Below are 72,089 nucleotides of genomic sequence, written 5' to 3' on the forward strand. Positions count from 1 at the left end.
TAAAAAGCTGTGCTTTCCTTTAGATTGACTGCAGGCACAGAAGTTCAGCCTTGAAAAGCTCGTTCAACATTAGTGTCTAGACATACACTCTCCAACATATTCCACGTCCATAGATGGGCTTTTGGCTCTCTGCGCTTCTGACCATCTGTTGGGAGGGCAGGATGCCCACTGATAAGTTAGTTACCCAGAATCTGTGTCAGTTGCCAAGGGAAGGGGATATATCGTCCTGCAAGTGACATCTGTTTCACCAGAAGCCTTTTGCTCTCTGAACAATGTTTCTGTTTAATCTCAGCCACACTTGTTAAGAATAATGCTTAAAAGACAAACTAATGAAAAATCCTGGAAAATATTGGAAGGGAAACATAATGATGGCCAGCATAAGTGTACATTTCACAGACCTATGGAGAATCCTTTTAGTATTAAAATGATGGGAATATTGGAAGAAAATTGTAGGTGCTATGGCTTTACAGGCAATCTCATGGCAGATGAAGTCAACAAGGGATAAAGTGAACCACAAAGACTCACTGTAACTTAGTCCGAGACAACAGCTGTGCTCTTCAAGAGAAGACTGGAGGGAAAGACACAACTGAATGATGAATAAGATAATGCCTTTTCACGTGGGTGAAAGATAGAAAAAAGAGCATACCCTTATGTACTCTTATTGATTCAGTGACATGATTAACAGTTTGTGTGTGTGAAGAAGGACACCAAATTATGCAGGTTGCCTGTCTTCTGCTCATAGCCTTAGCGTCTTAAGCCAAACCAGCACATCTAGAAGTTGAGTCCATAACATAGAACAAAAACTATCCAGTCCACTAATATTAATGAGATTCCTGCAAGATAACATGAAGTCTCTGACAGTTACATCCCAAACAAACTTGAGAAGTACTACCAACAAATGGGAAAGAGAAATAACAACAAAGAAAAGAGGCAAAGATCATCAAGGAGTCATTACTACTTACAGAAATAGAGATGAGTGTGATTCACTGACTGTTATTGCCGGAACAGTCAATTAAAGGAGAGGGTATAATCCAACAAGGTACAAAATCAGTCTCAAAGCACCATTCACTGTGTTCGCTGAAACTTTTGCACATTAGGCATACACTTCACATGTAGAAATCTGCATTGTAGACATCTAAATTTAGCTCTGAATCTGGAGCTGACTCCCACTTCAAGAGTTCTGACTCACTGTCAGAGGTGACTTGTCCTGGATGTGTGTTTCATCTGAACCTGTAGCTAGGTTAAGGTTAGGGCATGTACTCACACCAAAGAGCCTAGAAATGCTCCTGAACTTCTCAGCACAGAATACAATATGATTTTTTTCCCATCCAACATCTTGACCCTTTTGGGCCATTGATAAAAGTCCTGTCTCCCTTTCCCAGAGATTTTTTGTTCTGTTGCAACCATATCTCAGTTGGAGAACAGCTGCTGAAATACTAGAGTTGGCAGATCAATGTTTTAAAGGAGAGGGTACCTTAAGCCAAAAATGATTTGGTGTTACCTTAATATGCCTGGCTGCAAATTATAGACATTCAGCAACTGCTACATATGCAGCTGAACCATCTCTGCACTGAGGGTGGAAAACTGCATGTCATGGGGTGGAAAGGACAGCTGGGAGCAGGAATTGTCACTAGGTGGGCATCACCACTTGTGAGTCAGCAGCCTCAGTGCTCCTATTCTTGACATACTGCTCTTATAAATACATAGTTTGGAGCGACGGGGTTTCCCATTTACATTTCCAGCAGTACGTCATCTGTATAATAGTAACTGTAAAGTCCGGGTAATATTATAACACATATATTGTGCAAGAATTATATCAGTATTGCATGAAAAAAATCATAAAGCATCATACAAACTCTTAACAGTTATGGGTTCTTTCCCATAATATAAGACACAGGGGAAAACTGAGTTACTCTCCTTTAAACTGCCTGGCAGTAAAACCATGGAAATCCTGAATAAAACTGAGCTAACACTTTTAGGTAATAGTTAAGTATGTCCCAAATTTAGACTGCTGAATTAAACTTGAATAATGGAACTTATTACCCAAGACCTGCCTTGGCAGAGCTCTTTAGCATTTGGCCAGAATAGTCCAGATAGGTGGCAAGAGGTGAGAAGCATAAAGTTAGGCTCAAATAATCACCATTTCCTTCCTGATTCTCATTCCCAGGAGACATCGCGTTCATTTGAGACTCTAGCACTGTGCCTCTTCCCAAACTGTCTGCTAGCTACATCTCCCTTCAGAAGCTCTGCTCCTAAATTCACTATAGGCTTGATCCCTGATCATGATTACAATTCCTCAGTGAATTTCTGAATTCATACTCCTGTTTTAGCTAATCTTTTTCCCCAAACCGAAAAGCTTATATATACTCTCTTTTCATCCCAAACCCTATACATTTTGGAAAGCATGCACATTCCTAGACAAGGTCCCAAATACAGATGGTACATGCATAACTTTAACTTCTGAGGTCGCACACCTCAACACATTTAAGTCTAGAATATTTTAAAACATCAACAGTGCCAGACATCCTTTTTTCTCCTAGCATTTTCACTGAAAACTGAAGGTTGAACAGACATTGACAATGAACCATCTTTTTGGTCAAGGCTGAGAGAGACTGGCAGGGCAGTGATTCTCAGCACTTGTTTCCTGCTGCTGACTTTGCCATTTCTGTTGCTGTACAAGGAATGAACTTGATTCCTCAGTCTAGTACCATCAAAAACCTTATACATCAGTTCTACAAACTTATTTAGGGGGAGCACTATAACATATAACCTTGAATGTTTTTAAACCCAAATAGGTGCCTCAGCTGTTATACAGTGCAGCTTGGAGTAGAGGGCAAGCCTAAGTCGGAGTGAGCAGCTTAAAATAGCGGATTTTCTCCTTGCCCTCCCCTAAGAGTGTAAATGGACCCACTTGATGCATGGTAGCAGCAGCTGGACGAGATCAAGCTGGATGTAGACCAGAAGAGTGCCACAATGTAAATCTGTTTAGATTGGAATTCAAAACAGACGGTATGCAGAATTTGGACTGCCTGACCTAGCCAGTAGTGTTGCTGGGGGAAAGAGCATCACATATCTTTACGCCATACCTATGTCTGAAATTGATGGGCCTTAATCTGAGCTCCAGTGAGTTGAGTGCTAGTAACTAGTCACCTACATTCTTCCTTCCCTTCAAAAGGCAGCAGAAATACTTTTATAAGAGGAGAAAATGTGACAGTGCCATTTTTCCTTTGGAAAATAGCTGTTACCTGGTGAGAGGACCACAAGTTCAAGGTCACACATTAAAAAAAAAAAATCATAAATGTTATTTTTAAAAGTGAAAAATATTTCTGCTTGATTCTGACAAACATGTGAACAAGTATTAATAATTGTTTAGGTTATGATTTAATCATAACTTGCATGAAGCTAAGAAAACATGTTAATAAATGTTACTTCATATTGCCAGAATTTCACATAGTGAGTGTTACATTTTTGGAAAGCAAAGAACTATTGTTTTGTATAACTGTATGTATCACAACTGCCTGGAATTCTTTGAATAACACTTCGCTTATAGAGTCAAATTTGGGGATTATTTGAGGCAAATGGCTCTTGTCCACACACAGGGCTTTATTTTCCTAGCATTTCCCTGAGAATGAACAAGGCATTTCCCAAACATACAACAGATTTATAGCTTGTACTTTTGTTTGTTTCTTTGTTCTTTTTTTTTCAGTAGCAATAAGCCTTATGATATAAATAAATTAGAGCTTTAGTACCAAAGCTTTTTCGTGGTTGATTAATACGTATTAGAGAAACTTGTAAGCTTTTATTTATGTATTTCCATGTCGCCGGCTTTTGTAGTAGGTGACCACATCACATTAATTATACTTTGTCTCACAAACCTTGGGAAATGGAGTCTCAGCTGTTCTCCTAGACTTTATTTCCCAATAAATATGGACCTAGGCGCAGACCCATAAAAGTTTTTAAGAAAGTAACTGCTATTTGAAGTGGGTTTCAGCTGCTATCAATAGGAGCAAGAAGCCTTTGTGGATCTGGACCAGTATGCCTTACCCATGTTAACATAAGAAATCCGTAACAGATGAACCAAACCTGTTCTACCATCATGCAGGCTGGTATCCCAACTACTTGAATATTCCTCGGCTTCCCAAATACTTGAAAGTCAAGGCTGATTTGCAAGTTGGGTCATCCATTTCATTACTGTGATAAGCAATTATTCCCCATGTAGGGAGAAAATTATGTTTCATAAAAGATAACACATTTTAGACACAGTGCTATCTGTCATTTTAGAACTTCACATGGCTAAAGATTTCAGCATTGACTTTCATGCCAACATGTGCTATCAGACAGTCTCTCATGTCCTGTCTGATTGCTTAAAATAACATGTTGCAATTCCTTTGGGGTTACTCAATTACTTTATGTTGATATAAATAATGGCTGTGGTTTAAGCTTCCTTGTAAGATGCTTCATAAAGCTTGCTAAGTCTAATTTCATGAACTTTTTCAGAATGGCAAGACCAAGACCAAAACTATATAAAACAGATCTTCCTTTTGCCCTAAAATGTCCGTGTATCTGTCAGAGAAAGTCTGCTCAATAAAAAGAACATTTGCATGTTAGGATACTAGATTTTCATACAAGAATGTTGCTACTACATCTACTTGAATAAAAAATACTACATGCAGATGCTTCCAGGTTAACATGCTGGTTTGCACTGCCTAAAGCTTTTGCTTTCAGGCCAGCATTTACTCTTGGTATGTTCTGCTCAAAACTGTGTTATTTCAGAAAATATTCCAATATGTATTCTAATAAGGCCACCAAGATGACCAGAGGGCTGGAACAGCTCTCCTATGAGGACAGGCTGAGAGAGCTGGGGTTGTTCAGCTTGGAGAAGGCTCTGGGGAGACCTCATTGTGGCCTTTCAGTACTTAAAAGGGGCCTGTAAGAAAGATAGCGACAAACTTTTTAGCAGGGCCTGTTATGACAGGACAAGGGGTAATGGTTTTAAACTAAAGGAGGGGAGATTCGGGTTAGACATGAGGAAGAAATTTTTTACACTGAGGGTGGTGAAACACTGTCCCAGGTTGCCCAGAGGGGTGGCAGATGCCCCATCCCTGGAGACATTCCAGGCCAGGCTGGACGGGGCTCTGAGCAACCTGATCTAGTTGCAGATGTCCCTGCTCATTGCAGGGGGTTGGACTAGATGACCTTTGAAGGTCCATTCCAACCCAAACCGTTCTATTATTCTATGTCTAGCAGACAAAGAAAACTGTATTGAAGTTGTACATAAGGCAAGGTCTTCACAGTAACAGACTACAGAGCCAAATTTGGACTGCAACCATTTCTTCAGTCCAAGCAATTGGCACAGATTTATCTAGTAAAATTACCCATGTAATTAGCAAAGTTAGTATTTTTTGTTTAAAGTTGTTCTGCTTATTTTGGAGAAGTTAGTGAAAATTCACCTCATTCCAATTAGATCAGAACTGGACTTGGATAACTGCAGAAGAGATGGCACTGGTGAGGGACAAGCTGGTGTCTGCAAGAACCGAGGGTGTTCAATAGACTTTTAGCAGTGTTTAGCTGGTTTAAATGATATCTAGCATCTACTGGACATGGTAAAAAATATGCTATGCTTCTCAGAATTAAATTTAAAGTCCTATAAAAAGAGAACAAGTATTCACTTGTTATACTACCAACGTGAAAGACAAAAAGAGACAACACTCATCTGGAGGTGCATTCACAGGAAATATCACTGATTATACCACAATCTCACACTGTATATTCAGAACCATGTGTATAACATCTGAGCTTTTCAGGATACAAATAGAGCTCATATTCCTGCACAGATGCATGAAAAGTTTCTCTGTATTTTTAGCAAACTAGTAGTTTACTATTGAAGTAAAAGGTTTCAATCAAGCAAATTAGACATTCATTCAATATGCTAAAGTGGAAAAAGAAGCAGTGAGACAAAAAGTTTCTTGTTTAGCTGAATTTCCAGATGATAGCATTACAACATCCTCTTCGAGATCCTGCCGTTTAACTATTTCACAATTCAGTTTAAAAAGTCTTTCCTTACTATTTGAATAAAACAATTTCTGATTGCAAAGTCAGTGTAATCCTAGTTAATAGGAACAAAAAAATCTATTAAAAATACAAAGGTACCTTTAAGGCTGTTCTGCTATCAGCTTCCATAAACAGTAGACAGTAGTGATTTATACCTAGGGACAATGTTACCCTACTTCTTGTTTATTAATATGGAAGTGCTGAGCTAGGTAAAAAACAAAATGGATCTATGACTACAAATTTACCTAAGAACAAGAAATTTCTGGAAGTTGAATCCTGGTAATTCTAATAAACTCAATTCAGCTCCATTAAGTGATGATACACTGATACTTTTCAACAGTTTTATTAGAGTTTAGACATTAGGGATAATGTAATACTTTAAAAAGGTACTCTCTTCCAAGCAGTCAAAAAGTTGGAATTTTCCCAAATTAATTGGTATTTTCTGATTGAAAATTCCAGCAGGTCCAATTCTAGTCCAGTGGCTCAAATACTTCCCCAAAATAATTTTTTATATTTTGTTCCCAAACCAGTTGTAGTAAAAACTATTACTAATCTGGTCTCTCCTTTTCTCAAAGCCTACCCCCCATTCCAGTACAAATACATATTACTTTCACCTCAAACAGCAATTCCAGATTTGCATTTTCCTAGAAGAGTCTTTTCTTCAGCTCCAAGGAATACAATAAACCTCAAATGATACATACTGAAGTAGGATTTTGCTTATCTGTTAGTCGTAATATGTGACTGAATTTACCAGAAACTATAGATTTCATACACTTTTGCCTTCAATAAATAATTTAGACAGCAATCAAATAAAATGTGCAACATTTTTCTACACTTTCAGCAAATTATGGTGATCCTTGGCCTTGATGTTACATTTAGGTACTATTATAATAGCTCTAGTAGTTAGATGGCTATCCAAGTTGAATCATACATAACCTTATTCGTTATTATTAAGGAGATAACACTAAAAATTAGGACTGAGGCTTGTGCTTATACATAACTTTTGGGTTAACTAAGGTTGGTTTCTTTGTTTTTCAATATACTTAATTAAATTGATACAAGCATCAGTGAGCTAATCTATGTAAGCCAAATTTGCTGACATCTACTCAGGATTGTGTGGGTTAATCAAACCCTAAAACTGCTAAGTGTTCTTGTGTATCAGCAAAGAAGTTAAGAAATCAGACTGATGTATCATCTAAAAGTTATCTCTCCAGTTCAAGTTTGAAGTCCAGGAACAAAGGATGAGGGTGCTTCAGTTTTGTGTCTGGAATGCACAGAGTTCCAAGGGATCATATTTTAATGAAGATTATACTAAAAAAAATATATATATTTAGCATTAATTCAGAAAGCAGTTCCACTAAGAGTCACATTTCAGAAGACATGCTGTCACAGTTTAAAGCAAAATTTAGAGTGCAGATTAGAGTTCTGAGCAAGAGCTCAGAGGACTAGCAAATATTAGGGTGGATTGAGTAGTAGGGGACACAGACTGTACATACCCAGTTTAATCCTGTATGAATAGAGAGATGTGGTATTTTAACTCTGAAGATTTGGTAGAATCAGTAATCTGATAGGATAAAAAATTTCTCTGAGTGAAAACACGTATAAGGTCAAGTTTTGGTAACATTTCTAAATAAGTAGGAGAAAAATTATCACAGAAGTATAGACATATCTTTAACCTTAGCTTTTCAAAGCCATATTACAGCAACATTTTATTTGCAAAAGAGACAACCACAAGATGGCTCCTTTCATATGAGGCTAGCTAAAATTGAAACCTATTCTGATAACATAGGCTGCTTTTCACTCCCTTTCACAAACAGCTGAAACACCAGTGGCTATCCTCTTTGACAAAAATATGGTGCTACAATTGCTTTATTTAATCATGGCTTGGGGACGAGGATGCTCTTTCTCAAATGAGTAAGGACTAACCTCCTCAAATACAAGCATCTCATCTCACTGAACAGTGTGCAGGTTTCAATAGCACTTGCCAGGCTGAGACAGTCATTTCCCACTCTTCACCTTTCTCAAGATTTTTGTTTGTTCTCTTTGTAAGAAGACATGGCATTTTTCCCTTTATTAAATATTTTTCCACGGAAAGATTTCCAGATTTTTGAACTGTAAAATTATTACATGATTCATTAACTCCACATCCGTGTAGATGCAATCAAGCTACAGATTTGGCTGCAGTTTCATTTAACATTTGAATAAATATTACATAAATGTACCACTTCCAAGCTTCCACCTCAGTGCAAAACAAAATAGTATGCAGAGTAATTATAAGTAATACGGTTCTTAGGTCTGGTGTGAAAGGTTTGTTATGCTCAATGACATAGATTCCATACCAGCAGCCACGAGTTCCCAGAGTCCTAATGCACGGCGCCCCACAGTAGCCTTCCTCAGGGTGCAAGAGCGCTGATGTTTTCACGGTATTTTTTGCATTCCTTACATCTCAAAATACGTCAGAGCACAACACAAATGATGTGAAACATGTCGCCTCCCTCATCACTGAATGGTGGGCTACAACAGGACACCTGCTTACCCCTGCAGGGCAGTGGAGGAAGATGGTATCCCTAATGAAATGCCAAGAGGAATTCAAGGAGTCACCGTGTGTATTATTAAAACAGGAATTTGAGCAAGACTCCTCCACACATTCGTGCACTTTTTCAGATAACAGTTATTTACTGAAAATGCAAGGAGTCAGGAAGCCAGATTTACATTCATCTTAAATGTAAAGCTAAGCGGAGATATCACGAATTTTGGCAGTTCCATGACTCTGCCAAGAACTCCTACTTTTTTTCTTCTTTTTCTTTTTTTACAATCAGAACACAGTTTGAAGATGAGGACATTGAAGGACCTTTTTATTGCTGTGGTTCTGGCTCAATATAAATGGAAAATGGAAATGGTTTGGTATTGATTTCTTACAGAACTTTTTACCACAGTGCTGGTATTTCACCTCCCAAGAAATGTTAATTTTCAGTTAAAACTGGTAATGAATGTGGGAAAAAGAAGGGTAGTTTGTCAAAAAGCCAACAACTATAATTAACTCCCTTACTTTTGGGGCACTAAACCTCTCAGTTAAGCATGGCCCAGATGACTCATATATATCAGGAAGAGAATAGTTGCGTGGAACCAGAATTGGCAAAGCCTTATGATGAATAAGGTCACTCTTCCCAGGCTCATGAAAGATGGCAGCTTTACAACTCTAAGTGTAACAAATCTGCTTTTATTTATTACCCTCAAAATCTCGTAATTTCCTAAGTAGTGAAGTTTTTGAAAAGGGCTTCTTTATGCATGAGTAAATATTTTTCTAATGAAATCTTGGTTTGTCTTGCAACCCAGCCCTAGTTTATTTAATAGTGAGATAGCTTTCTCCAGGGAAGGCAGTCAGAAATGGGGGATGGGAAAGGAAGAAGTTGGCTCTGGCTACAAGGCACAGCTGCTCTTTGCTACTAGCCTGCAATAGAGTAATACGTCAGTAATTATTTAAAAGTCAGACAGATTCCCTGCTTTCCTTGCCAGACAAAACTCAGAGAACTCAGAACTGGAAAGGAGGATAAAGGACTTTCAGTTTACTAGTTTTCCACTAATTTTTTTTTCCCCATGTCAGCAGCTACTGCTGCTATTAATTTTCTGATCTTCGTGCCTTCAGAGGCCTTATATACTATGCAAACTTAGTTTTAGCACTTGAACGCTAATACTCTAAAGTTTATTAAATTATTTTTTACAAAATGTTTTGGCTGTTTCTGCCAATAACTTCCATTTGAAATAATAATGTTTATTTCCTATTCTGTTTTAGAAGTGATCACAGCATAACACTTGGTCTTCGTGGAAGAAAACTAAAGACAGCAAAAAATCCAGATAAGAGCAACATACTTCAAGTAGTACACCACTCAGTTCTGGTTTAATTTAACCAAAAATAGGAAGGAAACCTGACCTTTGAACTAGTCCCTGAAAATTATGAGTCAGATTATTTACACTAGGAAAACGAAGGAAAATTCCCACCATTGCTAAAATAAATTCTTGGCATCTAAAGAAATGTTTTATTTTTATCACAGTTCACTGAGAGTTTCAGAAAAAAAAGAAAATTGAATAAGTTTGTCCTTTTGCAAAATGACCCTTGAATAGTTGAGACAGGAAAACAAAACTGAACACGAATAGCTAGCATAATGTCCCCCTAGACCCAGAACTGGATTTGGGCATAATGTAGGAGGCAGGCAGCAACTCTGTGACAACTCCCTCCAAAGACAAGATGTTTTATAGGATTCAAGACCAGACAAAATGTGAGGAACTCCTGATGTGACTGGGCACATCCATGCAAATGACATTTGCGGAGGATTCATTCAGAACACAGATACCCGATGCAGCCTCAGAAGCCTTCGGACTCTCGCGATCCCTGCCAGCTCTGTGCAGGCACGGCAGAGGACGTGCGCCAACTGACACCTTTCTGCAGCAGCAGCTGCCAACTGGGCATCTCAAATGGCATGAGATGTGTGTACGGGCAACCAAATAAAGCCTCAAGTGTTAACCAACGCAAGCTTGCCACAGCAAGAATGGAAGGATTTGAATGAATTATGTATGTGATGAAATTCTGGAGTATTAAAAAAACCCCACCTTTGTTCAGTACAAGTTATAAAATGCTCCACATTCAACCTGTCTGAAAAGTGGGCAAATGTAATTTATTTGTATCAGAATGGAACAGAGAAGAAGTAGAGTATGTTACAGTTATGTAAGCCAGCCAATTCTTTTTCACAAAACATCGTTTAAAATAACGTATTTACTTTCTAAATTTATACTTGTTAGACTCTTGAATATTCAAGAAGTTCTCATTTACAGACCATTTGCTTTCTCAGCCTTTAGCCAAACGACAACATAAAAGCAAACGTAGCTAAAATAAAACAAATCTCTTCTTCCACACCACTCTACGTATAAATTCTTCTATGTGTTTTTCTGTTTCTTTCTTTGGGGAAATTTAGTTCTGCTAAATGCCCCCAAAAAACCTGAAGTCTATCTCCTTGATCTGACAGAAAGAGAAATAAAGCCTCTTACTTCACTTAAAAGACCAGAAATAGAACTGAGGACAAAATTAATGCAAATAAGCTACAACTATTCTTTTCAAATATACAAAAATGTGGGCTACTAGATTTAGTGGGTGAAGTCTTCTGAGTCATAAAAAAATCAAGAATATATTTTTTGTATAAATAATACCATAATTAATTGCATTCCATTAAAGAATTCCAGTTTATTAAACATATTAACTGCTAAAATCTGTCTTCATACAAATCAGAAAGTGTGAAGAACCTGAGATGTTATGTATTACTGCTTCCATTTTATCACCAAAGGTTGTAAATTACAGTTTAACCCATGACTCTCAATTTCCTCACTTATGGCATGTGCAAACAGATCACAGTAGCAGCTATGTTTGTCAGAGAAACCAAATCTATCACCTGGTCGGAAGTTTGAACCTCTTAACAGGTTTATATTATACATATCTGATCTTCTGGACAGAAATATTATCAAAATAATCTTTAATTTCTGTGTAGAAGCTAGCTACGATAATGACAGAGAAGTACAAAAGAATGAATGATAATGTAATGAAATGTTAATGAATGTAATGAGATGTAAAAAAGTTAAACACATAATTCCCATGTCCCCAGTTTCACAACATATGACAGCAGTTAAAGAAATACATTTTTAATTAAAATGTAATTTCTATTAAAAACCATTAACCTATAAAGGCCATTGCTAAAATATATTAAGGAAGTCAATTGAAAAGGAGAATAAAAAAACCCCACATATTTTCATATTTATCTGGGTAATGATTCACAATTTAAAAAATAGAGAGAGATAGACGTGACTCCACAAGTCATATGCCAACTACAGACTGATTACGGAATCAGTGTCAAATAGAGAGCACTTGTGCTTGCCTGTTTTGGAACTTTTGATGTAGATCACTAGCAAGGAAATTTTAAAAAAGTTGACCTCATAACGAGGAAACTAGTCACGGAACATAAGATCCCAGGATCCAGTTCCGCATGCGAAATTCCTGTACGGCATTGTTAAAGCCTCTTCCCTTCTCTGCATTCTGCTTCCCCCTTTCCAGAAGGAGTAACAGCACTCGTTCACCTCACAGGGAGCACCAGAAGGCAAATAAAGACAGTGTCAATAAGGAAATGAGATAGGACACTGCCTCTACTTGGTATGGCAGTTTCTATATCCCAGTAAGAGAGAAAAACCACATGCAAATCTTGAATATGAATCAAGTTCAGGAATATGTAATTCTTGTTCATCTTCACTATAACCCACAGGTTTTTAATATTTACTGCTTTTTATGGTAGTTATAAACAACCTGTGAGTGACTGTGTCAATGTTTATACGTAACACCATAAGAAACAGTTTGCCTGTTTCAACCTAAGAAACTGTAGTCTTTAACAGCAGGCATTCTGGTAATGATCATTTTTATAACATAATTTGTGGGTTTGTGGGTTTTTTGTTTCTGTTAGGTTTGCGTGGAGTTGTTTGTTGTTTTTGTTGGTTTTGTTTTGTTTTCTTTTCTTTAGACTGTTCTGTCATATGGGACCTTCATTCCTTAATCCCAAAACCAGGCATACTGACATAAAGTGTCAGCATTTGTCTAGCTATATGTGGGGAAAAAAATCCACATAACTGGGAAACAGAAGTGCATACAGGATGATAAACTCTAAGAGCTTGTGAAAACAAAGGCCAGATCCAACGTAAGACGAACGTTTTTGTAAGGCAAAGGATCAGGTACTGCACTGAAAGCTGCTGTAGCTGGAAGCACTCCCTCCCCTGGCCAAAGCATTCAGCTTTCCCGTGCTTCAGTGCCACCATCTCTAAAATGGCTCCTTTGTAATTCATCCTCCTTTAGACATTATTCACAGATCTATAACTTGGCAGCCTTGTAGAAACTTAAGTATTATTTTGTTTTGGTGAAGGCAGAGAAATATCTAGAGGACACAACGATTAGTTGCAGTAACTCCTAGTGTTGAAAAACCTCATCTGTGTGTTCGTATCACAGTATTATATTTTAACCTCAAAGCACTTTGATTAATCTAGCTTCTTACCACCATTCAGGACATGCTTTTCTTATTCCCATTTTGCAGTTAAAAAAACTGATGAAATAAGCCTCTACAGTTTAAATAAGCCCACAATGAAGAACACAGCTAGGGTCAAAGCAAAAATTTTTGAAAGCAATCTGTATTTATATTTTCTGTCTTGATACTGCTATAAAAATATAACCACATATAAGGTTAATTATTTTTATGAATTTATAGTTTAATATGGTAGTTCTTGATACCAGACTTGTGCTGCTTGTCCTAAGTACAGAGAGCCACATGTTATTACTTGATTGTTCAGATCAAAACAAAACTTTAAGAACAAAAGCAAGGTGTTTTGTTTTCCTAAATTTTTTTACAGTCTAAATCCACTGCTTCTACCTGAAGCCATCACTGTGATGTTTTAAGCAAAATCTTTAGCCGAATCTCCTTTTTGCTGTTTGCAGCAGCACTTTGGAAAGCATCTTCTTTACATGAGAGCAGTACAATCTAACAAAGCACCCACTCCGTATTGGCACCTTTCCACACTGTACAAATTCCTTAATAACCTTCTTAAAGACTGAAAAATTACCTCATCTGCAGTATTTATTTTCCTTTTCCAAGGTTTTACATATGTACAACAATTCTATTTGCTATGGGAAGCATATGTCAAGAGGCTGGTTTATAATGGCTTGTATTCCAGGGTGCAGTTCTTTCTGCTTTCAAGTAGGTGTTTTTCTTTCTGTTGGTATTTTATCTATGAGGACTGGGTATCGTACATATAGAGTTTTAGCTATGCCAAAATCCACAGAAGGCAAATAAATGTGAGGAATACTTATGGAACCACAATACATACTTGTTGTGAGTAGTATATAAAATAATGATCAGGGACAGTTTCAGCAAAAGCTGAAAACTAACATTGATACGTCAGCCCAACAGTCCAGAGTTCCTCCTCAAAGAGTATATGGAATAAAAATGCTATTTAAAAACAAACAAACAAACAAAAACAAAAAAAAACAAACAAACCAAATAACCGAAAAACAAAACACCCAAAAATCCCAAAACCAAACCACACACACACAAAAACACCCTATCATTTAATTACTAGTTCAATCAGAAAAGTAATTAAATAATCAGTTTAAACCAAGTAATTTCAGATACTAGGTTCTACCCACCACAGTACAAAACACACATTACTTATGCACAGAAACTAATCCAAAGCCAACTACACATATTTTTATTATTTTTCTTAACTAGTATTTTTTGCTTTCAGAAGAGAGAAAAAACACAAACTTTCTCAGAAATCATAACTCCTGTATTAAGTAAAATAATTCACAATACCTTAATGGGCCATTTAACCTGACCTTAAAGCTTTTCAAACGCCTAGGTCTCTTGGTACTTTCAACAGAAGTTACTTTCTACCTTCTTTACCTCAGAACACAAATCCTGGCTTGCATTGCTTAATAGTGTATACTGAAAAAAAATATCCTTTGATTTTTGGAAGCAGATGGATGTACTTAGATTTATACAAACAAATTACCATCAATTTAATTTTACCACTGTCAGAAAAGTAGTTGACAAATACTTTGGACAGAAAACAATCAGGTGCAACCAATAGAAGTTTCATAAAGTTTCTCTGGAGTAATTACTCAAGGACTGGTTTCTAGTTTTGATTAAAAATGTGGCACTGTCATTATAATCAGACACTAATGTTATCCTTTGGTTTGCTATCCATTACACAGCACAAACCCACAGTGACAAGGGACACTGATTTTAGTTTGAAAGCACTTAAATTGTGCATGGGAACACCACAACTGAGTATTCAAGTATTAGGTCAGGGCCCCAAGCATGGAAACATATTCCACACATGAACAGCCCATTCTGAACTGAGGAGGGCCTGCTCAGGTGAACAAGATTACTCGATGTCTGGAAGAAGGCTTGATGCTTTGTTTCCCTCAAATCTGCTTCCCCGCATGTTTTCACACAAATGTTCTTCCTCTAACACTACTGCTGCTAATTGCACAGCCACTCTGGAAAGTTAATAACCCGATGGGTAGCGTTAAGATTGAATTGGTATCACAGAATCACAGAATGCTAGGGATTGGAAGGGACCTCAAAAGATCATCTGGTCCAATCCTCCTGGTGGAGCCAGGAACACCTAGATGAGGCTACACAGGAATGTGTCCAGGCGGGTCTGCAGAGGAGACATCACAACCCCCCCAGGCAGCCTGTTCCAGTGCTCTGTCACCCCCACTGTGAAGGAGTTTCTTCTCGTATTTAAGTGGAACCTTCTGTGTTCCAGTTTGCACTCATTGCCCGTCTTACCATTGTTTGTCACCGAGAAGAGCCTGGCTCCATCCTCATGACACTCACCCTTTACATATTTATAAACATTAACGAGGTCACCCCTCAGTCTCCTCCAAACTAAAGAGACCCAGCTCCCTCAGCCTTTCAACGTATGTTGAAAGCCAGCAGCGCATCCTCAAGGAAGGACGATCCCGCTCCCCTCAGCGGAGGCTCAGGAACACCGGCGATGCTCCGTGCTCCGCGGCGGAGCCCTCCCGCCGGCAGATTCTACCTGCGGGGGGGAGAGAAGCGTAAACACGGGGCCATTCCCCTCGTCCCATGGCGCCGGCAGCCTTTCCCCGGCGAGCCCAGAGACGCCGTCCCTCTCCGCCAGGCCCGAGCAGGCCGCTCCCGCCCTGCCCCGGAGGCCGCTGCCAAACCCGCTTCCTCAAACGGCGGCGCCGCTTTCCCGCCTCGGGCAACGGCAAAAAAAAAAACGGTCCCCGGGCAGCAATGAGGGGGCTGCCGCGCGCTTCCCGCCGCGCCCCGCCCCGGCGCCCCGCGGGGCGCCCGACCCCGCCCGTGAGGGGCGGAGCGGCGCGCGCGCGGCCCCGCCCCGCTTCCTTTGTGCTGGGGCAGCTAACGGCAGCCGCAGTCGCCGCCGCTCCCCGCCTGGACAGCGCGCCCGTGCCCGCCCGCTGCTTCTTTCTCTCTCTTCCCCACCCCCCTCCTTCCTATTCCCCCTCCCCTCGCCCCTGCCGCCGCCACCCCTCTCGCCGCTTCCCCCCCCTCCTCCCCTTGCCCTCCCGCTCGCCATGTCGCTGGGAGCCGGCCCCGAGGCGGGTTTCTCTAGCGAAGAGCTGCTGACCCTGCGCTTCCCCCTGCACCGCGCCTGCCGCGATGGGGACTTGCCCGCCTTGTGCGCGCTGCTCCAGAGCTCTCCCCGCTCCGACTTGGCCGCCGAGGACTCCTTCTACGGCTGGACACCCATCCATTGGGCCGCACACTTCGGCAAGGTGGGGCCCGGCCCGGCGCGGCCGGCGAAGCGAGGGCGGCGCGGGGGGTGAAGGGGAAGGAGGGCGCGAGTCCCGCTGGCGCGCAACGCGGCGCCATCTTTGCCTCTTGCGTGCGCTCTGCCGGGAGGCGCCCGCCGCGCCGCTTCCCTTCCACCCCCAGCTTCCCGCTTTTTGCCGCTCATTTCTCTTCAGGGGATCGGGCGGGAGGGAGGGGAGAGCCGCGGCGCTTGGCTTCGTTCCTCCCCCCGCGGTCAGTGAGGCGGGGGTGGGGCAGATCATGGGGTTGGTGGCACCTGCCGTCCCCGAATCATCCACCCCCTCTTTCCCGCTAGCCGCGGCCCTTTTTTTTGCTGCTTTCCCGGTGAGCTGTGTGACAAGAGGCGGCCCTGTATCTGGCAGCCGGGCTTTCAAAAGGCGCCCGGGCCACCGGCACCGGGCGGCGGGAGCCAATGGGGAGAAGGAGGGGCAGGGGGCTCCTCCCACGCTGACCCACTCCGGACCTCCCAGGCGGCCCGGCCGGGGCAGGAGGGACCGCCGGGGCGGCCACCGCTTCCCGCCTGACCCTCCCTCCCTTCCTGCTTTGTCTGCGGAGTCTGGTCATGGCCCTTATCATCCGCGAGCCCCACACCTGGAGACTGTTTGTTGTGGTGGCTGTGTTATGACTACCGACTTGTTAGGAGTTCGGGAAGAAGATGCTTGTGCTTGCGATGCGCTCCTCCGTCTTATGCATGCACGGATACGGAATTAACTGCGTTAGCGTTGACGTCGTTGCAATGCAGAAGAGATCAAAACATACGAAATAGCAACACTATACGTGTTTCTCGATTCTATGGGTAGAGCTTTGTATTTAGGTGAAAAGTAGAATTTGCCTGTGTTCCCAAAACCTCTGAATTCGATTTCTTCTGAACCTTGATGATTAAAAAAGACAATGATCTTTCGAAGCTGACAGGCAGTGTTTGAAGCCATGTTATAGGAGAATCCTAGTACCATTTTCAACGTAAATGTGTTTGTAATCTCCTTTGTTGGATTGACAAACTCAAAAATGGGAATTAACAGCTATTTAGGAGATAGGCTAATGGAAAAAAAATAACCAAATATTTCTAAAGCACCTTTCTTCTCTGGCTTGTCTCTAACTTCAAGTCTTAACATGAGTAGTATCTTAATTTCTTGGGGTTTTTTGTTTTTTTGGTTTTTTTTTTGGTGGGCCTTTCTTGCTTCTGATGGGGTGGGTGTTCCAGCCTATGCAATATGCCAGCCTAGAGGATTGGGTTTTGGTTTTGTTATGTGGTTTTTTCCCCTCATTGATTTGTCTGGTTTTAGATTTTGAGCAGCTTTTGTTCCTGTTTTCCCTTCCGTTTCCAATATCTTTTTATTTGTTAATTGATTGCGTGCCAGAGAAGCAAGATGAATGTACTTAGGCAGTTGTCATGGTTTATGAAAGTACATTAAGAGATGGTTTCTATGTGTTAAGTAATCTCATCTGCAGTGCTTGTTTGAGAAACGTTTTAGAAACATACCAAAGTAGTCCTTTAGTCTTAAATAAAAAGACAAACACCAAAACCTGAGTCAGCCTTCTGCTGTTCAGAAAGAAGCTAGGAATCGTCTACACTCCAAAAAAAAGTGGAGTGCCTTGCATTTTATCATAAAGTATACTCATAGAAAATGCAAATATATTAATTTGCCATTACAGTCTTCTATTTTTGTTTTTCTTCTCATAAAAATTTGTCTTCAGTATCTGCTTGTGGCAGTCTTGGTTTGTCTTTTGAATGTGTTTGTATGTTGTTTTGTTTTTTCCTTTAAGCAGCTTCAGCTTTCTACTAACCATGCTAGGTCATGTGAGTTTTTGTGTATGTTTTTAGTTTCTGTTGAAGAGACTCTTGCAGAAACTGCTAACAAATGGAACAAGTCGGTCTGCAAAATACTATGTTTATATTTGCCGTGTTCTTTCTTGACTATCAGCAAAATTTGATACGTGATGTTGTTGCATGTAAGGGGGAAAAAATCTGGCAAATGAGACTTGCAAAGATGACATAGGCTATAAATGGGGTTCATATACCTTTGGATATATGTGCTTTCCTAAAAGCTAAATAAAGGGCTTGCATAAAAACATAGTCACTGTTAATTCACTTTGTCTTATACTAACCTTGATTTCATTTTTGTTTTTTAACCACGTGCATGTGTATTTTCATTTTCTCTGACCCCGTCTGTTTGCTTGCACTCTTCTCCTACTTTTATTTTTGCCATTTGACTGTTTACATTGTAGGAAGCAAAAGACTCTTAAGTACAGGCAACTTCAGTTTATGGAAATTATCTCCATATTTTATAGTCTTGTTAGGTAATGTTCCTTTCTCAAAGCCAGAGACACTACAACACACTTGAAAAGATTATAGTAATGGAATTGGATCCCAAACTTGACTGACTTCATGTTTGTGTTGCATAGTTATACTTGTACCTTTTACCACTTAATAGATGGTTGCCAGCAGTGAAACAATAACTGCTTTTAGGGTGCATTCATATGAATGTCTTATGTTCTTATTTATGCTTTTTTCCAAGTTCAGATTCATCCATATTTCAAATGGAGAGTTCTTCTATTTCTCGAAGTATCAGAGTTTTAAACCAGTAATTTTTTTGTTTATTAGTAGTTACTGAAGACATTTTTTTTCTTCACTTATGGGTTTATGGGGTTTTTTTGGTTGGTTGTGGGGTTTTTTTGTTTGTTTGGTTTTGTGTTTTTGTTTGGTTTTTGGTTGGTTGCTTTTAGATTTTGTGGAATTTTCACTCATTTGGTTTTCTTTTCCTGAAGGAAATTAAATGGTGACAGAACTTCACAGCTGTACTGATATAGGGGTGTTTAGCAGTATGGTCTGCTAGACATGTTTTGGTCCTAAGTGCAGCTCTGTAGGAGGCTGAAATTACAAAACTGATGTAGTTCCTTTCCAGGAGAAGTCCTTGTGGAATAACTTGTCATAAGCAGTGAGATCTGAAACACCTGTGTGTGCGTGGACACACAGCATTGGTCTAGGGTTGATGAACTTGAGCAGTATAGAGGTGTATTTTTCCTTTAACCTTTTGCACAATTTGAACACAGAAGAAAGCCCTTGTATCATAGGACAGCTATATTCTTACACGCACTTGTACTGCAGTAAGGCAGTAGCATCAACAATCAAGTTCTGATAGAAATGAATATATGAAAGAGACAAGAGAGCTTTTTGGGGGCAATACCAATCTAATACTAGTACCAATAAAAATGGACTATCTTAAGACTAAAAGTGAAAACACAGCATTTTTTAATAGCTTACTTCGAAACATACTTGTACAGCTTGGAAGTAATAAAATATAAGCAAAGTCAACTGAAAATGGTTGATACTACAACCAGTGTTTCTGATTGTAACATCTGGAGTTGTAGTATCTGGAGTTTTAAAGACAGTGTGGACCTCCTTCTAGAGTTAGTAGCAAGTCCAAATTTACTTGCTGTGTTGAGTTTGCATTTTTGGGATATTCCCTGGCTGCAGAGAAGTGCTCATATCCTGAGATGTAAATTAATTCCCATTATGATTGCTGTATTCAAATTAGAGTTAATTATATAGTGCCCTAAATTATACCAGCATCCTGTAGATTTATGAGCAGATGGGTCACAATGTAAAATTGTTAATGATCTAAAAAGCTAGCAGAGAGGTAGAAAATAAAGGGCTTGCATAAAAACATAGTCACTGTTAATTCACTTTGTCTTATACTAACCTTGATTTCATTTTTGTTTTTTTAACCACGTGCATGTGTATTTTCATTTTCTCTGACCCCATCTATTTGCTTGCACTCTTCTCCTACTTTTATTTTTGCCTTTTGACTGTTTACATTGTAGGAAGCAAAAGACTCTTAAGTACATTCTGTTTCTTTTGGAACAGTAGTGCAGATAAAGTCTGTCTCTTCCTTCGTATTTTGCTAGTGTTGTGGCCTGTGCAGAGACCTGTCTTTCTTCTTCATTAAATCAGTTTAACCTCTACTTTAGGTATGACAATACAGTGGAAAATACCTTCTAAAAGGTTATTTACAGAAGTGGACTTGTGTATCCTGATCTCAAGCATAAGTAATCAAGTGAAGTTTTTCATTATGTTGACTTTTCCTATTCATGGAAGTAATTTACTTCGTTCTACAATAATTTTGGAAGAAACAGGTTTCTCTAACAGCCATGATGCAGAAGACCCACACTTCATCTTTGATGGGATGAAATGTTATCTTCATTGTTTAAAACCCTGTAAGAGACAATGAAAAAAATGGTACACAAAAGAAAAGGAAAAAACCCACCACATTTAAAGAAGTATGGATAATTATGACATGTAGCCATGTTATAAAATGGATTTAAACAGTGCAAGATGATGCTGTTGAACCAACCAGTCCAGTATTTTTCTCCTTTCAGTTGATGGACTATAATGCCTTTCCATTTGTGGAAATACTTTCACTCTGGTTTCTGTGCAGGAAATATTATTCTACTCTAGAGTTGTAATGCTTGTCTGAAAGTGTTTTCTAATTAATTCTATTACAAGTGTGTTGTCTTAAAAACTGGCTGAACTTTGTTTGCAGTTATAGTATAGGAACCTCTTGTTGTAGCTGGAGCTTTTTCCATCATGTCACTTATTAATAATTTTAGTGTTACAGTTATTAACTGTTGAGGCTTAACAGCCATATTAGGTGTGCTAGCATGTGAACAACAAGGAAAGTCTAAGATCAGCAAATACAAAATGTGTTTAGGTAGTCTAGTGCTAGAATTATAGATTTTTCTTACACCATTTTAAATGTATTTTTTTTTTTGTTACAGTAAAAGTACTTTTTTGCTTTTGAAAATGTACTGTCTTTGATAATGTTGAGGTTTATGGAACTAGATTCATTAATACTGTAACTTACCCTCACCCTTGCATGTTTACATCACGCAATCAGTGAGTTAAGGGTACATCTGTCTAGTATCAAGTCCATTACAGTCTAAGAAACTACTTTTGTATATCCTAAAGGAATTTAGTTCATAAGTGTTTGTTTAAATTATATAGGGGAGGAAACAATTTAAGTTCACAATATATTTGCAAAACTAATACAAAATACTTCACTACAGTGCTTGGTACTTCTATGTCACGTATGTAATTCATCAAAATGAGGAATTTACAGGTTAAAAAAAAAGACTGACAGCAGTAGAGAAGGATGTTGGAATTGTGATGTTTATGCATCTATCTGTAATCAAGCTGACAGCTGGCTTTCTGATGCTTTTTTTAAAATTAATTACTCCTTTATGAAAAGATTATTCCATAGCTGTGGTTATGGCTAACAAACATCTTTAACTGGAAGAGACTGACCTCTAGAAATTTGTTTTATATGAACCAATGCCTTGAGTCAATGTGGTGGCTTTTTGTTTTGCTGTTGCGTGTGTGTGCCGTGGTGTTTGTTTTCCAACCACAATAAATGGAAGCCTAGACTAAACTGTTTATTTTAGCATAGTGTATTCCTTTTCCTATCAACAAAAAGACAATGTTACTGTGTGACAGGAAAGGAACATTTTTTGGACTGTTTTTGAAAGTTGAGGTCATCATAACTGTGGTTTGCCTAGCTTCTACAAATGTCATGTTTTGAACATCTAAAAATAGTAGCTGGATATCTGACACTTCTATTTAGTATGATGGGAAAATAAAAGTCAGAATATAGTGTGGCAAAATAATGCAATTTATTAAAACAAAGAGGTTTTCTTTGCTGTTGCCACAAACATGTAATCTATTTTGCTTTTAACAGCTCTTCAGCTGTAACAAAAAGAAAATGGTGAAAATGTATTCCTTTTATAGATCTAGCATAGTATTCACAGTGTTCATTTTCATTAGTAATCTGCTTCTGTCACTCCAAGAAAACATTAAAGAAATTTAATATATTTCTTGTGTTTTCCTGATTTACCTTCCTCTAAACCAGGAGTGTCAAACTCATTTTTTGCTGGGGGCCACATCAGCCTCGCGGTTGCCTTCAAAGGGCTGAATGTAATTTTAGGAGGCTGATGTGGCCCCCGGCGAAAAATGAGTTTGACATCCCTGCTCTAAACTCTCTTCAGAATACATCCATGTATCTCCTAACAACACTTTTGTTTTGGCAAACATCTAGTAATGTCTGTTTAGTATCACTTTTGCAGCTTTGCTGGATCAGAACACTTTTTTTTTTTTTTTTTTTTTTTTTTCTTTCTCCCTAAGGAAAGTGAACCAAATAGCTCTCATAGTCAGCTCTGAGGTATTTATGCCCTCATTTCTGCCATCCTGAAAATAAATGTTGGAATTTGGTTTTGGGAGTGAGAATTAAGTATTTTTTTACGTGTGGCCTATGGCCAAAGGAGCAGGGAATATAGGGAGAAGGGGGAAAATCCTAATATTTTCTCTTGCTTTCCATCCATGTAGTTTCACTGGTAAGTTTAGTTTTTTAGATTTTATGTATTTATTTATTTAGCACGTGGTAATTGTCATAACACATCTGTGTAACATCTTTGGTTTTATTCCCTCATGTCTTTAAAGCTGGAGTGCCTAATGCAGTTAGTAAGAGCTGGAGCTTCTGTAAATGCCAGTACAACACGTTTTGCTCAAACACCAGCCCACATTGCTGCTTTTGGAGGACATCCACAGTGCCTGAATTGGTTGATTCACGTGGGGGCCAACATAAACAAACAGGTATGGATTCACACATATTTCATCTCTTCATATAGTTTTGGTCCCTTTTTACTACATATATGATCTTTACATTCACAAACAGATAAATTAACATCAACTGAAGTAAAATGATTTAATTATCAGTTATAGACCATTTTTATTATAGAAGAGATAGGCCTAATTAATGTTCTTTAAGCTGCTAAAGGTTTGGAGAACATTTGTTTTAGAAATTGACATCTTCCTGCTTCTTGAAGAAAATGGTATGCTGCTCTGGTGTTTGCAGCATTAGAAAATACTGTGATATTGTAATGCCTCTTCATGGGAAAGAAAAAAGACTAGTGAGGAACACCTTGCTTATTACATATGTTAAGAATGGAACGATTCACCATTACCTACAGAACCATGAGACCTTTGTGGTACTTCATGATTTAGTTGTACATTTAACTTGTAAGGTCTGCCATGGTTTATTTTAAGGTGCATCTGATTTCATACTCTTTAGATTAATTCTAAAGCTTTTTCAGTAACTTCATGCAAAGAGATTAGAAAAGTGTTTTACTAACAAAGACTGAAGGCATGTTGTGGGTTTTTTTTAATAATTTTCCATTACTTTTACTGTAAGTATGTATAACAATTATTTTTTAGCAGAGAATGCATTCCTATAAAGGACTGTTGTACTCTGGTACAGTAACAGAATCGAGCGCTTAAAACTATTATGCATTTGGAGGAGTGTTTGCATTTCTGAATAGACTTGTTATGTGTGCCTTTATGACAGTACCCTATTGTTTATAATGATCTATGAGAGTAATTAGTACTACAGAATATGCATTTACTAAAAGCTGTAGTATAGCACAGTATCCATAAAATGTCTGGTCTGTTAAATCTTGCATCATATTTTTCTTAAAATATTTAACAGTCAGACTATTTTATATGTGGTAGAGTTAAGCTAAGTCTGCTGAAGAACTTGAACATTTGCATTTTTAGAGTGTGGTTCTTTTTTTTTTTAATCCATGCAAAAATAAGAAATGGGGAAGTTTGTGTTGAGTTTTCAGAAAAGAAGGCTGGTGCATTGAGAACAGCTGTGAGACACCAGGAGAATTGTAGAAACAATGAAGGTGACTGGATGCAGAGGCTATAGATCGCATCTTCTCCTTGATACCTGAGAAAACTAACTTATGCAATAAGTTATTGCTGCGTAGTAGTAGAATCTTCACTCGAGAAAATACAAGAACTATAAATGCATCTGGAGACCAGGTAAGAATATAAAGAAACAGTGATTAGAGAGGAAACATGGCATGCACAGAATAAAGACTTACAGTCTGCTGTATCTGCTAAATGAGAAGAGAAGAATGAATGAAAATGAATGAATGAGAAGAATGACAGTTTCCAACTATGAGGATAAAGAGAAGAAGTGACCAGTGAGATTGAAATGGAGTTGAAGAACAAGCTTGCTGTCCCGGAATGTGATGAGGGGAAAGAAAAATTGCATCTAGTGAGTGAGGTTATAGCAAAGACGACAGTAGCAGCTAGCCTCCAAAAGAAGATAAGAATGCAGAGAGATTTCTCCGTGGGCTGAGGTTAACATGCAGATGGCTCTAAATGAAAGGAGAAGGCAGTATAATAATGCAGTTAAAAGTAGGCAGCAAACATGTTCCAGCTTAAAGAAGTCACCAAGACTAGCCAGTGACTCAGGAGTCTTTAAAAATTGGTGTTTTTTCATTAGTGCAAATCCAAATAATAGATGTGTGGTCCTTCACAGGAGGAAGAGTACTGTGGTTTTCAAGCTTTCAAATGAGATAGTGGTGATAGTATCCTGTAGATTTCAAAGGGCAGATTAAGGTATTGACAGGCAAAGGACACTAATACAGATAGTACTAAGAGCTGACACTGTGGAAGCCTGTTGTTAACAGCAGGCTCAAGTTACACTTGAATGTAATAACTTTTTTTTGACCCCACAAAATATTGGTTGAACATACAAGAAGAGGTATTTTAGATTTGTTTTGATTATAAAGTAAGAAGATAGCTGTGGTTAATTAAAATGGTAGTAGAAACAAAAAATGTCAGTTCTTTGTTAAGATGCAACTGGTCAGTCACACTGGTTTCACATGCATGAGCACTGAAAGCTAGACAGTGTACCTTGGTGATACCTGCAGCAGCAAACTCATCCCACAGATACTTGGGATGTTTCATACATGGCTGTGTAAAGCATAGTGCATGCTTTGCTCTCCCCAATTCCTTCCGGCTGTTTATTGAATTGCAGTCAAATTCTAGTATTCTTGTTTGATTTGAACTGCTTAATAAATGGTCATGTTTCCTTATTTAACTTCCAGGCACTTTCAGGTGATCATCTAGGGCTTCCACCCACACTTTTGAGCTTTTGGAGCACTATTTCCTGATGTGTATTTTGTTTATTCCTTCCAGCTCGCTGACTGATGCTGTGCTTCAAACAGACATAGTCACTGGCTAATGCTTGTGTGAGGACAAGTGTTCCATGGACACTGGATACAAAACACATGCTGAGAAAGATCTGGGAATACTTGATATTTAAACTAGTAAAACTTTCCTTCCAAACTGACTCCTGGTCATTGGCTACAGACTAACCCATCACCTCTGGAAAAAGAAAAGGATAGCTTCTGAAAAGGAATCCACCCGAGTCTCAGTCTTAACGTAAACCTCCGGTACTCAGTAGAATTTGCATGCATGCTTTGTCATATCTGCCCTGAGGTATTGTATTGTAGCCCATGCTGTAGCCCTTAAGGTTAGGAAAACTTGAAAATGCGGATCTCGGTGCTTGTGACAGTTGCCCGGGACATTTCTCAAGCAGCAGAAGCAGTGAAGGACAAATGCTGAAAACTGCTTGTCCCAGCTGTACCTTGTTGGCTCCAAATAAGTTCTGTGAGTATATATTGTGATGGACAGCCCCCTTATTTAACTCTCTGTACTGGCTAAAAACAACTGTCTCTCTGATCAGTGGGCAGTTCTTGTCCATCAGGATCACCATAAAAATTCACAGGAGGAAGTTGAAGAGTCAAGTAATGACCTGCCTCTTTCTGCCCAGCAGTGGACTCGAAAGTCCTGTGCGTTGTGTTGTGTTTTGTTAAGTGGGCAGTGCCTACTAATAGTTCTTAACAATATGATTCAAGACCTGCACTCATCTAGTGCCTGCTGTAGTTCACTGTAACAATGCAAAGTACTTTTTGATCAAAAAGTCTGTTATTCATTTAAATATGTTTTCCCTCTAGCCTCAGCCTATTAAACGTTCTGTTCTATGTTGCCAGCATTGATTGGCCAAAAAAAGTTTTATGTGGCCTGTCTTTAAAGAAGGGTTAAGAAATACTGCATCCTTACAGGTGATTCTAACTTTTCATCCAGGCAGTTACCATCATGTGGCAGTGATGGCAGATAGATTTAGGAGGGTTAGACAACTGGTGCTAGCAAGAACTGAACACACTGATACCTTTGGTGGGGAAGAAGAAAACACTAATTCCTTTGGTGTGTTACAGTTTTGTATTTTAAACAACAATTTGGACTAAATCCAGGTAGAAAAATATTCCATTTGTTCTCATCTGTACTCAAAATTCAGAAGGCAAAACCGTCGTGAATTCAAAGCATCTTTAGCAAGGAATGAGGCAAAATACTCAGCATTCTCCAGCTTCTACTTCTTGCCTTGAGAGAGGGTAGGGTGCTGGCTCTAAGAAATCTGAACAGCTTTTGGAAACGGGATCAGCTAATAGAACTTGAAATTCAGTCACCTGAGTTAAGGAATGGAGTTAGTTTATATTTCTTCTCAGGTAAAGTAGTGCTTTTGTGTCTTAGTCACATAGCTATACTAGAAATATTTTCCGAGTGCATAGTGTTGTGGTTTAACCCCAGTAGGCATCTAAGCACTACACAGCTGCTTGCTCATTCCCCGGCAGTGGACCGAGGGAGAAAATTGGGAAAGTTGGAAAACTTGTGGGTTGTGATAAAGACAGCTTAATAGGTAAAGGAAACAAAGGAAAACAAAACCAAGAAAATCAACTGTTGATTAAAAAAACCCAAACCATATCACAACAACAACAAAAAAAATCCTTCAGTTGTTCACTACTAGCTGATTGATGCCCAGCCAGTCCCCAGGCAATGACAGCCCTGGCAAACTCCACCCCCTCCTCTCTCTAGCTTTTCTTGCTGAGCGTGATGTCATACGGTATGGAATATTGATGTATTATCAATACTGTTTTGATCACAAATCCAAAACATAGCACTACACCAGCTACTATGAAAAAAATAAATTCTGTCTCAGCCAAAACCAGTACATGTAGTTGAAAGCCTTCAGTGTAAATGTGCATGGAGGCTTTTTGTTTTAAAAAGAAACATTTACAGGTAAGTACTTTTTTTTTTTTTCTTTTTTTATGACAGGATTGTAAAGGTAACAGTGAGTGAAATTATCTGAATACTTTCCAGGGACTTGGAGAACAAAATGGGAAGTTTGTTCTAAGTTTAACTGGAAGATCCTAAAGCCAACAGAAATTTGGATCTCCAAAAGGAAAAGGGAAAAATAGAATAAAAAATTTAATTTGTTTAGATAACTGAAAAAAATAACAGATCTAAAAGAGGCCTGGGAATTAGCACGAAGTTTGAGAAAATAAACAATCAGTAGAGGAAATGTCTTTTGAGGTTAAGCAGTATAGTGAGTAAATGCAAACTGGTCAACCTAGCTGAGATAGATTTACTGAGAAAATTTAAGCCAAAAAAGCAAAAGTCTCTTCAGCTAGATAAATAAAAATAGGGGAAGGAAGGAAGCTAGATACTTCTCATTAAAATGAAATAGAAGTCAAAGGTAATCTAGTCATGGCCACAAGCTAGAGAAGACTGCCCTTGTCTTTGCAAAAGGTTAGTTGTGCTCCTCCAAGGAAGGGAGGTTTTTGACAGTGACGGCGAATTGTAGAAATTAAATGTGCCTGTGATGCCCTGTGGCTCTTTTTGTCATGTCTTCAGGAGCACTGTACACTAAATCCTTGCTCTCCACAGAAGCAACAAACTTCTGTTACTTTGAATGCTGATTTTATAAAACTTCATTGTTCTTGCTGCTTGTTTATTTGCCATGTGATTTCTGGATTGTGAGAGAAGTTTGAGTTCTTTGTGCAGTGTTACATCAGAAGGGTAAACGGGACCCTGAAAAGTTCTGCCCTGGATGTGAAAGGCCAGTACAAGTTATTGATGTTTCCCTTCCTGGAATATTACTGCAGAAGGGATTATGTCAAACTGAAGCACATATGGGAACCGTGGACAGTTAGAAGGGCTGTGAGATATTACCAAAGATACTTAGGAATTTGTAGAGCCCCCTCAAAATAACTTAGTGTGTTCCACATGACCAAAAAGAGATAGGGAAGAGGTGTCTTACACATGAAAATGTGCTAGTATAGGACTCCAGACAGTTTTCAGAAACTTCTTGGAAAAACCTCTTGTGTTACTGCTTTTTCTCTTCGGTGCCATCTGATCAAATTGTTGAATCAAAATAGAGTTGTTCTGAGGCTCACAGAGTATTTCATTTTTCTCTATATGCATGATTCTGGATGGGTTTAAAAATGCATTTTAAATCCATTTTTCATTGGGAGTTTTTTTTTCTTTTCATTCTAGTTTATAGCCCAGAGATAATTTATTCTTTCTAGAGCTAGGAGACTATTTCAGAAACTATTTCAGTGCCAATAGATTTGGTCTCATAGGAGGACTTCAACAGAAGATAGCATTAGTGATGACTGAAGCTTAGGTCCTGTAATTAAAACAAATGCTATAAAAATCTAAATTGTATATTCTGTCATTTTTGTAAGTACTTTCTCAATTCCTTAGCTTTAGAGAAGAGACACTTTCTTTGGGGCAGTGATTTAAATAAACCCTTCTCAAGACATATATTCTCTTCTGAGATACTAATGTTTTCCTGCTTCTTTGTGGCAGGATTGTTATCTCTTGTAAGCTTGGCTTGTTCTTGTAATGCAGTAGTGAGGAGTTCTGTTGCAAAGGTCTTTTTTCATCCTTCTAGCGTTCCCCCCCAGCAGTACTTCATAATTAAATTATCTAGATTTATTGTGGGCAGCATGCTAGGTTTGTGGGGCTAGTAAAGATTTTTGTCATCTTTATCAAACATATAGCTAGTTAAGCCAACTTTGCGTGAACTGAACTTTATATTGAATGATTATCTTTTAAATTAGGTTGGGTCTGTAAATACTAATTCTGAGCGAAAGAGGCATATTTCTACACTTCTACCTCATTAACAAAAGGCTTGGGGAAAGGAAACAGTAACAATATGATGAATTGAAGACAGCTTCCATGATGGGAATATGTATTCCACTATGCAGAGAATCTTCTGGATGAATTAGTGCCAAATGAATTTTTGATGGTTAATAAAATTATGTGCTCTGTTAAAAACTTCTGTCTTCTTGTAACTTCAATAATAGTTATAAATATGAGAAATTACATAAACTTCGTTGGAAAACAATCTTCTATTCATCAGCTACAGACAGCCATTTTGGAAGAAGGGCTGTATAGCCATTTTCTAATCACTAAGGACTCCAAGGAGTTTTCTGCTCTTTTCTGTCTCCAAACTTTGTGTCAGCCTCAGCGATTTTCCTTAGTTTATAAGAATGTAAAATTTGTTCGATACCACTATTGTATTAGGTGGTTCACTGGCTGAGTATATGTCTTAAACACTGGTAAACTGGCTTACTCTCAGTGAATTTGTAGCTTGTTATAAAAATATTTTACCATGAAATAAAATTGGCAAGTAGAAAATTGAGAGTATATAACACATAATCCAAAATTCATCTTAAAGCTATATTTACACGGTCTAAAAGATGTGATTTAATTTCTCAGAAGCTTGGCAGGCAATTTAAAACACTTGTTACCTCCTATCTGTGAAGGTGGTAGTATGGTTGTATTTTGAATATATTCACATTTCAAATAGAGTTAGTGTAACCAGTACTGTAGAGTTAGGTGCCAACCCCCATTATGTATGAAGACTGGTGACTCAGTAATGGTGCTGTGGTTACTTCAAGAGCCAGTGTTGATATTTTATTAAAAGTCATGAGGAAGCAAAAATAGGCACATACAGGTAGAGTATGTTTAATATCAGGGGAGCATGCAAGTGGAGTCTGTCAAAAATTGGGAGAGAAAGAGGATGGGGAAGAAAGGGAAAAAAACAAACAAACAAACTTGCCATGCATTGAAAATGTTGAGGACTGTGACAATTAAATCATAATAAACAAGTAACTGGACATTTTCTTGCTACTTCAAAGCCGTATTTCGTTACAGATTCTCCTCTGTGGTTCTTAGTACTGATGGTTGATTGCAAGTACTGAATTTCATCTGCAGCCTGTAGGTGATGATGCATGGCATTTACCTGCTGCTTGCCAGTTGCATCTGTAAAATTGCTCTAGATTCTCCATGTTATCTACGAAGATAGCTTGTAGAGAGGAGTTGCCCGAATAATACGCTACTCCCAGTATGTTTGCACATAATACAGAAAGATTAAATGATTGGATGTGCTGGTTAACAATAATGGAATGTAAATGGATAAAGTTAGTCAGAAAAGTGTATAGGACCTGAGTCAATGTGTATGTCTCAGGAGAGATCTGGCTTGTCCTGTGAACTCTGGGTGTACTGCTGTTACAGTACAGTAGAGTTACACGCACATACTCCTCACCTGGTGAGTATTTCTGGTGCAGTATAGCAACATGTGTCAGCAAGATCTGAAAACAGTGTAGGTCCCATAGACTTGGCCAAATGCTTCTGAATTCATGGCTTGCTCAGGCCAACATATTGGGAAACGAAAGTGCTGGGAAATAAAGGTGTTAGAGTAACTCATTCCAGTGGTATGACTTGTGGGGTTTTCTTAACAAGTTTTGCTGAATATGACTGTTGATTGCCTAGGTATTGCATAAGGCTTACCTCCTGAGTTAGATGCCCTTAGCATTATTTCTTGCTAAATATCTAATGTATGTGACAGCCTACTGCAGATGTTAAAGTAGTAATAAAGTACCTGATGCATTTGCTAGCTAATAAATGCTGCTTTTATATTTCTGCTTTCTTAATTAAAGTGACTAATATAAGAATGAGATTTTGATTATTATAAAGATTATGCTTGACAAAATGTAGTTTGTCTTTGCAGGATTATGTTGGTGAAACTCCTATTCATAAAGCAGCACGATCTGGTAGTATGGATTCCATAAGTGCCCTTGTGGCTCATGGTGCGCAAATAGAGTAAGTGAGGTATTTTTTTTGTTGTTGATTGTTGTGTGTTTGACTAACTAACTTAGACCAGTAAATATAGATACTAATGTCAGAAAGAAAAGTTAAAACAGCAGACATCTGATTAAAAGACAGCTAGACGTGTTCAGCTGTAATGAAGCCCAAGAGGTGTGGCATGTCTAGTAATAATGTTTATTTTACTTAAGTAATACCAGTGTGCTACATTAGTATTGCATTTGTATCTGATGTATTAAAATATTTATCACACTTCTGTCAGATGACCCCAAATTGTACACTTTATTTATCATGTAGTTATTTTTTTACAACAAATTTACACCTTGCACTGGTGAATAAATATAGACAACAATGCAAAATCAACATTATGTGCAAAAGAGCATCTCGCACACTCTTCACAGTTAGCTTATTACTGTTTGTTAGTATATCGTGTATTTGCCCTGTTAACTTTTTTCTTTAAAGGTTTATGTACTGCAAAAAACATTCAGAAAATCTCACAAACTTTTGCAACTTACAGCATGGACAAAATGGATGCAGTTTTCACCTAGAAATGTTGAGTATAAGCTCTATGGCTTATAATAATGTAAATACTTTAGCAATTTGTTTTAATTAGAACTAGCCTTATTATCTTAAATGGTAACTAGTTACTGTATTTTAACCTGCAATATGAAACTTTGAAGTTGTAAATGAAATAAGAGTCATGTAGTTAATTTCTTGTTTTACCCTTTGGTTTCCATCTTACTGTTTTTGTAATGCTGCCCTGATAAATCTACCATAAAATTTAACTCTTTTCAATCGTATCATATTCAGGAAATATAGTACCTTTTAAGTTAATAGTAGTAGAACAGATTGCTTTATATGAAGAGGTTACTTCATAGAAAAATGACACTGAAATAATTTTCGCAGCTGTCTCAGTCAGTTACTGACAAGTTCATTAAATCAGTCTTAAATTTATAAATTCCCATTTTGCACTCTCTTTCAGATATCTTAAGATAAACTTGGATTTAAATTTACTGTGGAATTGAGCAAACCTTAATTATCATCATCAATTAGTATGTAATCTTGTGATTTTTACAAAGTATCCAATCAAAATAGAAGTTGTAGATCTGCATAAACCATGTGAAATAAGAGTCAGATGTAAAGAACAGGATGTGTTTACATCCATAGGACTTTAAATATAAATGATAGAGTAGCTGAGGTTCAAGATGTGGTTGCAACTTTACTTGCAGAACTAAAACTATGCTTTTTAAACATTGTCTTTGCAAGACATAGGCAAAACATTTCTATAAAACAGGGAGAGTGATATCTGCCTTTGACCAAAACTATTTGCAGCAGAAGTAGCAATTGTAGCAATTTCAGTCAACAGGAAATAATTTGAATTGTCGGTTTTCTAACTTAGAATTCCACCTGTGTTTCACTAGGATAGACTTGTCACAAGTTTTATAGGTAATTAAATATTGGATGCTATCCAGGAAGTGGTAAAATCAGGAATGCAAATGCAATAGGCTGGTGGAGCAACCCATCTTTAATCATTTAGAATATCAGGACTTGGCCCTATCACCTGAGAGAGCGAGGTATTAACAGATGGAGGTGAAGGGGTATTTTTGTAGAATCTAGTCTTCTGGCTCATTATGTTAAATTAGGCCAAATCAGTCTATGTGCTTTTGACATTGATTAATTTTGAGATATCTGGCTTTGAAAGCTGGCCCCATATCTCTAATGTTGTTTTCCTGATTTTTCTAACATCTTGAAAACCTAGATGCTCCAGAAATTTTGACTCCTTTATTTTATGGCTTCAGTTAGAAGAAGAGGATAGAGATTTTATCCATATATTTGAATTCTAATTTGTATATGTTAACTGAAATTATAATTGACTATATATGACCAAGGCAATAATTTTATTAAATACAGAACTAAGCACTAACTAGAACTGAAGTGCTGGTCTGTACTGATGATGAGTATGGCTCTTCTTATGGAGATCTTCTAATCCAATTTTTTCTTCTTCATACAGTTATGGTATCAAAATCTAGTTACGCAAAGATGCAGATAATATCCCTTGTGACTGCAAATAGTGAAATATACTGCTTATACCCAATATGTACAATATGCATCAAGTATTGCACCATCCCTCTTTTAACAGAAAGTAGAACAGAGATGTTAAGATTTCATTATTACACAAACACTAGTAATCAGCAGTGTAATATTGCAATAAATGCATTTTTTTATTAATGAGTGATTATGGAAATATTGTTAAAATGTAGAAACTTCAACTAGTGTAATCTTTGATATCAGCGTTTACAGTATTTCTACTTGATTCACTCCTTTGGTTATATTGGAAGCCAAAGCACATTGACAGTAGTCCAGTAGAATAAAAGTAAGAATTTTAGTTGGAATAAAATTGCCTCACTTGAATTGTTGTAGCTTACTTTATTTCAGGCTTGTTAGTGTATTGTTTTTTACAGAGAAATACAGCATGTTGCAGTCTCTAAATTTCATGAAGTTGTTGCATTGTTTTCCTAATTGATGAGAGAGAATTTGGGTCTCTATTCCTGTGTAAATTTTTAATAATATTAAAAAATAATTATTGTACCCTAGTGAAAATATTTTGATTTTTTTGTGGTATTTACCTTCTCATTTTAGCTGAAGCATATTCTGTGCACTGTATGTCCTACAGCCATAAAAATGGTTGCTCCACTAACTATGGTATTCATGGACCCTTGAAGAGGGGGAAGCAGGTGGTCACAATGTCCTCATATGGGTGAAAAGGTTTGCTGTGTAACTGACTTTTTAATGTGGATAGTACCTTTTTAAAGTATCCATAATAACTGCTGGATTTTCACTAAAAAAGCATAATTATGCGATTTCTGTATGGTTAATTGTGTATTATTTATCATGATGACAAACGAGTGTCCACAGCTCTTTATGGAGGAAAAGCCTTCTTGGTGCCATGTTTTGTTTTGCTCTTTTACACTATTTTGTGAAATGCTGGGTATTAATGTAGTTACATAGATTGCATCACAGCATATATAAAAATATAAAATTCAGCTACAAACACAAGACACTTGAATTAAAAGAAAAATAATGAGCAGATGCAGCTGTTAATTATACTGATTTGAACTTCTTCCAGCTTCATACCTGTTTTTTTGCAGTTCACCTGAATATTATGTCCACTTACTTCTGAATAAAAAAATTCTTCCTGCAGCTGTCACTTGGACAGTTGTATGTTCCTTAGTGATTTAATTTAAAGCTAGGAGAGAATTTTCAAACACTATTATCCTGGGATAAAGAGAAGTAGAACCTGTGGGATGGATGTGGCTTGGTAACACATCCATCCTGTTGAACACAAGTACTTGTTTGCATCAGAGTTTCATTATCAACGTGCTTGAATAGTAGCCCAGGAAAGCTTTTTATTTCCCTGCCAGAAATCTTAAGGCTTTTTGAAAAACTGGTTTGTCTGCTGTGGTGGGATGTGCAAGACCCAAAAGAGATACTTTCCTTTCTGGTTTCTTGTGCTCTGATCTCCAGGTTTGGGGAGAATAACTGACATGCTGGGATAAATATACCAGTGCATCTGTTCCTGCCAGGTGACAGATTCATATCGTGATGTTGATCTAGTTTAGGCAGACGTTTCAGCTACTTTCTCATTAAAGCTGTCTTGGCCTACATTTGTATGTGTAAATTCATTCTTCTTATAATGCCAGAAATGTCCTATCTCTGGTATATAGTTTTTCAATAAAAGTTTATTCTCATTCTTTGGCAGTGGCTTAATTTTAATTCTTCTTTGCATCATTAATTTCTTCTTTACAACTGTTCTCCATCTTCCATAACATAAATCTGTTCAATGTGAAGTTTTTTAATACTGCTGGATTAGCCCTTTGTGAAATGCCTGGTAATATGTTTCTATTTGAATTCTGTTTCATGTTATAATTCTGACCACTCCTGTGATATTTCAGCTTTTGTTCTTCTCATTTGTACTTTTCAGACTTCTTGACTTTGTGAAATTCAGTCACCTTTAGTGAAGAGGCAGAAGAGCGATGTGTAGTTTTAACGACGATAACACAGAAATCAGCCATTGCTTTGTGTCCTAAGCCTTCTATTCCATTTTGGCGTGGAGAGGAAACTGATATGTCCTGTTCTTTTGATGGTCTCAGGGTTCAGAGATCTCCATTAGTTTCTGGATTTCCTCCTGCCTTCTTAAACTCTTAACAGATTCTTGTAGATTTTTAACATCTGCTTGTTTTTCTTACCTAGCTAACTTTAACTACCAAACTTTTAATATTGAGTGCAGTCCATTTCTGATGTTAATGTACTTGTGAAGTGCCATTACTATGTCATCTTTTCGCTTTAGAGGCTATAGGGCTCCATTGATCCAGCAGAAAATAACCAACATCCTACTTCTTTATGGTCATTAACCTCATCTTTAGAAAAATGCTTTAGGTTCTTACTGATGATTTATTTAGGAATAGGATTTAGGTGCTTGTTCAATAGTGCACTTCTTATCTGTTAATTAGTATATTAGTAATCTGTTTAGTACTTTTCAAACTCAGACCACTTCATACATGATTCTTTTTGCAAACCTGGTTGTCTGCTCTCCAAATAGCAGTTAAAGTGCTGGATTAATTACTGTTGTTGCATAATTAATTGCAGTATAGTTGAGGAAAAGATGTGGCTGTTCTTCTTTCATTGTATGTAACAAGCATTTTAAGGGCTGTCACTGTAGTCTCATAGTGCTATTCTGCAGTCTGGAGTCCATGCATGGATGCTGGAGTTGATTCTTCCTTTCCTGCCTTATGTAAATTCTTATGGAAAGGCAAAGTTAGTGTTTTGTACATTTCAGTGGCGAAACTGTAATTCTCCTGCAAAATGATTCTCCTACAAAATTTCTTCCATGTTTGGTTTCACAGTTGATTCCCATGCTTGTAGAATAACTTAACATGGTATGTGGGAGGCTGTGACCATGAAGTGAGGCAGTAATTTGGATTTAGTCTCAAGGAAAGCTTTGAAAATACTGAAGCAGAACACAAGTGCATGGATAATTGATAAATCAAAAGGTGGAAGAGAAAGGCTCAGTCTTATAGTAAACCAGGATGGAAAAGGATAGTTTTCTGTTCCAGCCATTCTGGATAGTTAGAGGAAGCTGAGGCAGACTCCTACCACTGAGCTTCAGTTCAGTTTGAGGGTAGATTATTCTTAGTGGGAATGGAATAACAACGGTAGTTACTGACATCAGTTCAGAAATAGAGAACAATGTGAGAGTTTCTACTTTTTTATGAATAAAGTTAAATCTTTTAATAAAGCAATGATATTTTGTGACCTTTCTGGGACATAAAGGAAGTTCACAGGATATGGGTCAGCTTCATAGGGGACCTTAGTCATTAGTGACAAGCCCTTGTGATTTATAGCACTGGTTTCTCAGCTTTTTGTAAGTCCAAAAGAGCTGGATAAAGAACATGGAAATATTACCAAGACTTTTAAATGAAGATAGCTCAGATTTCTGACAGGAATGTTGGGATTTTTTTTTTTTTTATGTTGGGAGTGATCTTCCTTCACATAACCTCTTACCCTTAAAATCAGCCCTAGTATGATTTTTCAGGATTTTTAAGGATACTTGAAATATAAACCCTACTCCGAAAATAAGCCCTGGTTACAATTAATTTTAAAAGTCAATTTAAATAGTGCCCAGGCAGCTATACATGTAAAAAAGTAATAAGTTTTGGAGCAAAAATTAATACAAGACCCTGTCCTACTTTGGGGGAAACAGGCTATGATACTGTGCTAATGTTCGCTGTGCAGCTTCCTGTCAGGTTATTTTTTTCTGTAAGAAGCTATTACTGACAAGGAAAACCTAGATATGGTTAAGTCAGGTGGAGAACCCAAGTGTTACAAAGTGAAACTTGGCCAGAGCACAAGTTAGATACAGTGGAAGAAGCAAGGGTGCAGTATATTCGCAAATACAATAGTCTGATTAGTTCTGATAGTTAGTCCAGACATCGATGGTGGTGGTGATGATGATCTGTATGGGTGCTGTGCTTGATCTGCTGATACTTTTTGACTGGATATGTGATGAAAGCATCACTAATTGCAATGTATTTGCTTTAACTTCTGCTGTGCTGATTTGGATTATTTTGCTCTACTAGTTTGTGTCTTTTCAGTATAGTTGATCCTAGTTCAGCTAGTACCTTTGAACCTGGACAAAAGCTGCCAGGCAGTTGTGGAATGGCCTAGAACATGCTCAGGTTGGTCAGAGAAGTTTTCTAATATCTTGTCAAGTGCTTCAGGTGACAAGATGTATCTCTTTGCACAAATACTTAACAAACCCTGGAGGATCTTTGCCAGGTGTATCTCAGAGAAAATGTTACTCTTCTGTTTCAGCTTTTTTTCTTGGTATTTTGCTTGATATTGCTCACACATGGTAAATATTTTTTTTTTCTTTTAAATGGAGGAAAATCTAAGTTGAAAAAACTCTCTTGCGAAGCTCATTTAAATTGCTTTTGTGCACTTCAGCAGTTTCTTAATCCAAAAGATCCTCTGTCTGCTTGAGTAAGAGTATCAAGTTATTTTTGTCACAAAAAATAATTTTCTGTAGTTTGACAGGCTCTCTCTCCGTGCCATTACAGGAAAATAATGGTTTCATCTAATACCTTTAGTCCTTAATATTTTTTTTTCTCCTTTTCACAAAAAAAATACTTTAAAATGCATTTACCTCTTTAGTTTTATTCCTAAGCTCTATGTCCATGCCTTCTGTTCTAAATCTCTTGAAGTTTCTTCCATGTTTGGCACATTTGAGAGAAGCTTCCTGTCTTAATTTTTTTTCTATTCTAGTCTATAATTGGTTTTCAGTTGGCTTGTTGAGGAGAAATAATGTAATTTTGTTTGTTACTAGAGGCATCTTGGCAGAATCTGCGTTGTAGGGCTGTTTATCTTTCCAAGAGAGAGTTTGCACTGAAACTTTCCTATTAAGCCTTCCATAAAGCTCTCCTCATGGTAAGCAACTTTATCTACAATTCCTGGTCTGTTTCTAGAAACTCGATAGCAGCAGCAGCAATGATAATTCTCATTTTCATGAAGTTGGCTGGCTAAGTAACTCTTATATTGTCTTTGGATTTGAAGTGGCTGTAATACTAAAAAGATGCTTATTTGGAGTTCATTTTTGCTAGCAATCTGGGAAATATTTATTTTCATTTTAATAGGGAGGTCTTTTGTGTTATTGTAATCAGACTGTTGCTTTAAGAGTTACTATAGTCTTTCATACCTTCCTTTTATGAGTTGGGTTTAGGAATCACTTCTTACATAATGGGGTATGAATTTTAAAATATTGTTGATTGCTGATACCAGGCAAAGTCAGATAGGCCTATATTGTTCAAGCAAAAGTTTACTTGAAAATGTGAATTGTTTTTAGAAGAGATATTAAAAATCATTCCACTGTTTGAGGTCTTCTTAAAGCACATAAACTGGAATGCAGATCCAGCAATAAATCACTACCTAATAGTGATGCTTTTAATAATTGTAATGTTGCCTACCATGGTTAATGAATTCTTCTGCTAGCATTTGCTCAGTCCTGAGTTGAAGTATGTAGGAGCTGATTAGAGCTGCATAATTTGTAGTGAACCTTGATTTTGATGTGGAAAAAAGTGGCTTCACAGAGAAGAACTTCCTTCTTTCCAGGATATTCACCTTGTTACGATTTTGGAGAATGCTCTGAGAAACTTTACCATTGTTTTTAAAAGTTTAAAATTATTTCAGCTGCCGTATGTTTTGTTGTGAAATAAAAACGTGGCACCAACTTGTGCTTTTGTAGATACCCAGTATGTAATTCTGGTATGAATTTTTATAGCCGTCTCCAGCAGTGACACACGTCTATTTAGTTAAGAACATTTTTCTCTTGGTATCTGAAAAAAAAGTTTGAAATTATTTTACAGCTTTTGTATTTGGACACCAAAGGGTTAAAACACTTGAAGTCTAGTATTTGAAAATCATTTTGCTTTAGAAATTTTAGACTAGTATACTGATGTTTATATAGGCAACGTTTTTTTCTTACTGTGGGCATTTTAGTGTTCTGATCTTTTTTTTTCTCTTTCTTCTTTTGTTTTGTTTTAATCCTTGTATCTGCTAATTTTTGTATAGGAATAGTTACTAATTCTTTCGAGGTACAGCCTACCAAATTTAAAGTAATTGAAGCCATGAGTTGACCGGTAATTTTAATCCATTCTGTATAAATTTCAATGAAGAACTGACAGATTCGTTTCAGGATGAAAGTAATAATGCTTTAAAAGCATAAAAGGCTTAGTTTCTTGTTGTTAAGGTGGTCACATGATAATGGCTTACATATTGAATAATGTGCTACAGCACTTTATGTATGTTAATGTAACTTTTAATCTTAATGTTGCCTGCAAATATGTGATCCCTTATGATATAAGTTTCCTGTTTATGCACCATTGCCCGTTTAAATCAAACAGAAGATTCTGAAACTGTAAAAACTACACATGTCAATGTTTTACAGCTACGTAATTCGAATTGACTTGATTTTTTCAAGTAATCCTAGAAAGGGGGAGCATTCCATATAGAAACTGCTGAAACTGCCACAGGTGCTTCTCCGAAAACCTTACAGTTGTGGCATTGAATGTTCAGTATCGCTTCCTTTCTGCACACAAGGCATACTGTTGAGGTATTTGTTGCGGTGATTGGTTTTAATGCTAATCTAGGAATTCAGATATAGAATCTATAGATTTGCATGCTTTGCTTACCCTAATTTACATGTATCTACATTTTTATTTGTAAACTAACAATAGATAAGTTGAGATCAGTATTTTTTAACAGATATTACATTGATATACAAAAACTGTGGTTTATTTTCTTAGATTGTCGCATGGCATTAACAAAAACACAGTAAGCTGTAGGCGATGTAATCACTATTTAAAATTAAACATTTAGGGAATTTTTTGCATATATGAATGTTTTTTTCAAAAAGATTTACTGTGACTTTTTGTGGCAAACGTTTGTTTTGTTTTTCAAGGTATGTGACATTATAAGTGAAAAATAGCATATTTCAAATGTATTTCTATGTTAAAGACACATAGAAATGTACTTGCTTTTTCCTCCAATAAGTATAAAAATATGAGCAATTGAAACAACTTCACTGTAAGAAGCACAAGTCATCTTTTTTTTCTACAGATCCTTCTAAGAGTAAATTTTGTAAGTTATCTTGAAGTAAATCTTTCTTTCACAAAGGTAGCCATATTGAAACAATTCTATGTTTTGTTGTATTTGTGGGTTTTTGTTATTTTTTCTTTCTGTAACTTAATTGTGGTGGTAATGTCTTGCATATTTTTTGGGAGCTTGCCTCAGATATTCCTTCCTTTAGTGAACTTCTTGAAACAACAAATTGTGGTTAGCTTGAAATAGCTTTCGTTTAGGAGGTTGTTTTTATTAAACTGAAAGTTAACTTCATGTTTCTGTACACCAATCCTGTTTGATCTTATATTTATCTCTTTTGTTTTTGAACAAGAATTTAATTAAACTCAGAGACAGCATTTTTAAAGCCTTTCAGAAGGAAATGTAAACATCTGCTTCATCAGTGTGCTCTTTATAGCTGCTTTCATTTGGTACCAGGACTTTCAGATGAACTGAGCTTTTAAAATAGAGTTCTGATCATGTCAACCAAAGGGAGAAAAACAGATTTTTAAAAAGTCCTCTTCATTACGCAATTAGTCAGTTTTGAAGACTGCCGGTGGACATCACTTGATGGAAGAAGAAAAGTGTGTTATAAGAATGCTGCTTTAAGCACTATAGAAGTTGTGTGAATAAAGGTACATAAAAAGTAAGAGATTTAACTCTTAAACTCAAAACATGTGCTATTATATTATTTTAAAAACACCTGTCACTACAGAACAATTCAACTGTTAAATATCATCAGTCAAGGAACTTCAAGATTGCTTATTGATATCTGGACTTTCCTCAACTTTTCTCATGGATCTTTTTTTCTATTTAGAATAACTTTAAAATACAAAAATATATCTTTCCGATTACGTTTGTCTTTCTTCTTTTGCTTTGGAGTTAGCATCTCATACTTCTGTACTTCAAGAAAAACAATGTCTTTATCATTCCTGGATTTTAGCCTACAAGAGGGCTGAGGCTAAATAATATCATGCTTCATGATTCCAGTTAGTTTCTAGTAATATGAATTACATTGAAATAATGAATAAAATATAAAGTAAAAAAAAAAATGTGCTAAGTAAAAGGATCTTAACAGGAGTCATTCATGTTTCAAATATTTGAATTGCTTTAAATGTTGCAAGGTATGTGTTTTCTAAGCATCCAGTGAATTGACTTTCTGACCGCTTACCAAAACTACATTTAATCCTGGGCAAGGTTGAGTAAGGAATTTTTCTGTTGTTCGTCAGTTCTACCCTTCATGTGTGTTCCTGGCTGGAGTAGGTGCCAAAAAGGGAATTATATTTTTGGAGCTTTAGTTTTTATTTTCTTTAATACAGCTTTCTTATATCCTTCCACACCTTCCTTGCTGGTAGCTTCTTCCTTCATAAGGTCATATTTGAAAAATACCAGTCTTGTTCTTTGCTTAGTCCTGTTTCAGTTAGGTAGCCTAGCTTAGAGAAAAACTCTGAAAAATAACATAAGGTTGTCCTTAAGTTCTGCATCTTTATTGAGGGAAAGAAAAAAAGGACAGAAGGAAAAAACACAAAACCAGCAGGAAATTTCCTTTATGTAGGCAGCTATGAGAAATGAAGATAAATACGTCTCAGGGTACATCTCTGACAGTGGAAGTAATTGAAAAATTACTTTAAAATAGTGATTACCTCTTTGAGTTCCTTGCCTGTTGATTTTGCAGTCCATGCCATATGTAGTCTACTTAATAGCCAAACAAATCTTCAGTTACTGCTCCTTTTCCCTTGATAATAATTTTACATATAATTGCAGCTCATAACCAAGGACTGTCATAGGGATTACTCTTAAGAGATGGAACTCCTCTTATGTGTAGTTGGGCCAGTGAACCATTTCTGCTTTCATTCCTATAAGGGAGTCTGTTTACAGTAATGGCTTTTATATTCTTGACTCATGGGCTAAGCTGAGGCTGCTGCTTCATGTTCAGACATTGGCAGCATTTGAGGTGGACCATGCACTGTAGATGCAGTTAAGGATGTGTTCACTGTTCCTTGTCACTGCTGCTGTGACAGGGTAGTACCACTCCAAGTCCAAATTGATGCTTTTAAAGAATGGTCTAGTAGATGCCCTGGCGTTTTGGTTCATTCAAGTACACCACTTCAGGGTTTCTAGAAAGACTGTATAAGACAGCGTTTTTCTGTCAGGCACTCAGAATTGTCACAATTATGACAGTATTTCTACATGTTTGGAAATTCATAAAACTATTCCAGTCTGGTAAAACTCTGTCATACCTATTAAAAGCATTTTCCTTCCAACTTTGTGCATGTTGCTAATTGAGTTATCTGTTTTTTCTTGGATTAGTTGCATTTTATTACAATAAGCTAGTATAGCACATCTAGCTCTTGCTGCCTTTTGTGTTCTCGCTGCCAAATTTTCCCTGTAGAGAAGGCTAGAAAAATCAGCTAAAGAAAACTGGTGTTCCCGACAGGAGGGAGCAGGGAGAACTTAAACAGTTGTGTTCTCTTCTGTAGCAGTTGGCCAGCCAGTTTCTAGAGTCATCTGGATCCTGTAATGTCCTTTAACTTTTTTCCCCCTGTCTTTTGTCATTACTAACTTCTGAACACAGGAAGTTCAGTTGAAATTGGTATGCTAAGTTCAGACTAGGTTTTAAAGAGAGATGTTTCTAAACTCTCAGAAGCAAGCATGTTACACCCAGTGTGCTTGAGTCCCTTTAAAAACTCTTCAGTACTTCCAAAATATTCCTGTAGAGCAGGTACATCTTTGTCTACTTGTTAATAGTAAGCTGTTCAGGAAGAGGTGCTAAGAGGACAGATCTAAAAATACCAAAGGTCATTACATTTTTAAATCTGGCAAACACTAATTTAAAGTTCATTTATTTTTGTTTCTGGGAAACTTTTCTTTCCCATAGTTTGGTCATGTAGCCTTACACACTTGCCTCTTAGTTTGTACATCTCAAAATGCCTCTGGCAAATTATATTGCCATTCCTTTGATAAATGCTGACTTAACTATAGTCTGTCTTGTAGTCCATTTTTCAAAGGTATTGTTCAATAGTATTTGGTGATAGAATTACTTATTATTTGAAGTTTTATTAAATTAGGTAATCAGTCAACACCATATTGTTTTGGTCATTTTTATCTTTCTGTAATTCTAATTTGGTCTTGTTAAGATTTCTTTTAGTGTCCTTTTGGTCCTTTCAAGTTTAAAATAGATTTCAGGGAACGGAGCACTTCTTTTTGCCCAGAGTGAATGTGTTGAAATTTCTGTTTCTTAAATTGTAGTTGCCTTGTGTTACATCCACATGCTAATACACAAGTAAATGAGAACTACCAAAAGAGTATTGAATGTTGGTTAGCAGGGACCTCAACAGGCTGTCTAGGTCAGCATGGGAAGGGATTGGCTGGATTTTGCAGAATTTCTGAAATCATAATCTGCTCTTAAGAGGAGATAGAGAACCCTCTAGAGATCAGAAACCTTTTTACTCCAAAACTTTCCCTTAATGTCTACCTCTGAGACCTGTCTGTCTCTCAAGCAACAAGCGTCACAGAAAGGGTTGTCACGCATTGGAACAGGCTGCCCAGGGAAGTAGTTGAGTCGCCATCCCTGAAGGTCTTGAAAAGATTTAGGTTCTTAGAGGCATGGTTTAGTGGTGGGCTTGACAGTGTCTGGTTAATGGTTGGAGTTGATGATGTTGAAGGTCTTCTCCAACCAAAACAATTATGTGATTCAAATATCCTTTGTTCATGTTAATTCCATTCATATGCTGCCTGCACTGGAAACACAGATTATTCTCTTTGCAGCTATCTTCCAGGTATTCAGAACTAATAGCTCCACCTTGAGATTTCATTTCTTTTGACTATGTTTTTCAGCCTTCTAAAGTCTTGTTTTCTAGACCACTCTTGGCTGCTTTTCTCTGGATTTTCACTAGTAGTCCAAGTAAATGTTGACTGTAATATGGAATGAAATTACCCTGATCTAGCCTAATGATTTTTCTGATTCTCTAGTATTTTGACCAAATTATTCCAAATTGTATGTAATCCAGCTGTATCCATTTATTGAATTAGTCTTTCTATAATAGTTTCTAAAGATATTTTAGTCTAATTTCTATAGCAAACAAGTTGCAATGATCTAGAAAGCAAAGCTGTGCTTTTTTGTTTTCTTTGCATGAGCTGGAGTGAGTTGTTTTCCACTTGGTATGAGTTTCAACAGAATCAAATCTATTAATCTTCCAAATTCTTATTTTGTTGGCTGCTCTGTTTCTGGATTTTTAAGTAATGGGCTTGTCTAAACTACTGAAACAAAGAAACAAAATTCAATTTTCTGACTTGTTACATCTGTCTGGAAGGGCGGAAAAAACTTAGCAAATATTTGTTGTCATCTTCTGCTTCACAATCTAGTTTTGTCATTTCTAGCCCTCTTGTCTCCACTTTTATGTACTTACTTAAAAAGTTACCGTATTTCTAAGCACAGACATACTGTATGTTTGTGTAAATGCATGCAATACAGCACTCTTTCAATTAAACCTCTGTATCTCTACATGTCCTACCTGATTTTGTTTATAATCTCCCTGATTCATTAGAATACTCAAAATCCAGTGCTCTTCTCTCCTGCATGGAAAGGTCTTGGTTCAAATAACAAAGCAAGTTGTAGCACTTATGATGTCACACACTTTGAAATGAGAAACAAACCAGGAAAGAAGTATAAGCAAAGCATAACTAAGTATATCATCTTTATCTATATTTTTCTATATATGTATATATTTTATTATTTGGAAGAACAGTGATGTTGTTGTTGTTACCTTAGAAACCAGAATGCCATGAACAATTGCCAAGTCATGTTAAGTTTGTTTTGAGTATTTGATCTTTTGCTCAAGTTAAAGCAATAGATTGCAGAATAAACTGCAGAAGATATTAAAATTCAAGGCTTAAATTAGTCTGAAGTTTATGTAAAGATCAGGTACTTCAGACTGTTTTAGAATAAAGCATTTTGAGAAGTTTAAATAGGATTTTTTTTAAGGCACATAGTATATTGATTTTATTTAAAAGTGTATTGTCTCCCAAATTTTGCTTAGAAGCCAGCTATATGTGCGAGAAGTTAAGTTAGTTATAAAACTAAGATTGATAACTAATTTCTTAATAGACATTTGCTAAGTGTATGTTTTCTCTCATCACCAACAGATAGATAGTCAGTAAGGGCAGCAGCAGCAGCAAGCTGGCTTGATGAATGAGTGTAATTCAGTTTCTTTGTATTGTACAGCTTGAGAAATGCCAGTGGCCTGACAGCAGCAGACCTTGCACATACCCAGGGCTTCCAAGAATGTGCCCAGTTTCTCTTGAACCTCCAGAACTGTCACCTGAATCGTTTCTATAGCAATGGCACCTTAAATGGGGTTAATCAAAATGCAGGTCCCAATCCGTTCAATGGTGGGACAAGTCGAAAGAGATCCTTTGAAGACATGGAGTCTGCTGGAGTAAAGAAGGCTAGAACGGAAGGTGAGACCCCAGAGGTAAAAGGGATGGGATGATGCTGTTGTTGAGAAAGGAAAATAAACATTTTAAAGCCTTTCAGAGTGGATGTTGAGTATTATTGACAAACTCATGGACATATCTAGATTACGTATTTAATGCAAGAAGCAGATAAATACAATTATTCCATGCCACAAGATCTCGATTCTCCCTGTTGTCATCTTGGTGTGTTCAGAAATTCTATTTACAGAGAGTGCTGAAGTTACGTGATACCAAGAGTAGTATGTGGAAGACTAGGAGCTGAAATTAGCTTCTACTCCTTCCTCAATTTTTTCTCCTTCAGGAGAGCCAAATGTTGCATTAATTCACGAAGATGCCTGGATGTTCTGATGATGGTAGTAATTCCAGTTCAGGGGTCATTCACAATTCAAAACTTGTGTACTAGTTGAGATGGATGAGAAAATATAAATGCAAAAAGATTTCTCAAATCAAGATGTATTATGTCTGTCACATTTTAAGTTAACATACCTTAAGTTTCCAGGATCATGCTCCAAGTGCAACTGATAAATTCAGGAGGATGTAAGACTAAAGTGCACCTTAAGGATTCCTGTTCAACCTTGTGCATTGAGGATACTGCTGCTTCCTCTACCAGCAATGATGCAATAGTACAACCTCAAAAGATACTTTTTGATGGCTATCTGACAAAATCTTTTTTACATCTTATAAACACCATTAATAACGTGAGAGAGAATATTTTCTGCTTCTTTTCTCTTCATCAGCCCATTAAATTCTTACTAAAAAGAATGCAGCATTCTGCACTCAGTGTTCCTTTTTTCCTGTGTTTAGCATCAGGAAAGGGGCTTCGTAGGTCTTCCTTGAAGACACTTTCTTCAGTTAATGTTGTTCTAACATACGTGACTTGCAGTGAGACAAAGAAGATGGGCTCATAGAGTGCTTAATTCCAGATAACAAGAAGGGAACTGAGAGTAAAGCAGCATTTCCAAATACAGCATGGACAACATCAATTAGATCAATATTGACACTCCATAGTATTTGCTTTAGTACTTGCTATCCAGCCACCGTTTCAGCTATACCAGAATCAGAGACCTTAACAGAGGACTTCATAGCTGATCATAAACAGAATGTGTTACTTCACATAATTGGACTAAACTATAATTTCGTGACTGAGAAGAGTGCCTACACAATTAAATGCAAGACTGCTTCTTGGAAATAAAGTGCTTAAGTAGCTACACGAAAAGAGAAATCGTAGGCAGTACACAGATGCCCTTAAGAGCTACAGAAAGATGTCGTCAGCACATTCGTGTTCTGTTGCTGGGAGGTGCTGTTTGAAGTCAAAGATAGCTATTTTTTGTTTTGATGAGCTGTTCCTTCTGGATGTTCATAACCAGTAATCTCTTTTAGTTTCAGATATTACTCCAATCTAGTCAACAGGTAGCAGTTCCCACAGTCTCTGGGGGTGGCACTGGCCGACCTAATTTTATTCTATATGTCATGATGAAATAGTATTTACGTTACCTTTCAGCATAAACAGTTGGTCCAGTGCATGTTAGATTGAGCAAACAAAAAGACAATACATTTAAGCAAATGAGATCTCCTAAGCAATTGCAGAGATGTTAGAGAAGCAATCAGCATAGTTAATTTTTGAAGTTTTAACCAGTATGACTTTTTATGACCGTTGCGAACAAAGGCAAAAGCTTTGCTGTGTTTGCCTGAAGGTTTTGATAGTAATTAAGAGATGCATCCCAGCTGTGGAAACTGAAATTTCTAATCTGAGGTATCTGCCCTCAAAGACACCGGCATCAATAATACCTGTCGTGTCAATGTAAAAGGTTTGTTGGAGTGGGAATGAATCACTCACTGTTTTTGAGGTGCTTTGTAAATAACAGAGCTGAGTAGTGAGAAGTCATTGGTACATATTTGTGCTTAACGAGCCTTTTTACAAAACAGGCACAATTTTGTGGTCATTTTACCCTTACCAAAAACACACTGGCCTGTTGTGTTTTAAAGACTACTTGCAGAGGAGATTCCAGATGTTCAGGGAGAGTGCAGGCAACCTGTATTTGCAGGGAAGAGTCCAATTTTGATGGCTCTACCACAGGTTAGAACAATTGCTGCTTGGAAAAGCCTACTTGTGGTGAGCAGGCACAGTAGATGCCCCGACAAGAACCTGTAAGCAGCAGACTTGGAAGAAGATAAAGACTTAAGCTGCACTTCACCCTTTGTCCTGGAATAGCTAGATTGGGTAGTGGGTGGGGGTTACTTGCGGGTAATTTGGTTTGTATGCACACACGTATCTGCAGCACTGATACATGATATACTGTGATACAAGTTAATTACTCTCTTTAAATGTCATACAAGAATGAGTTCCAAAGGCTGCAGCTGAACTTAAATACCTTGCCGCTTTCAGAATGCATACCAAATAGTTTTTATATTTTTACTTAGAAACATTAGCTGAATTTTATGTCCATTCTTCTGAAGTCAATTCCAGAAATTTCATCCTGTTTCCTGGGGTGGTTGGTGTTGCACACCAGGCCAACCAATCACAGGGGTGTGTTAGTCGCAGTCCTGGTCCTTGCCTCTCTGGCCTGGAGGAGAGAGGGCTCCGGGAAGACCTTATTGTGGCCTTTCAGCGCTTTAAAGGGGCCTGTAAGAAGGATGGGGACAGATTTTTAGCAGGGCTTGTTACAACAGGACAAGGGGTAATGGTTTTAAACTAAAAGAGGGGAGATTCAGGCTGGACATGAGGAAGAAATTTTTTACAGTGAGGGCAGTGAAACACTCCCAGGGTGCCCAGAGAGGTGGTAGATGCCCCATCCCTGGAGACATTCCAGGCCAGGCTGGACGGGGCTCTGAGCAACCTGATCTAGTTGCAGATGTCCCTGCTCATTGCAGGGCGGTGGACTAGATGACTTTTGAAGGTCCCTTCCAACCCAAACTGTTCTATGGTTCACGGCCCTTGGCGCATTGGATTTTGCACTGTGCTGTACATGCTACACTCTATTGCTGCACACAACTGGTGACTGACTGTATCAGCATCATGCTGCTTTTAGGTGTTCTTTGAGAGGTAGAGATGGAAGGCATTACCGGGTGTACGCTGGAACTGGCTAACATGAAAGAGCACTTCCGTGGTCCTTTAGATATCTAGGAAAAATACCTTTCCTGGTTTAGGTTAATTTGAAGCCCACTGATCCACAGACCCTGGTCTCCTCTAAGCTGTTACTTAAGGTTCTTTAAAAATGAGTAGTTCCCGAAAATTTGTGTTGTACACAAGGTAATGAGAGCTGACTTGCAGTGTAATGAAGTAGCCCTTTACAACATAACGTTAAGAGTGTGTACAGTGTATATAGGAAGGTGTGTTGATGTCAGAGCGAGAGCAGCACAGAGTCTCCTGAGATGGTACTCGAGCAGTGCCTTGTGTGGGAGGTGTAAGAGGTGATGAAGTCAAGCCCATCTTGCTTATTAAAGCATTTCTCACAGTATTCTGGCCACTTGGCTTTTCTTGGGAGGAGATCTGTCTGTTCAGCCTTCAAAGGGGTCCCTAGAGCAGTCTGGTGTAAATGGGAGGTGGGTTACAGGGAACTGGGACTTGGTAGTGAAAGAGGGAGCAGTCTAGACTGACAGTAGGCACTCGAGATGCTTTTTCTCTACCAGTTACACTAGCTGTATGAGTAACTTCAATTGCTCTTTATTAAGTCTATTCGTAGTTCAAGACTAATAATTGTTTGATTTGTATGTACAAAGTCTGATACGTACACTGGTAACTCCAATATGGATGGGCAAGTACTTGGCATGTACTTATTCTGCATTTGGAATCTCAAACATGTCAGAAGCTTTCAGATGAGAAAAATTTACATTTCTTTGAAAAAAGCTTTTGTTTCATCTATTTGCTGGGTGAGATTTCAGGTGTGCACCAGTGACTAAATGTGACTTTTTTTATCAGCCTACAGCTTTGATGGCTTAATACCAATGATGAACGGAGGAGTTGAGGACGATGCTGACAATATGCACGTTGATAGAGAGTTTGCTGTTGTATCAGGTGGGAGTGGACAGTTTCCTGTTAACTACAACAACATTCAAACGGTTGAAGACACCAAACAACAGGAGAATACTTCTGTTGGACCAAAAGAGATTGAAATATACACTGTTTCTGCAATGCAAACTCCTTGTCGTTGCAAGAATCAATATGCATTTTATTTTTAAGTATAGAACTTAGTCCTTTATTTTTGCACACTGTTGTCTAGAGTTCTGAAAACTATTGTATTGCTGTAACACCCATTATATTGGGAGTTTAGTAACTATCTAAAATTAGCTGTTCCATGCGATATATTGTAATGGGGAAAGAGAAGGTTTATTAGTAGTTTATTATTATTTCAGATAAACAAAAATCCACAATGGCTGTTTCACTTTTAACGTGAGGCTTGTATTACCTTGTGCCTTGCTTTTAGTTGCTATAATTTCAGACTAAGGAAATCCAGGAATAATTTAAGTTATTCACTTCATTTCCATTAAATCTATTTAATTGCTAATAAAAAGACTTGATGGGGAAACATAACATACTGCTTATATAGCTTTGAAAATAACATGTTACAACTGAACTATATTTAAAACAGTTGAATACTATAAAGGATAGTCTAGACATATACCATGTGCTCAGAAGTTGTTCTGACACTGATATAAGTGCAGGACCCTGCTACGGGTTTTTTTAATGTAAATAAAAGACTGAACATCACAGGTCTTAAACTAGTATTTGGAACTGACGTACCTTGGAAAACAGTTCTTGTGTTTTGTACTGGTATTCATGAAACAGTCAAAGTGTTACTAGGATTAGTGAATATTAATGCTCTTAAGTTTTTTAAGGGCTGCTTAATCAAGGTGCTTTTAGTAAGCCCAGGATGTGTATAGAGTTTCGAGTAAAACTGTCTTGGGTCAGCTTTTTCCATGCACTTTGTAGGTAAAGGGTTGGAGTTACTATGATAGTGCATTATTATATTCAGTACTTGATTTCTGACTTTAATTTGTTCTGTGATAAATGTGTTTATACTTTGTGCCACAGATCAGATTCACCAAAGGGAATGATAATTAATAGATATTTTAATATACTAGGAATAAATATATATATACATATATATAATCAGTACTTTAAGAGTAGACTATGATATTCCAGTGATAATTACTAAGTGTTCTTATTTATGGAAAAATGATTGTCTTTCATAAATATACTCTATTACTATAGGTGCTAATTTTTAGCAAATAATAAGATTCTATAATTATCACTAGAACTATTCGTTATCTACTTCTGCATCTTACCTAACAGTAGTGCCATTTTTATTAAATTTGATTTGGCAAAGCCAATAAGGATTTCTTTTTAAACAGTTAAAATTTTGCACTTTTCAGTTAATAAACACTGTATGAAATTCTTTCTGTGCGTTTTCATCACTGAAATATTAGCTCTGACATCCTGATGGGTTTGTTTGGGTTTTTTTTCAGCTTTCAGTAAGAATTCATGGTTAGTGAGTTCAGCTGATGTGGTTATTTTAACTCATAACAGGGACAGAACGGGAAACTCCTGTTAGTACATCCAATGAGATACAAATCAAACACGTTTCTTGGCATTAGGTATTGCTGTGTGTGAAGAATCAGCATTGTCATCCATATTTCAGATAATACCCATGCGAAGGACTAATAGAGACCCAAAACTGCAGATCCTTCCTTGTCAAACAGTGGTACTCATTACGTGTCACTTAAACAGGAACTCAGCGTTTTATGAATGTGAGAAGTTACCGATAGACTTACTGGCTGGAATTGGAAATACACAGTAAATGTAATCCTCTTCTGCACATGGGTTTATGCATTCATGTATACATAAACATATGTGCATGTACCTAATGATAATAACAGAATGCAAAAGCTTTAAATGTCACCAGATAGGTCTGTAGTTTCTACATTTGCCTTGCTCATCTTTACCAATATAGATATAAATTTTAGAAGTCCTTTACCAGTAGGTGTTTTTAAGGCAGAAAATATCACCCATTTTTTGTGCTAGTACTTTGAGTACCACTGCAAAAGCATACATTTCAGACATATTGAAGAAATCTGTTTATGGAAATAAAAACTGTTGTACTAATTACTGAATTCAGAGGAGAAAGTGCTTTAAACAGTTGTCGGTGGTTTTTGCATGCACATTTTTAGAATTTTGTTTCCTGCTACTGGTCTTTTTTAGTCTTCTGTGCACTCTGCTCTTGCTATTGTATTTTGCATGTGGATTGTACAGATGTTACCACAAACTTTCCATTAAATACAAACCTGTCCGGTACATTATCTAGCAAGCTGCTGGATAAATTGAAGTACTTTCTGAATAAAGGAACTTGGAAACATTTTATATTAGCACCCCAACGTAACATTTCTTTATTTGACCTATTCCGATGGATACTGTACTGTGAGAGTTACCACTAAAAATAAAAAAGCGCCACAGATAAATTACAGCTGAAAAAACAAAACACCTTCGCCCTCTCACAGATACTCAGATATTCAATTCTCGTATGTACATAATCTTTTATCCCAAGAGGGAATTGCGGTAAAGGTGGAAAGATGCCTTTTATTCCACCTTACAAAATACTGCCCAGAATGTTGTCTAGTACACTTACTTCATACTGTTAAATGAAAAAAGAATTGAGAAATTCACACTGTCTTTGCAAAGGTTAATACAGGCATATTTACACGTTGAATGTAGATAGATAGTTGCAATTTCAAGATAAGAATCCATGCTACAAGCTTACTGGTCAGCTCTTATTACTTTGTACTATCTATATTGTTATAAAGGAAGGGCAGATTTATTTTCAAAGCTGTGTACAGAAACATTTTTTTTTAAGTAAGTGGAGTATAGTGGAGACATTTTGCTGTATTTCGATTTATTCTTAATTGTTGGTGACAGGTGTATTTCTTAATGCAGATATGAATAGCAGTAGCTCCATATTGAATGCCCTGACTAATGGATGTGCCATCAATGGGCATTTGGATTTCACCGCCGCGCAGCAGCTCAACAGCAGGATGGACGCCCGGCGCGAGGAGTGTTTAACGATAACGCCTAACGGGATAATCCCCGGCATAACTTCTCCCAGCAGGCACCGCATTCACGCCAGTAACGGCACCGAAGAACCAGAGAAAGCCATGAATAATTCCACCGACATGTGTGGGTCTCTCCACCTGAACGGCAGCCCGAGCAGCTGCGTCTCTAACCGGCCCTCGTGGGTGGAAGACCCTGGAGATACCTTGCACTATGGACACTACCACGGGTTTGGGGACACCGCCGAGAGCATCCCCGAGCTTAGTAGCGTTGTTGAGCATTCCAACTCTGTCAAGGTGGAACAGAGGTACGACAACACTGTCCTAGGCACAATGTATTTGTATCACGGTTCCTAGGTGAATGACCTTTGTGTCAAGCGCGTACCGAAATTGCTACCAAATGAAACGGGGGTGGGGGGGATGGAATCCCCGCAATAGCATTAAATTTGAAGATTGCAACTTATGGCTATTTTTACACTTTGTTTATATGAAGAAGTAAACCTTTAATTTGACAGCCTTATGCAATAGTTGTAGTTCGTTGCATGTATGGGGCTTATTTAGTGATAAAGTAGGTGCTGTTATGATGGAATGTTGATTTTTTTTCCTGTTTTTTATTATGGAATGTTCTGGTTTTGTATTTTTTTATTTCTAAGCTTGTGAACACTATCCCTTTTTAGAGCTGTTTTCCCTTTTATTAATACAATGTTTAACTGAATTTTGTGAAGAAAATGTTACGTATGTGCATCACTTAGAAGTGAAGATGTTTCCTTTCCATATCTTCTGCTGAAGCTATGGTAGCAATATCAATGCCAGCTATCACTATGCAAGGTTGAAAGTGGCAATCTTCTGGAGCTTCTCTGACTCTATAGTTTGTACCGTTTGTTTGCTACAATTAGATGTTCATCTTTACAGTTTTTGAACAAGCTGTTTCAAAAAACGCAGAGACAAAATGGGACGGAGTTACCGTTTTCACTTTCTGTGGCGTGGAAGTGCTTTTTCCTTGTCGTTGGGCTCTTTGCATTGTAGGGTGGGAAACTGGGCTGCCTTTGTTTGGTCGCGGTGGGGTGTTGCCTCAGGTGAGCTCTGAGTTTGTGACGGTTTTCTTTGGCTTCTCTCCTTTCTATGTACGCTTGATATTTTACCATAGCTCATGGACCGGAGGCATGTTGGCACTGTTCTGCTTTGTACGCAGTTAAAAATTGCTGTTACTTGTTAGAGAATTTGCCAAGTCAAAATATTTGAGTTTGACTGTCTTGGATATACATTTATTGTCCTGTTATTTTTTTTCAACATATGCTTCGAAAATGTAACGTTGTGTAGCCTTTGGGCTATGCTCACGGGAAATACATTGTATTTAAAGCTTAATACACAAGTCAAAAATTCATATAAGTGCACTATATGAGCACTAATAATATAAGTTGCTGCTTTGTGTTACAATAAGTGAAGAGTGGGGAAGAATATGGTAAATGAGATAAGCCCTCTGGATTGTGTTGATTTTTTTGTTCTTGTTTTGTTTAAAAAGGGACCTTTCCAAATTGGATTTAAAAAAAATAATAAAGAAACGTATTACATTGTATCTAAATATTTTGTTCAGACATTATTATTTTATTGGCAATTTGAGCGAGTCTTTAATATTAAATCACATTTCTCAATAGTCTTTCTCAGTGCAGCTGCGGAGTTCCTTGCTTTTGTCAGTGTATGGAAGCAAATCCAAACAGCTTGATAAGTTGCTCTCGCTTGAATTACAGAAACACATCCTGGATATTCTGTGTATGAAGGTTATATTGGCCTTGAAGTCCTAAAATGGGTTAAAATACCGGCCATCTGATTTTCATGGAAAATATAGTCTCCTTTGAACATTTTTAGGCAGAATTCTACAGATGACAGAGAAGTCAGTGTTTTAAACAGACGTTACGCTCTGCATTGTTCACTATCCACACACAGGATACCCGCGGTGTATTCACATTGAGTAGCACTGATAGGAAGACTGACCAGCCTTTTGCAAATGGTTGACCAGACCAGCAGAACTCCCCAGTGCCTTCTGGAGATGAACAAGACCGCCAAGGAAACCCAAATCTCACCCAAAACAAGCTGTTCCTGGCCCACATCTGACCAGTTGCTTGTGCTCAAACAGCTGCACCCAGGCCCTGTCCTTGGGCAATTTAATTTGCTGGTGTAGCGCCCAGAGGCGCTTGTGCTATTTTAACATGAGATATTAACTTAAATTTGTTGCAGCGTTTGGTTTGGGGTTCTTTTAGTATTTTCCAAGCTTTCTGCGTGTGTGTTCTTGTGCTGCTTCAAATAAATCAAAGCAACTCTTAACTTTCAATCAGCACTGCCATCTTATGTATATGGCTATAAACTGATTCCTAAAGGATATTCCTTGGGTAACAACTAAGTTTGCATGTGTCTGTGCTGATGGTAAAATTCTAGGTACATCATTTTAGCACAGCAATATTCATACTGTATTCATAAGGCCAGGGTTGGGTTTTTTTAAGTCTACATTTGGTTTTTATTCACACGAGTTTTACATCTTTTCACCTAAAAATATCTTGGAAGACACCGTGTTTCAAGCTCAAAGAGAGAACTTACAGCTTTATTTTAAAAAGCACTTCTATGTGCGTGTGTTGAGCCGCATGCTAACAGAGGGACAGATGCCAAGGTCTGTGTCAGTTGTCACGTCCCATGGAAGCTAGATACTAAATTCTAATTAAATGTAGAAGACCAGTGAAGGCCATATGATGTAGACACATTGCGTGGGTTTGCGGGGTTGTTTCCTTTACAACTAACGTTGCACAAGATAGAAGCGTGTGATGGAGGGTACCGCAGCCTAGAGCGTAATTTTTAAAGCATTATATAGCAATTTTATAAGAATTCTGAGACTGCCTTTTTACAGGTGTTTTTTGAGACAACATATATACTTATCCCATAAATCTTAGATAGAACGTGAAATAAGGAGCGGAAGAATCACAGCATGGTTGAGGTTGGTGGATGCACACCCACGCGTATAGTACCCGTATCACCCTCACGGGAAAAAGCTTTCTTCAGTTTCATTGGATTTTCCTGTTTTTCAGTTTGTCTTCTAATTTCAGATACATGCAAGCAATAAAATGGTAAAAAGTAATGAACCAAACATCCAACTGCACTTCTGGTGGGGAAAGTGCTGAGTTAGGTGAAGAACTTCCATTGCAAAACATGGAATGAGTTCTACCAGCTGTCTTTACGTGTGTAACCACTGATGACACAGAGACATTGTTTTAAAATACCTTACCATGAAAATAACTGAGGACTTGCCTGGTTTCACTGTGTTACACCAGCTGACGTAGTTTAAGAAGCTTCATAAGGCTCACAAATCCTCTTCAGTCCGGCATTAATGAAGTTTCAGCTCCTGCTGATCACCAGCAGTGCTGAGCCATTTTAATTACGCTGTGCTCTGCAATTCCTGAAAAGATTGCTGGTTTTTTTGAGTTAAATTCTCACAAGTGTTATGTTTAGCAAGGGCAATAGTATTGTAGGACTGTTAGTTCTTGGGCCTTTTGTCCAAATCTAGAATTTTCATGGCTTTTATCAACCAAACGTTACTTTAGGTGATGTTCTGGCTTCCTGTCATCTTGGTTCTGGGAATGGTTCTCCAAAACTGCAGCTTACATCTGCCTAGACTTACTCAACAGCAGCACCATGAACTTCATAGGGAATACACTAAACAGTTGCTCTCATCATCCTCCTAGTTGTGTCTTTGGTTGAGACTCAATTTTCACACGTTTTTGTGTGAAATTTCAGTTGATTTTCTGGCTGATGTAGATGGTTTTGCCCTATTTCCCCCCAAATCTAATTTCCTGTTTTGTTTTTCAAAACCATCTGCAAATTTTGGCAGAAATATGAGTAAGTACAAATTCAGGCAGTATTTTGATATCAAATATTTCTGACCAAGCAGCTGAAGTTCAGCAATGCTGGAAGAGGGGAAAGGGAAGAGTTACACAACTTCATTCATGGTTAGTATCTTTAATGGTTTTTTTTAATCGATCCCCTAATTCCAGATAAAATATTAGTCTAAACTTCTAACAGCTGCAAAAGAAAGCTATCATTTGAGATACGCATTAGATGAAGATGAGATGCTGCTCAGCTTCAAGACGTGTTGCAAATGCTTTCTGACCCTGCAAACTTTTCTAAATGTGATCAAATCCTGATCCTTGTTCAGACTCGCGTTCCATCAGCTGGCAAAAGGCTCTCTGTAAGTCTGGTTTACTAAACTTCTTTGGCAAGCTATCATTGTCCTTCTGCAGTCTGAAGTTGAACTCCAGCTTAACGTTTATAGCCAAGTTATAAATCACTAACGAGCTTCTGCCATTCTGATTACAAATGTAATACATCCAAGAAGAGCTGCCTCATAAAACATCAAAGTAAATTCTGAGTGCAAAACAAACCCAGAATTGAAAAGGAATCCTTGCTGTCTTGTCTAGCAGAGCCAACCTACGGCAGAAGCTTTTATCAGCAGTGCACACTTTCTGACCTATGGCCTTGCACACTTCTCCACTTACTCTGTGGCCAACTAATTTCTTCCAGTCAGTGGAAAACTACATACTTAGGGGGAAAAAAGGCAAGGTGGGGGGAGAGTGGGAAATACAACCACAACCCCACCAAAAAACCACCCCCAACCCTTTTCTAGCACTCTTTCAGCATCATGGTACTGCTCACCCTCCCCTCCCATGCCAGCAGAGCTGATGCAGTGCAGCCTTGAACCTCCTGGGCAGGTGGGGATGAGGCATCTGGACCCTTCCTTGCTTGCTCGTAATGCTACATAGAAGAGACCTTCACAGGTCACCCAGTCCAACCCCCCTGCAATGAGCAGGGACATCTGCAACTAGATCAGGTTGCTCAGAGCCCCATCCAGCCTGGCCTGGAATGTCTCCAGGGATGGGGCATCTACCACCTCTCTGGGCAACCTGGGACAGTGTTTCACCACCTTTATTGTGAAAAATTTCTCCCTCATGTCCAGCCTGAATCTCCCCTCTTTTAGTTTAAAACCATTACCCCTTGTCCTGTCACAACAGGCCCTGCAGGAAAGTCTGTCCCCATCTTTCTTATAGGCCCCTTTTAAGTACTGAAAGGCCGCAATAAGGTCTCCCCAGAGCCTTCACTTCTCCAAGCTGAACAACCAGAAGAGGTGCTGGTGGAAGATGGCACCTGGCAGCATCCCCACCTCACACAGGTCCACAGGGCAAGAAATCTTTGGGACTTCACTTGAACCAAGAAAAAAATATATATATTTTTTAAAAAAAAGAGTCTTGTGTAAGCAAGTTTGCTATTCCTGGCACTTGGTAACTACATTTCTGCCACACAACTTAATGATTCCCAGATATTTCACACCTCTCTTTCTGCTCCTGGAGTTTCCTGTCTCGAAGTGGTGACTATTTACAGGCAAAGATCAAAGGAACTCTGGTTTAAAGCAGATGGTTTATTTTAAATGCATATCTGGCTGCAATATTCTTTTTTGTTTAAATACACTACAATAGTTCCTAATGGTACCATACACTTGGAGTATCCAAATTAAAAGCTTTGCCACATTCAAAATTGTACTTTTTCTATGAATGGCGCCCCCCAAAAAGCATAATGAATGTTACTTGTGGTACAAGAATAAAAGTTAGGCACACTCTCTCCCTCCAAAAAGCACAAGTTCTAATGAGTAAATTCTTTTTGCTTCTGTGTGACTCAGCTGCACACACAGGACTTGATAACCATTCCCAGATCAGCAGGAACCAGCCTCAGACAGCTGAAGTTCAAGCAGGAGGGACATGTGTTTTACATTGAAACCAAGTCCATGGCTCAATCACTGATGGAGCAGTGTTCCACCAAGAAGACAGCTGAATATCTAGAGCTGAATGACCAATCAATGTGCACAGTATTCATTATATTTCTTCTTGCCAGGCTAGAAACACAAGTATTATTCAATATATTCATCAACGACTTGGATGAGGGAACAGAGTGTACTATCATCAAGTTTGCTGATGACACCAAGCTGGGAGGAGTGGCTGACACGCCAGAAGGCTGTGCTGCCATCCAGAGGGACCTGGACAGGATGGAGAGTTGGGCGGGGAAAAATTTAATGAAACATAACAAGGGCAAGTGTAGAGTCCTGCATCTGGGCAGGAACAACCCCAGGTTCCAGTATAAGTTGGGGAATGACCTGTTAGAGAGCAGTGTAGGGGACAGGGACCTGGGGGTCCTGGTGGACAGCAGGATGACCATGAGCCAGCACTGTGCCCTTGTGGCCAGGAAGGCCAATGGCATCCTGGGGTGTATTACAAGGGGGGTAGTTAGTAGGTAGAGAGAGGTTCTCCTTCCCCTCTACTCCCTGGTGAGACCACACCTGGAATATGGAATATTGTGTCCAGTTCTGGGCCCCTCAGTTCAAGAAGAACAGGGAACTGCGGGAGAGAGTCCAGCGCAGAGAAACTAAGATGACTAAGGGAGTGGAGCATCTCCCTTATGAGGAAAGGCTGAGGGAGCTGGGTCTCTTTAGCTTGGAGAAGAGGAGGCTGAGGGGTGACCTCATTAATGTTTATAAATATGTAAAGGGTGAGTGTCACGAGGATGGAGCCAGGCTCTTCTCAGTGACAACCATTGATAAGACATGGGGCAATGGGTACAAACTGGAACACAGGAGGTTCCATTTAAATATGAGAAGAAACTTCTCAGTGAGGGTGCCAGAGCACTGGAACAGGCTGCCCAGGGAGGTTGTGGAGTCTCCTTCTCTGCAGACATTCAAAACTCACCTGGACGCCTTCCTGTGTAACCTCATCTGGGTGTTCCTGCTCCAGCAAGGGGATTGGACTGGATGATCTTTCAAGGTCCCTTCCAATCCCCAACATTCTGTGATTCTGTGATAAGGATCTCGTCTACAGTGGCAGCACCCACCTTCATGTTTTCAAGGTGTCTGCAAAGCCACCTCTTCCTAACATGGGTGATGTCTGCCCATCAGCAGGATGTGCTAAACCTGCAATGCAATCTGCAGGAGGAACCAGGTAGAGGAGCTTGTGTCAGTTTTATAATTCAGTGTAATTTGGGCTTTATCTACTAAATCTTTTCAGAACTTAGACTTTTAGGAACAAAAGGAATCTTGTTACCCTTACTGGAAAGCAGCCTTTGGGATGGGAGATAAGGGAAATCAATAATGGTGATCTGTTAAAAAGATATGTCAAACAGATTTACTTGCAATTGCCACAGCTGCAGAGCAGGACGGGCGACCTCCATATACATTTAGGTGTGCAGCATGCCCTACTGGAGCTGCTTACATTCCTTCAATTACTGCTCATAATTTTGGATAGCTGCATCTACAAAATTACTACTACAGCATTCAGTAGGGGCTGGTCTTTTCACATCATGCTCAACACGTGCTCCCTGCTTCCACCTGCACTCCTGGATTCCTGGTCTCTCAGCTGGGGACTTGCTGGACCGTGTTGTGCAGCACTGCCTTCCCAAGGACAGGGACCGCCAAGGGGAACTGAGGAACCAGCAGTTGGAACACCACCAGGGAATCACAGAATCATTGTGGTTGGAAGAGACCATCATGATCATTGAGTCCAAACATTAACCTAACACTGGCACTGAATCACGTCCCTAAGAACCTCATCTGTGCACCTTCTAAACACCTCCAGGGATGGTGACTCAGCCACTTCCCTGGGCAGCCTGTTCCAATGCCTGACAACACTTTCCAGGAAGAATTTTTTCCTAATATCCAATCTAAACCTCCCCTGGTGCAACTTGAGGCCATTTCCTCTTGTCCTATCGCTTGTTCCCTGGGAGAAGAGACCAAGCACCTCCATGCTACAACCTCCTTTCAGGTGGTTGCGGAGAGCGATAAGGTCTCCCCTCAGCCTCCTTTTCTCCAGGCTGAACAGCCCCAGTTCCCTCAGCCGCTCCTCATCAGACTTGTGCTCCAGACCCCTCACCAGCTTCATTGCCCTTCTCAACTCTCTCCAGGTACATGTTGAAACCAAAGAGCTAAGAAACACTCCTGGGAGACAGTGTGCAGGATCAGTTTTGCTTTGAAAGACTAGTTTCAAACTAGAGGTCACATCCTATCAGTATCAGATGCAATGGAAGGGGCAGTGGCAAACAACCATTGCCCCCAGCAGACCCCTCCATGCTCTGGGACCAGCAGCTCCTCCCAGTCCCTGTAGCTGTGCCTATCTTGCTGGGGATGATCCAGTCTCGGTGGGCACATTGACTGTAACAGCCTCGTGTTTCTCAAGGTGTTAAGACGCTGCTCAGATCAGCACTGCAGAGCCCCCAGCCAGACGTGTGCCAGCTCTAAGCTCTGTAACTAGGTTAGTGTGGCACCAAGCTCAAAATAATAAGCCCTGTTTATTAGGTCTTTGGTACTCTGCCTGAGGTTAAGCCTGCCGTGGCCCCAGTAGTAAAAGGCAGAACAGCTGAGGGAATAATCCTGCTGAACCTGAAGACAGGAGAATAAGATCATCCCTCAGACTCAATTTGCGCAGTGAACAAACTGAGATATGCAGAGGTGACCTCTTGCGTTGGACAGCTGGGTAGTGTGAGGCTGAGGACACCAAACAGGAACATGACTGCCTCATCCCCAAAGAACTTTAGAAAATGACCAACAAACTAGCCATGCAGCAAGGCAGAAGGAGCAGAAAGGTTGTATCCCCAGTACAGGCAGCTCTTTGACATGGAGATTCTCAAGGATTTACCGGAGCTTTTCCAGTGTAGAAAGTTGCATCAAAAAACCCAGTGAAAGACGAGATGAGATCCAGTGATGAGAAATCCAGAGATTTCAGGGCCCAGAAGAGGAACAGAGGCCAAGCAGCAAAATGAGGTGATGAAAATACTCAGCCTAAGAATAAAGTGGTAACCTCTCTGCCACAAATGGCACCAATAATTTTGTTTTATACTAGTCAGTTTTTAAATTACTATGAATAAAGTGAGCTGCTGTCCTATGTCTGCCGTAGAGACCTTACTATGCAAAACACTGAATTATTTCAGTATAGATGTGCTCCTAATCTGTGTAAATGCAGATGCAGGACTCAAAATCTGTTTGTATTGAATGTGAGCAATTTATCCAGGCACTGGATAAATTCAAACATATCATTACCCTGGTTCTGACAGGAAAACCACTGAAACCTGCATAAAGCAAAACTGCTTCTGAATGAACACAAATATTCCGAGAAATTATATTGAATTTAACAGCATTCCAGGACAATACTTGACAGCAATTTATGCACGTGGTCTCAGACCTGTAGCTTCAGGCCTGTTACTTCTGAGAGTAGAAGAAGGAGTAAGTAGCAATGGGGAAAAAAAAAAGGCAAATGCAAGGACCAACGTCTTCTATGGCCAGCAAGATAAAACCTTTCCAGAATTAGAGTTGCTGTCGTGGTTTAACCCCAGCTGGCAACTCAGCACCACACAGCCACTTGCTTTTCCCTGGTGTGATGGGGAGAAAATTGGAAGGGTAAAAGTGAGGAACTTGTGGGTTGAAATAAAGACAGTTTATTAAGTAAAGTAAAAGCTGTGCCACAACCAAAGTGAAACAGAGAATTCATTCACCACTTCCCATGGGTAGGCAGCTGTTCAGCCATCTCCAGGAAAGCCGGGCTCCACCACGCGTCACAGTTACTTGGGAAGGCAAACGCCATCACTCCAAACATCTCCCCTTCCTTCTTCTTCTCCTTGACTTGGTATAGACATTGCTTGGTAACACCGAAAACATCAGTGTATTATCAACATTCTTCTCGTACTAAATCCAAACCACATCCCTGTATCAGCTGCTAGGAAGAAAATTAACTCTATTAACTCCATCTTAGACAAAACCAATTACATATTTCACAGCGACTTATTTTCAAAAGGCAGAAGTCTGCCCCTGGTGCAAATGACTCACAGTGCCCGTTTTACCTGATATAGATGTTGGGTTTCCCTCTTACCAAAGCAGCAAAGAAATTTGCCTAATCTAAGCACAATATGGGCTTGAGGAAGACATCATAAATGAGGGTTCCTGCTGTCTAGGACCAGAGGTCCATGTGGGAGTGACAGGTATCAGAAGGTCTCCAAACCTCCAAGTGATCCGCCACTGTGTTTGATGCACCAGTAAAAAGCCTGAAACATACACAAATTACTGTATATGCAGGGAGTCCAAATCTTGTGAGGAGGTCAGAGCAGGAATGTCCTCACCTGGAAAAGGCAATGGGAAGTTGAGTCCCTCGCTGCCTGGCTTGGCCCTCATGCTGGGGTGCCCTGTGCGGGCTTGGGGGTGTCGAGGCAGGTTGGGCTTCTCTTAGGTGCCCTCCTGCATCCCCACCTCTTCGTTTGTGTACGTGTCCCTGCTAGCAGTGAGCGGAAGATACTCAGTGTCCTACACAGCTGGTTACTTGCCGCTATCCAAATTTTCTCCAGGCATTGCCGTCCAGCACTGCAGTATCTTCTTTGGCCCTCACGAGCTGTACAACACTGAGGCCATGCTCCCATACAGGTGAGAGCTGCCTGGCTTCTCCTCATGGATGGGTCCATGGGTCAGACCGGTGAAATTTGTGAAACAAAAATTTACATGTGCCATATGCTTCTCGGTTGCCCTCAGGGATCTGCAGGGCTAGGAGTACAGTTCTGCTCTCATCCTCCTCTGGACTCTCTGTTCTGCTGCTCCACAAGAGTGTGCAGAGTATGTGTGATACCCTAAAACTGAAGGGGAGGAGGCACTGGCAAAGAGAGGGAAAGAAACCAAAACAGATTATTCCAAATCTATTGGGGAAAAAACAAACCAAACAAACCAACCCTCCCCACTCCCCCCAAACAAACAAACAAAACACAGCAAGGAAAACCAAACAGGACCAGGCAGGTCCCGTTTAATCAAGCTGACCTCCTTCTATGACAAGGTGATCCACCTAGGAGATGAGGGAAAGGCTGTGGCTGTTGTGCATGTAGACTTCAGTAAGGCCTTTGACACCATATCGCACAGCATTCTCATGGGGAAGCAGCAGCTCATGGCCTGGATGGGTGCACTCTGTGATGGATAAAGAACCGGTTGGAGGGCCGGGCCCAAAGAGTTGTGGTGAACGGAGCCAAATTCAGTTGGTGGCTGGTCATGAGTGGTGTTCTCCAGGGCTCAGTATTAGGACCAGTTCTGTTTAATATCTTTATCAATGATCTGGATGAGGGGATTGAGTGCACCCTCAGTAAGCTGGCATATGACACCAGGTTGGGTGGGAGTGTTGATCTGCTGGAGGGTAGGAAGGCTCTACAGAGGGATCTGGACCAGCTGGATCATTGGGCTGAGGTCAGTTGCACGAGGTTTAACAAGGCCAAGTGCCGGGTCCTGCACTTGGGTCACAACAACCCCAGGCAGCGCTACAGGCTCAGCGAAAAGTGGCTGGAAAGCTGCCTGATGGAAAAGGATCTGGGGCTGTTGATTGACAGCAGCTGAATGTGAGCCAGCAGTGTGCCCAGGTGGCCAAAAAGGCCAACAGCATCCTGGCTTGTTTCAGGAATAGTGTGGCCAGTGGGACTATGGAAGTGATTGTGCCACTGTACTCAGTGCTGGTGAGGCCCCACCTTGAATCCTGTGTTCAGTTATTTGCCCCTCATCATAAGAAAGACACTGAGGTGCTGGAGTGAGTTCAGAGAAGGGCAATGAGGCTGGTGAGGGGTCTGGAGCACAAGTCTGATGAGGAGCGGCGGAGGGAACTGGGGCTGTTCAGCCTGGAGAAGAGGAGGCTGAGGGGAGACCTTATCGCTCTCTGCAACCACCTGAAAGGAGGTTGTAGCATGGAGGTGCTTGGTCTCTTCTCCCAGGTAGCAAGTGATAGGACAAGAGGAAATGGCCTCAAGTTGCACCAGGGGAGGTTTAGATTGAATATTAGGAAAAAATTCTTCCTGGAAAGGATTGTCAGGCACTGGAACAGACTGCCCAGGGAAGTGGTGGAGTCACCATCCCTGGAGATGTTTAAAAGGTGTTTAGATGAGGTTCTTAGGGACAAGGTTTAGTGCTAGAGTTGGGTTAGGTTATGGTTGGACTTAATGATCCTGAGGGTCTCTTCCAACTGAAATGATTCTATGATTAAGAAATGAATCCCAAATCATGCAGCAAAGGAGGTGCAGGGCCCCGGGAGGCCAGCTGATGGGAAGGAGGTCCCAGTCCCAGCGAGCACTGGCTGTTCACTTTTTTGTGGGAGCCTGAACTCTGCAGGAAGACTCTGGAGTGAGAAGCACACTCTACCTCCAATTCCCCAGCTGAAAAGGGTTAACTGGATCAAACAGGGCTGAAACAGAGGATATCCAGCCAGGACTTTGCAATAACCCTTTAAGCAGCTACTTTGTCCCTTTGTCCCTTTGCAGTGCCTGAGCCCAAAGGTGAGCTGAGCCACCTGGCTCTTCTGAGAAGATGCAGCACAGCTGCTTCCTCACAGGTGCCTGGGACAAGCAAGAGCCCTTCCTTGGGCTGCTGACAAGGAACAGTTCCCCTGCTCAGCAGAAGACAAGGGCTGCCTGTGGAGAGTATGTGGGTTTTTTGTAGCAGGTCAGAAGTGAGCTCCAGTCACTTCCATGATTTCCGCTCCCAAGGCTTTCAGGGAGCTGTGCTGGTACACTGAAATCAAAGTGCCTGCTCGCATGGTGACTGGAGTAAATTGGGAGAGGGTTGTGAGAACAGATATTTGACACAGAAGAAAAACATGAAAGGACAAAAGGCAAGGGGGTAAGGCATTTAATAAGTCCCCAGCGAACACTTTGCTTGAGCAGAAAGCCCTGTGCACTCCCACACAACCCCTTGCTGGTTCCAAATCGCTAGAGGTAGGTTTTGGTGTACTTAGGGATTGCTGAAGGATTTTAATCATTGCAGATCATGGGTAGGGGAGCTCAGCACGTGCCTCGTGTAGCATTTAAAACGTGGGATGTTTTTGTCTTGCAGAATACTACGTGTTGAGCGCAGTGGTTGAGTTGGTGTCTAGTTGCACCTACATTTCCACTGTGCACATCAGCTCTGGTGCCCTCTTGAGAACCCTCTCCCTGAGACTACATTGTACTGTAAAATGGGAATGGCACCATGCCAAGGAGCATGCTTCGGCTTGCACAGGGGACTACAGAGTGCTTTTTCTAAATAGTAATTTGCTGTGCTTTAGAGCACATGGACTATGGGAACATATGGGTCTCTCTGCACAGTTTGGATGTTAAAAAAACAAAGTCTTTGTGAGGAAAGAAATAGTATTGTATCGGCAAAGAGACTGATCGAGTACTGTGCCAGATCCCGGAACAGAGCTATTGAATTAGGGAGATACTGAGTGAGCTGCAACTACAGTAAAATGGGGAGGAAAAAAAAGGAAAAGGCAGAATCTCATCAAATACAGAATCAAAAATAATGGGTGTCAGTCAGGGTGCACATAAAAGCCAAATCCAGAGAGAAATGAATCACGGTTAGCTGAGGAGACTGAAGACAGAAATGTGCTTTCGATTTTAATGTCCAAAATGAGGGTGATTGTGAACATCTATTTTCCAGGACCATCAGGAATGGGTAAGGGTTCTCCATCACGGGCACTGAAGTCGACCTGCCAGACGGGAGCCTGCACCCTCGGCAATCTGCCGGGGGCTTGGGGATGGGCAAGAATGGCAAAAATGCCACAGCACCTCGATCCCCAGGTGCAAGCTGCAGTGGTCAGATCATACCAGCTCAGGACAGCTGGCTGAGGAAGTCTCTTTCACTTTCATACCTCTTATGCATCCCTTGTGAAAGGCTGAATCATCTTTTCTCACTGCTGTGATTGAACAAAGGCAGAAGAAAGCTCCTTGGGGATCTCCGTGGATTACTGACTGCTCTACCCATCCTCTGACAGGTGGCTGTAGTAAAGCATCAGAGAAATATTTTTGCCTGTTCAGCAAGCTACTAACACAACTGGCTGAATTTACTCATCTGCCAGAGTCCAACCATGCAGCTCTTTGCTGTGCTAAGTGAGGACCATGCATCGCCTCACTGCCTGAACACCTTTATTGTTATGTGGGCAGTTTAGGTCAGCCCCTATTGTAATGAATTCATGTGCATTTTCCCCTACGTTTCACTTTTTGGATATTTATTATTGCACATGTGGAAGGTATCCAAATGGTCACTTCAGTCCTGCCTTTAGTTGCAGGAGGGATAGACTACATGTACTGGCAGACTGCTTTTCAGTCTTCCATGACACACTTTTAGTCCAGGGCTGTCAAACTCATTTTCACTGGGGGCCACATCAGCCTCGCAGTTGCCTTTAAAGGGCCAAATGTAATTTTAGGATTTGGCCCGTGGGCCTTGTGTTTGCCTCTCAGTTATGTGCGTTGTACTCCTTTTGTTACCAACACTGTCTCATAACACAAAAGACATACTGGTTTTTCTCCTTGAAACACAAACATGTATTTACTTTCCCATCTATCATTAAATTGCCTTCCTTCTGTGCCAGACTTTCTCTTACTGGACATTTTTGAATTCATGAGTGGGACCCTGGCTGCTGGTTACAAAAATATCTTTTTACAGGTATTTTTTAAAAATAACATGTAATTGCTAAAGTTCATGTATCTGGCTAATTTATTAAAAAATTAAATGAAACGCTTGCCCAGTTGAGAGAACCCCTTTAAGCGCCCCACCACCCCCCCCCACCACACAATTATTGTCTGTCTTGTCTTTCAATGCCCCAAGGCAGTCACTACTGCCCCACATTAGTCTCACCTATTACTCTTACAGGGGCTCACCGCTCTCCTGTAGCTACAGCCGCAGCTCCTGCAGCAGCAGTGACCAGCGCTGGCAGGAGCCTGGGGACAAGGACCTTGGCACTGACGCCAGCTAGGAACAAAGTGTCAGGAAGGAAAGAACAAGGTGGAGGGCTGGATTTGGCCCACAGGCTACGTGTCTGACACTTGTGCTCTAGTGGGTCCTAGAGCAACCAGAGGCTGTACAGATTGTCCCAGCCTCAATCCCAAGGCAGACCTTCACCTCCAGTTCCTTCAGCCCCAACATCCATCCCTCATGTGCATGTAAAGCCCTGTCCTTCTCCACGTCTTCTAATGCTCTGTGAAGATAGGAGGGAGATAGATATCAGCCTGCAACAAGCAACGGTGGAGCCTTTGTGGGGTTTCAATATCACTTCAGCTATTGCTGCGAGTTTAAAATAATACATTTCTCTCAAAATAGAGCTGGAACTCTGACACTCATGTTCCCATCAGCTGGATTAGGACAGCTGCAGGAGCCAAAGGAGATGGCCCAGACAAAAGCCCTCTTGTACAGTTCTCATGTGCTGTTTGATCTGCATAGCTCTTGGTGAATCTGGAAAGGGGTTATAGTCAATTCAGAGGTAATGGAGACAAGACCCACCTTCTAAAACCTAATACAAAGACAGAGCCTGGGATGTATTTCTGCTACCTGATGTATCCATTTGTTGGAGAGAAACTTAGATGTGAGTTGAAATCTTGAAAGAAATTAAATTACTTGAGAGTGTACCGTAATTGAAAAGAAGAGAAACGTGTGTGCTTGAAATGTATTTATTTACTACCATGGGAGAACTGTAATTGAAAAGAAGAGAAACTTGTAGAGCGAAGCGTTTGGAATTGACTTGAGAGGGAGAGAAAGTTTGGGGCTCCTGTGCTCTGAAATGAATTTCTTGCTTGAGTTGTAGGACTAAACTTTGGAAACATCTATACCAATTAACTTGAAAGTTCAGTGCTTTGCCCTGGGGAGTCAAGCATTGCCATGTAGGAATAGAAAAATAAGATGCTTTAAGATTGTTCCTCAGCTCTTACACAAAGTGGAACAAGATATTGACTAAGATATAAGATAACTGGTGGCAGCGCTAGGTCTAGATTTCAGGTGCAATGTCACCAAGGTTTTCTTCTCCGCAAGTGAAAGCCCAGTTGTGCCTAAAATCTACCTGGGGTAAAACTGGATATGCATAATCCTAAAATGTCTCATGAAAACAGAACAATCTCAGAGAGCCCTATTATATGAGCAGACGATGTTGCTTGCCAGCATCCGGCCAGTACCTGATGGAGGAGGTGGTTTGTCCTTCTTATAACAGAAGAAAATAAAAAAGGGGTGTTGCTGAGCACCACAGGGACTTCTCTGAGTTGGGAACATCTCTCACAATCTTCAAACACATAGTTCCAAATAACAACTGGTCTGCACCAGAAGGTGTGGAAGGCTGAGAACAGGTGAAAAATGGCCTTGCCAGATCTATGCTAGATCCAGTAGTTTGAGTCACTCTGGAAAACATCTGTGCTAAGTCTTCTGAGCTGCAAACACTGCAAACTCAGCCTAAGAGCACACGCCTGAGCTTGGCTTTTCTATGCCTCACACATCACCATGTTCATTCAGCACATGGAGGGCACTGAAGGCTTTCATTGACACCTCTGCAGCCACGGGGCAGGTGTGATTGATTTGCCATGTAATAGCAACTTGTGAAAGGAGCCAGCTGAGGATGCAGAAGACCAAGTGGATGCCTTAAACTGCATTCTCTTTCTTGCAATAGGCCTGTAGGGTACCTGTGAGCCAAGTGCGGTTATAGTTTCATTTTGTCACAAGGCTCGGGTCGCTCTCAGGCTTCAGGGCTTCTCCTCATGGAATTGTACTCCAGAATCCTGTTTCTCTTTAAATTTATGTGGGGTTTTTTGTTGTTGTTGTTTTTATTTGGTTGGTTTGTTGCTGTTTTTGTTGTTTTTACTGTATGCATTTATTTCTTTGTAAGAACACAGAAAAAAATAACAGATGCATTGAATCTAACTCAGGGACAGTCTTATCCAATATCGTATTTTCCCTGATACAGCTTTCTGACCTCTGATAATTTCTAGCCAAAGGAATCATCATAAGATGAGATCACTGGGTGATTTCTTTTGGGACCTCAGTAGGTCCCTTGTGCACCCCAGCTCCAAGCAGGCACAGCGGTGGGATCAGACCAGGCTGCTCAGGGCTTTGCTGAGCTGGGTCCAGAAACCCTCACAGGCTGGAGCCTGCCCAACCTCCCTGGGCAGCCTGTTCCCCTGCCTGCCCCCGGCCGGCCTGTCCTCATGGGGAGAGGTTCCAGCACCAGCCTGAACCCCTCTGGTTCAGTTCCTGCTGCCGTACCTTGTTCCCCGGCCACACACGGCTGTGATGGGCCCAGCTGACCCTCTGCATCCCCTCCCCAGGCACTGGGCTGGCTGTGAGTGTCCCCAAAGCCGTCTCTGCCCCAGGCTGGAGAAGCCCCGCTGCCCCAGCCTCTGCTCAGGGACACCCTCCAGCCCTGGGTGTCACGGGGCTGAACTCACTCCAGGTTTTCAGTGTCTCTCCTGCATTGGGAGCACCAAACTGCCATGGTACCCAGTTGTGGTCTGACAAGGAGTGCTGGGCAGAGGGGACAACCCCTGCCCCGAGCTCCTGGCTGTGCTCCTGCTGATGCAGCCCCAGGCGCTGCTGGTCAGCTCTGCTGCCAGGGCTCGCTGCCGGCTCCTGCCCAGCCTATTGTCCCACATCTCCTTCCCAGCCAGGGCACACTGGTTTTCCACAGGCCTTGACCGCCTTCTCTCCATTAGTTTGTTTCATTATTTTTAACCCGTTTATAATTTTGGCTTCTGCAACATCCTTTGCCAGTGAGCTTCACAGATTCAATATATAGTGTGTGAAAAAGTACTCCTTTTTCTTCATCATTCTCTGACTGTTTCATCTGACGACCCTTGGTTCTCTGAGAAACAGTGAATAAATTTTCTTGTGCAGCACACAATTTTATAGAGCTATATCAGATCTCTCCTCAATCATCTGTTTTCCAAGCAGAAGAATCATATTCCATTCAGTACTTTTTATAAAGTGGATCTATACAGGAAATTCTAGTTATTCTCTGGACCTCTTTTTCATTTCTACTATAATCTTCTGAGATGAGATGACAGTATATGAAAAGAAGATGCATCATAAATGTATAGTGTAGTGATGCACTCTGTTTTGTGCTCCCTTCTTTCCCTAGTAATTACCAAGAATAGCTTTGCTACTTAACACTGAACTGATGTTCTCAAAGAACTATTCAGAGCACTACCAGACCTTTCTTATGTCATTAGAAGAAACGGACCGTCCATCATTACGTATAGATATGCAGTTAAGATTGTTTTATCTATGTGAATTACCCTGAATGTAGCAACACCAAATTTCATCTCTGGCTTTATTTGCAGCCAGCTGGTACCATGAGATCCTTCTGCAACCCTCATCAGCTGGTTTCAGTTCAAATAACTCTGGATAATTTTGTATGACCAACACGACCTCTCACCTCACGATGGATGCTCTTCTTTCTACACAGCTTACAAGTATTTTGAACAATGTAGGTCAGAACACAAATTTATCTGAGACTTCACCCATATTCCCCTTCCAGCTGTTTATTTATCCCTACTTTTATTCCCTACTTTTAAAGCTGCTCTTAAAACTCTCCTTTATCCCTGTTTCTCAAAAAATCTTGGATAAAGAGCCTTATCAAGAAGCTTTGAAAGAATTGTCTTGATTAAATACACTTGAAACAGGATTATTCCCCCTACTAAATTCACGTTGATTCTTTCCTGTATGTCCTGTTCATCCATGTGTCTCCTACTTCTGTCTCTCGCTAGCCTAACAAACCCACTGTCTTCCAGAAAGTCAAGCCTATAACTCCATGGTCTCCAGACTGGCCATTTTAAAAAGAGGTGCCACATCAGCCAACTCCATCCATGGGCAGTCAGGCCTCACCTCACCAGAAGGTGACACGCTGCAGACATCTGGCATCTCCACCTCTGAAGTCCTCGACTTTCCCCACTGGAGCGCCAGCAGCCAGTTTGGTCTAGATTTTCATCTGCTGGCACATTAATCTGAGCTGGGTCCACAGTCTTGTCATCTGCAAAGAAAGTTTGTTGGTTCAGGTTTTGTCGTGTTTTGGTTTTGTTTTTTTTGTGCGTGTGAACCCTGCTAGTTGTAGGGTTTTTTGCCCTCTAATTCTGAGCAACTGGGGGAAGAAGTGGGGGCAGGGGGAGCTGTCATGCTGTGGGTTCCATTCAGGCTGCCAAGTTTATCCTTTTTTGTGTTACCCTCATTGGGAGATGTCTTCTTTTTTCTGAAGGCATTTATTTATGTACTTCTAGTAGTCCTCTTTACTGCTTAA

General features: G+C 39.6%; 1 protein-coding gene across 1 annotated transcript; it reads left to right on the plus strand.

Annotated features, from left to right (window-relative positions):
- Positions 1-16,123: 16,123 nt before the first annotated feature.
- Positions 16,124-54,506, plus strand: ANKRD10 (ankyrin repeat domain 10). The gene is made up of 6 exons (XM_080364097.1): positions 16,124-16,402; positions 22,930-23,082; positions 31,202-31,293; positions 45,692-45,927; positions 49,862-49,957; positions 52,871-54,506. The coding sequence occupies exons 1-6, from the start codon at positions 16,202-16,204 to the stop codon at positions 53,338-53,340; spliced, it is 1,248 nt and encodes a 415-aa protein (XP_080220223.1). The 5' UTR covers positions 16,124-16,201; the 3' UTR covers positions 53,341-54,506.
- The last annotated feature ends 17,583 nt before the right edge of the window (positions 54,507-72,089 follow it).

The sequence above is a fragment of the Nesoenas mayeri genome (assembly GCF_963082525.1).
Source record: "Nesoenas mayeri genome assembly, chromosome: 1".
NCBI lineage: Eukaryota > Metazoa > Chordata > Aves > Columbiformes > Columbidae > Nesoenas > Nesoenas mayeri.

Bases quoted from the DNA above. Each gene is read 5' to 3' on its own strand.
- ANKRD10 (XM_080364097.1), top strand. From the start codon at position 16,202: ATGTCGCTGGGAGCCGGCCCCGAGGCGGGTTTCTCTAGCGAAGAGCTG. The intron at 16,403-22,929 runs GTGGGGCCCGGC...ATGTCTTTAAAG, and splicing joins GGGCCGCACACTTCGGCAAG to CTGGAGTGCCTAATGCAGTT. The intron at 31,294-45,691 runs GTAAGTGAGGTA...TGTATTGTACAG, and splicing joins GCTCATGGTGCGCAAATAGA to CTTGAGAAATGCCAGTGGCC.